General features: G+C 39.7%; 1 protein-coding gene across 1 annotated transcript; it reads right to left on the bottom strand.

Annotated features, from left to right (window-relative positions):
* Positions 1 to 21,529: 21,529 nt before the first annotated feature.
* Positions 21,530 to 48,205, bottom strand: PPP1R3A (protein phosphatase 1 regulatory subunit 3A). Its single transcript, XM_037390253.1, has 4 exons — positions 47,412 to 48,205; positions 26,766 to 26,824; positions 26,518 to 26,654; positions 21,530 to 24,279 (listed from the first exon to the last, which is right to left on the bottom strand). Exons 1-4 carry the CDS (start codon positions 48,203 to 48,205, stop codon positions 21,748 to 21,750), a joined length of 3,522 nt encoding a protein of 1,173 aa, XP_037246150.1. The 3' UTR covers positions 21,530 to 21,747.
* Positions 48,206 to 72,089: the final 23,884 nt, after the last annotated feature.

Genomic DNA, 72,089 nt, shown 5'->3' with positions numbered 1-72,089 from the left:
ATAAAATAACAAACCTGAGTACTTTTTCAGAGGAAATTAGAGTTCCTCAGAGACTAAATCACCCCCATCTGCTGTTTTGCAGCCCATGTTGTATGGCAGCCTCTCCTACTTAGACATGCTAAAACAGTGCATGAACAAAGAGCAACTCTGGCACATGCATACATTTCCCAAATTTACATAAAATTAGAATTTCTAGAATGCATAATGTGCCAGCCATCTCAAAGTATTGTTAGTCTGACTAGTCTTTGAACCGGGTTGGTACAGTATCGATTATATATGAAAAAGGCTGTTACTTTCCCTGTAGTACATGCAGTATTGCAGAAAATGTCACTACAATTTAAAAAATGTGCCAGACTGTTCATATAAAGTGGCATGCAGAAAGCAGGTACATTTTTTTTTGTTCAGTTAGGAATTAATTTCATCATCAAGTGTTTGGCTTTCCTTGCCTGGAAAATGTGAATGTAAGCAGCCAGTCACATCCCTGAAGCAGGTAGCTGAGTTACCTGTTTCACTGACCAGAAAGGTTTAGGTGTTGTCCATCAGGATGGGGATCAGCGGGCGAATCACATCACTTCTGCTAGTGGGACATTTCAGATACAAATACTATGATGCGACTGTGAGTGTTACTTAGTATCAGAATTTTAGATTAATTTTAAATATCTAGAAGTTTAATACACAGTATGAATTGCTCCAGGTCTCACCTAGTAAGTATTACTGGCATATCACATCTTAATTGCTGTTATTTTTGAGACAGATATGTGAGAAGAGGGACTACACAGAGAAAACATTTCCCTCCATTAGGAATAGAGCAAGGTAGCCCAAAATACATCCTGTCTGCTGAGGGTATAACGTGAGATTTATTACAAAAGTTTTGTCTGTATTTCAAGTTTAAACAACATTATCAAAATACCATAGATTTCGTTAGAACTCACACTGAGGGAAAGCAAAATATTAATGCAGTGAAAATTGTTTGAAAATAACAATTTTACCAATAGTATTAGTAAAAGGAGAACTGTATTTGAAGAAAAATTGCCCCAGCAGGTAATAAAAATGTACCCTGACATTTTTTAGAATTTCTTAGAACAATGAGACATAGAACATCAGCAATGTTCAAAACTGTGTTTCCAAAAAGAATCTCACTGTTTCTTGAATAGTCTATTGCTCTGAATTGTACCAAAAATGCTAACTCAGGTCTTGATATTCCATTTTTATTCTATTAAGAGTATGACTTTCCACATTTGACTAGTTTCATTTAGCACTTTTCATGGCACAGAAATGCCATGGAATGTCAATGTAAATAAATAAATAAAGAAAGAAACGAAACAAGATCCCATTTTTTTGTTTTTAAATATTCCCACTAAACCTAGCAGGGGGTAATCAACTTTAGATGCTGGGTATTAATCAGATGGGAGCAGGCTAATGGAGTATCTCACAGCATCTTGTTATTTGTGAACTCAGCGTTTGTGCTGCTTGGCAGCCCTTGCTCAGCAGAGTTTGAGGACAGCCTCCAGCTCTTACCAGGAATTTCTATACTTCTGCCTGCTTCTTCAGTTCCAAGGTAGTAATAGGTCTAATTATTTATTTAGTTTTACTGATTGGAAAATATTTCTTAATACATATAAAATAGAGGTGGGGCTTTTTCAGTTTTGCCCATGTAATGATACTGTAGATTCATACCCTGGTCTTACTGCCATAAATGTTTATCTTTGAAGTTGGAACCTTGATGCTGAAAAAGGTTTCAGAGACATTATGCAGACTTGTTGCTTTTGTTCTTACCAACTGACTTCTAATATCAGCATACTTTTTCTCTCTGTATCTGGGAAATGCGACGAGTTTGGATTTTAGGGATTTTTGTTATTGATTTATTTTCTTACGTTTGCATGGACAAACTTTCACTTTAGTGAAAAGAACTCATACAATCAAAGAAACTGAAGTTCTGGGAATCTTCTGTTTATCTGATTTGTTTTTTTCTTTTTTTACTAGTCCCAACTTAATTCGGGACAAAACTTTTTCTAAAGATGCGCTATGAATAAATAGGGTTTTTAATGAGCAACCATTACACATTATTTCCTCACTCACGTGGAAACCCCCATAACTCACTAATGAAATCACCACTTGCAAGTCTTTCCTTGGAAATGGGTTAATCATATTTTATGATGAATGTTATGACCCCTTTATTCATATATAACATTCTTTCATTTGTATATACTGTATATTTTATGGTTCAGTTTCTTATTTTGTTGCATTATGACTTTAAATATTCTGAAGGACTTTTGGATACTAAAAATATGTCATGATAAGGCTTCTACTAGCCTAACTACGACAAAGATCCTTAGACTACTGACAAATAAAATGAATATTTTTTTGGTTTTTTCACCTTTTCTTCCAAGTGCTTCAATCAGCTAATGTGAAGAAGCCTATCAAATAGAAAAAAAACCAACGAACCATACATCTACTTTTATTTTCCTTTTCTAAAATTCCCTAGAGACATAATGTAAACTTCAGCTTGGTTGATGTTTACCCAAATGTGTCACTCTGTGACATGGCAACTATGCAAACTCTGCTGGAATAACACACTTTATAGTAGTAAACTGGTTTCAGACAAGCGATTTTCTGTAGCACACAGTTCTATTTTATTTTTGGTATTCCATTCTTCCTTCGGTAGTAGTTACAGTGAGCAAGAAATTCAATAAGGGATATCTTCAGTATTATTCAGTCTAATGCAGCACAATTTTCATGCAAAACCACCATAAAACTGTAACATTGCACCATGACCTTTAGGCAGTGTTTCTGCACAGTAGACAACTATCACAAAGGAACTGTGACTTATCCACTTCAAGTGATTTTATCTGTCGTTTGACCCACTGTTATTTCACGGGCAGAAAATGAGGCTGAGTACAAATACTGCACGTGAAACAGTACTTGCCCTTATCTTGGGAACACTGACATACTTTTCCGCCATATCTGAATTTGTTTTACACAGTGCCATATTAGGTTTCCCTTACAGAGAGCAATACCGTGCTAAACTAAACATCTAACTTGATAAAAACTGGGATTACCTTCAAATCCACAGCCCATGAGTTGTATTTCCAATGTAAAGCAGGCATTTGAAGTACGTGCATGCCTGGGTGAGATGTTCCTGCCTACTCATGAAATACTCATGTTACAGAATCCAAGACTACTTAAACGCACCATGAGCACAGCATTACAAACATTCCTTTACAGGCTTGTAAATGCGAACATTGCTTTCTGAGTGGCCATGACAAGGAGCACTTACCACTGTTTCTAAAGGCAGCAGGTGGTAAATAAAGGTAAATCCCTAGCAGCCAAAGATGGGTGACAATGAGTGTTTTGAAAGGTCACCAAAATTCACCTGCCTCAAGAGGAAGCACAAAGAGTTACCAAGATGAAGGCCTAAAGAGACATTAAATTGCATTCTGCCTCACAGATACACTGCCTAAATCCAGCAAATGCATGACTGAGACAAACAGGCCATGCGGTCATACCTGAAGTCTTTTGGACCGATTAGGACATATAATAGTCAACTTCATAAATTATGGGTTTTTTTAACTGTTTTGAGAAATTTCTACCCAGGATTATATGGTTTTGGCTATGGACTGCCCATCGCCCCAGATGCAGGTGACCGTTTAGATCCAGCAGATGTGGGAGAGCATCCCTTCCCAGCCCTGGCTTGCAGGTTCAGAAAGGTTTCGACTGCTTTCCACATAGCTTGAAGGTGGAATGAACAAAGGCAAATGGCTCTGTGGAGAATGAGCTCATGCAAGCCTGCAAGGCACTTTCAGAGCTGGAAACACTTAGAAACATCACAGTAACACTCAGCTGATCCCCTTGGAATCATAATGGCTCCTGCCACGTTTATTTGCTCTGGCCACGAGTGGTTTTGAACCTGAACTATTCCATGTTGCTCCACTAATTTTTCTCACGTTCCACAGTCTTTCTGTTTACCCTGGAAGGACGCTGTTAATTTGGGCACAGTACTATGAGGATACAGTCATCATCTCAGGACCAGCAGTTTGCCCAGCCTGGTGAGTTTTGTTGAACGCATAGTGACAGCACAGAGCTCCTTCCTAGCTCTGTGGGAACCAGGGAAGCTCCAGAAACGTGAACAAAACCAGTAAGCCCAGCTGCACCCAACTACCTTCTTGGACAGACAGCAGAGCGCCTGTAGTCCTTTCAGCTATTTTATCTGAGTTTTAATATGATCTCAGGCAGTGGCTGCCCATTATTTCAGATATGGAAAGCCATTACTTCTCTGATATACTTTTGTATTGAATTAATGCTACTGTGCTTTTAAAAGTCTGGCAGGTGACTGAACTGCCCTGTAATGGCTTCAAGGAGAGAAGGATCCAAGTGCAGAAATAGATTCTGGTTTGCCAAGCTGACTGCAGTGAATTGGTGCCAGGAGTATTGGCCTGGAGGACGAGAATTTATGAGGTTCCACAAAATCAAAAGGCCAGTTGAAGCCTGAGGTGCAAAGAAACGAGGCACTGCAGTCATGACTGAACCTGCAGGTATGTATGGTTTCCAAAGAAAACGCTGGGCTCTGCGAGTGGAGGGAGAACTGCAGAGTCGGACATCAGGCACCTCCTCAGCCAGCAGCCACCATTTGCCTGGAGCAGCAGTGCTGCATCATTGCTACCCGGTGATGATTTGTGACTGCAAAATTAGCGAGTTTGCAAAGAGCTGAAAGTATGAATAGAATGCATGTCAAAGAAAATAAGTCCCAGAATGACTTTAAGGATGCCAAAACCCATCCAGGTACTGAGATCTGTTCCTCTCAATGACCATAAGTGACTCTTCCTTGCTATTTCAGTCCCCATAGGACTTCAGCTTTATAAGACAAGTGTTTTTTTGGCTAAACCCAAAACGTTGGACTGTATAGCATTTCCCAGCTTTCCAGTTTGAGTGCAAATCTCTTTTTTTGGTCTCAACTAGGAGAAGAGCTGGGTGCATGGCATCTGCCTTGATCTCCTGTGTGGGTAGGGAAGCTGGGCACCTCCTAGGACACAGGTAGGTCACGTACCAGATGGAGGCACTCAGTGTACGGAGGTCCCAGGCATGCCATTTATGGCTCATTTTTGAGACATGGATGAAGTTATTCTTTGAAAACACACTGGATTAAACCAGCTCATCGCTATTACCATGTGTAAACATTTTTTACTCTTGCTCTACAATAGATGTTGGAAGGGTGGTTGTAATATTGACTCGAAGTAAGGAATCATCATCCCGAAAAGACTGAGGAAGACTGGCCTAGAACACAAAGAGGTTATTAATGCTTTTGAAAAATATACCACCTGAGCTTGAGTCAATAATCGGTAAGGCAATTAATAAAGAGCAAGGCTAACAATATATTTGTATTCTCTTTGTGTACAAAATGTAACTGAACAGACATAAAATCCATCCTGCCATTGTCTTTCTCTTCCTGTGGTTGTGATGGAAAGGAGACGAATGGATTTAAGAGTGGTTTCCTATATAGTGGTAGTCTTGTACAGTATCCCATTAACATTACAGAATAGGATTGGTACTGCAATGAATTACCTAGACAAGAAGCTCTATATATACTTCTCTAATCACTCATGCAGGGTATGTGACTAGACTTTCACACAAATTCACCAACTTTCCACAGAAACAAAATATAAAATATGGCTACTCCTGTAAATTCTTTTCTCTAGGAAAGCTGGAATCCTGAAGAATTTTAAACATACTCCTTTCAAGGAAAGCAAAATAATTTTTCGTTAGGGCCTTTCATGCATTTGTTTTGAAATGTTTAATTTATAATATTACATTGCACTAAATCACTCTCTATTAGATTGTTGGGGTGCATGCTGACAGCTGATTTTTGAGTAAATTGCTGCTGGAAAGGCAGGTTAACTTCTCCCCACAGACCCAGTTGCATGCTTCCTTCCTCTCTTCATACTGGAGCATCATTGGTGCAGTCAGCTGGGTTCAGCTAGCAACTTGTTTATTTTTCTGGCATTCCAGGTGGATATCTGAGTGACAATTTATGTCACATCTGAGTAAATGGGTGAAAAGTAAATCAAGTTTGCTTTAGTCATATTCTAAGGTAGGTTATTAGCTTAAGCATATGTAGTTACCCTGTTTCCAAGCCAAAGTTGTATTCCAGCACAGATATATATATATATATATATATATATATATATATGTTTGTACATTCCTTGAATGGTTCACTTCCAAGCAAGTTTTAAAGTTTTTTAGAGTAAAACACATTAACTCTAGGGGTTTTGCCAAAATAAACACAAAATCAAACAGAAGCGGAGCTTCCTGATATCTGGACTGCACAGTACTGTTCAAACAACTGGAGCACCTGCTGCTGTGAGTCCCAGTGCCGAAAGTCCAGGCGGTAAAGTATAAATGGATTGCAATATGCATCACAAGGTAAAGCATTTCAGTTACAGGGGACTGAAGAGCTGCCACAGTCACGCTATGCCTCACTGTTTCAAGGACCTTGCAGGCTAATTCCCTCTTTAATGAAAAAGACAGCTAAAAGAAGATAAATATTATGGAGTGAAAAAATAGTGGCATGCATAAACAAAGCCATTCTGAATTGTTCTGAGCAGCTTTATTGAATTTGGTCTCATGCATTGAACATTTCTTTGTCTATATTCCAAGTTTATTATTTAAAAAATGTTGTTAAATGTTATTTACATTCAAGGATGCACTTTTTTGTCTGTGAGGCAACACAAATATTTGGGAAGAAAAAATGAGCGCAGAGAGAAATCAGGTCCTTGAGCACAAAACACTGCCAAGAAAAAAAGCACTACAAGTGGCCCAGGCACAGATTATAAGAGGACCTGCTCAACGAATGCTGAGTTTTCCCCGTACAAATACTTGCTTAATCTTCCATCAAGTACTTTTCTGTATTATTCCCACTTTCCATAAACTGTATTCTGCATGCCTTAAAGGTGATGACAAAGAAAAGACAATAATATTTCAGAATCTCTGGGAGGGAGGATTAATGAATGGCTTAACCTCAGTTCCTTTGAATAGGCATTTATTGATCCTCACAATAACATAAAGGAGTGAATGATGGAGAATTCACTTACTCACTTTGTCTAGCTCACTTCTTTGGCGTGGCAGACTAAAAAGGATTGAAGCTAATGGTAGTGAGACTGTGAAAGTAATATACGAGACTTAAGAAACCTGTTTTCAACAGAGCAGGCATTCTTATTTTCCTCTTACATTCTGTTAACAGTTTGAAACTTGAGGTGCACATACGCTATTTTAAAATGCAGAATTTGGATAAATTCACACAAGAAAATTAGGTCCTTACTTTACAAGGTCAAAAGCAACTTTTTTTTTTCCATTGACAACTCAGCTTGACCTTGTTGAACATTTAAAAATCAATTTATGTTTTTTTCTGACAAATCTAGTACATAAGCATCAGCAATAATGATTTGAAAGCCACATATCTGTATAATTTTAGCTGTTATTCCTAATGTGACCATAACTATAGCATCTAGGTGGAGTACTGATAGCCTTGTTAAAGATTCATGCAGTGCCTGGGACACAGTTCTGTTCTATAGCTACATCAGCGCTGCTGGGCTGACAAATATAGCGCTGTTTTTCTTCCTGTGGTGTGACTCACAAGCACATCTCACAGGAACAAGATAATACTTTTATAAAATAAAAATGTATTATTATGTAAAAATTTACATCCTGCAGGATGTAAATATAATTTGTGAAATAAAAATAACAATAAATGAAAAATTAACATTTAAACAAGCCATCTGTAAATCTCATTCTCATTTAGCTTGGCTTACTGTGGAATTAGTAGCAATTACAGTATCTAAGATCAAACTGCTTTGAAAACAGCGATGCAAACTTCAATTTATGCTGTTACACCTTACCGTAAACATAAATAATACAAGAATTGTACAGTCACTGTTCACTATTTTACACCAGTCAACATTCTAACTCTAGGAAAGTTTCTCAGTTTACACAGGTTTTAAGAACAGCAGTGGACCTTTCTGTGCAAACACCACAGGTGCCAATTCTGTGCTATGTCATGACCCACAGCACCCTGTTGACTGTGACATGAATACATCAAGTCTGAGACATCACAGCTAGTATTTCCAAAAGCAACTCCTGTGCCCATCAGAGATGCCTGGCCCATATTCTGTTTCAGCCAAGCACCCAAAATCACAAAGGCACCTTCACAAATGTGCCAAAAGTTATGCCTGTTTCCTGACATTTCATTTGCAAGCTCCCCTATCATTTTTCCCCACTGGCCAGCTTAAATTCACAACTTGACCTGACAGCTTGCTGGAAGAGCTTGCACTGCAATGCATCGAAGCTGCCATGGGATCCTAAGAAACAAAAGAAATACATCTAGCCGGGTAGATTTTTGCTTCCCATTCTGCTGTGTTTCTCTGCTACCTCTTGGGCAACTGCAAGGGAAAAGGTGAGCAGTACAAACTATATTTAATCCAAACTACATGTCTTATATGTTCAGAACTGGTTTTAATCCAGAGACGAAGATTCTGCTGCATTCACAGAGTTCTGCTATGTTCTAAGACGCTGCAAGCTCTCATTGTTAATAAAGTGTGTGCAGGGCAAAGGAAATACACACAGACCTTCCATGTGAAATACGCCAGGACATACACTCGAGGGCATAAGGCTGGGCTCTGGTGAGAGGAGCCATGATAACAAAGATATCAAACAGCATGCATGCTGAACTCCAGCATCTCCCCAGCTGCAGCCTGTGGAAGGCAGAGACTGATGCCATAGTGCTGCCCTGCCATGATGTGCCCCTGCCAGCGGATGTATTTCCCATGACGTGACCTCACATTATTCCAGCTGTGTGCAGGCTCCAGTCTGAACCACCACACATGGCTGATCTTTACACCTACTTCTGACCCTTAAGTATCAGCCTCTTCAGCTGTTGCTTCTCCTAGAGGTGGATGCAGCCGCACGCACGCGGTGCCACAGGTGCCTTGGCAGCAGCATCACTGCCAAGAGCTCACAGCGCACACTGTCAGATGGCCAGAAATGTTTTGTAAGATCATGGATGTGGGGGAAGGGTATCACGGGCCGCAGAGAGGTGGGTCAAGCAGGTACCATGACTCTGTACTCAGTGCAGCAACAGCACGTAGGTCTTAACTTGTTATAGCTTCATTTTCCCCCATTTTATTCCTTGAGAAGTGAGACTCTGAGACTAGCTTTGTTTAGGGGCTGGCTCAGAATGCGTTGTCTCACACTGAGTGCAGTCTCATTTTGATCGGTAAAACTGTGGCCTTATAACAATTAAGCTGGTAATAAACTACTAACTTAAAGTGGTTTTCCCAATTAAAATAAAATCTAAGTTTGTTTTATAGAAATAAAAATGTCTTGCAACTTTACTTCCTAATTATAGCTTTTAAGCGCCAAATTCTTTCAAAAAATCATCACAAGCCAGCTAAAGGGAGAGGTGAAAAATAGTTTTATCATAATTATATAATTGGGAAGTTTTATAATAAAGAAGTATTTCAGAATTTCCATTTGTCTAAAGTGTCTTGTAATTTCTCCACGGTATTTTAATTGCACAATCAAAACCCAACACCTGTTTGAAATTAGCATACATCCAAACAACAACAACAAAAAGACATGTATTTTTGACAGTGAGAATAATTAACTGCTGGGACAGAGTATCAAAGGATACAATACATTCTCATTCACCCTCTTCAAATCAAGAGTAGGTCTTTTTTAAAAGACACCATCCTTACCCTGAGATGGTTTATTTGAAGTTCCACTACCTGTGCTATGCAGGAGATCGTAATAATGACAGTCATTTTTTTGCCAGAGATGTCAAAAAAACGTTTTGGCTTCTGGGACACTCCCATACCACATCCCTTGAGCTCGGTCAGCTGCTATCAGCCTGCAATCCCTCTTTCCTGCAGATGAAACAGCCAGCAAGTTTGAAAGGTATTTGTCCCCATTTGGTCTGCATCTCTCACATTGCCCCTAGTATACCGCTCCACCTGGCCCTGAAATGTCTTTACTTATTAGAATAATATAGTAATTGCTCTGAAAATGTTTTACAAAAGAAAAAAGTTATCCCACATCTTTTACTAAGATGTAAGAGCCCTATTAAGAGGTGTTTTAGCCATCTTTCATTGATTTCACTACCCTAATAACTTGAAAAACACTGCCGTTACATCTTAGACTAAAATATTTGGACCTTGTTGTGTCAAGAGTTGTTCAAAGACAGAATTAAATGCTGTCCCAGGCATGAATGGCTTATAAACCTGCTGCAAAGCAGGAAGCCAAATTCCACTCCGATGCAGAATTTTCCCCATTTGTACCTTAAGTATTTCCCACCCCTGCTGCCCTGGCTAGGGTAGGGACTAGACCTGATCTTGAATAACCAGAGGATCCGGGAGCCCAGGGGATGTCCCTGCACTCACTACAGGACAGAACCAGGCACCTGAGGATTTGTCACCCAAATCCAGCTTACCTCAGTCCTACCCTCTAGGGACTGTAGGAGGATAGATCCTAAACAGGGAGCTATCGCCGGCCTAAGCTGTACTTATAAGTCAGGTATGGATTTCTGTTAGGAAATCCACCCACGCACAACAAAATTGCACAATGATGGTTTCTTTCTGCTTTTTCTCTGTCCTCTCTGCATTCCTCTCATTTCATAGCTCAATGGACATGTCTGCAGCATCCAGGCAGCAGGCAAGATCCTCAGAAAATGTCTTTGTTATATCTGTAATTTTATTCAGTGGTTTTAATTTCCACTCAGTTTCAAGGGATGAACGTGTAGCTGTGGTATTAAGTATCTTGTTATGGGAAAATGTTCAGCCCAAAATACAGTCTTCATAGTACAGAGCACAAGTAATAATAGCAAGGAGGTGCTGTTAATATGGTGTAAGAAAATAGATTATCCCTGTAGCATATAACAAAGACTGTAGCCAAAATTACCCCAGAAGTCATACACTGTGATTTGTTAGACCTTCCAGTCACCCTCAGGCAACACAGACCTGCTCCACAAGTTGTGTCCTAGGCATGTAGTTTTTAAGTAAACATTTTTTTGTTTGTTTATTAAGTGCTGTCCAATTCTCAGATATGTACTGGAAAGCTTTTTCACTAATTCTTTGAGAGAATTAATTCTAAGTATCAATGAAATGTTCATTAATTTCCTGAAATTGCAATTGTGTCATTGCAATTGTATGAATTATAATTCATACCTTTTTTTTTATTTATATGAAGTCAATAAGATTTTATGAGCAAATCCATGAGAAGAATTTGTCTAAAGTTCACATATTTCAAATTGAGATTTGTGGAATAATTTGCTTGGCATAACTTTAAGGCTTTTCAGCCACCTTCAGTTCCTCAGCACCTTCAGCATTACCCAGTCAATATATAAGCTATTTCTTCCTTTCCTCCAAGCATATGTGGGCTCATTGTGTCATACTTTGTGCCAAGCAAAGACCACTTTCTCACCTCAGTAGTTCAGAGTAGTTCGTCCCAGGGAAGGCTCAGAGGTCACACTTGGCAGTGTGCTTAACCATTTGGCACAGCAGGAATGCCACAAGCCCCATGCTGACCCAGGGCATGAGCTGACCAAGCCTCCACCTGCCTGCAACGCACCATTTAGACATATTTACAGTCACTCCACAGCTTCTGCAGGAGCCTTCAGGCCGAGAAGAGGGATTGTAGCATGATTAATAAACAGCTTCGCGTTTGATGCCAAATAGGAGGGAAAACATTGTGAACACAGCAAGGTAGGTAGGTATTTGAAGGGGGATTTCAATTTTTAATGTTGCGGTTAGAGAGGTTTTCCCTGAACCTGAATCTTCAGCTTCTGTAGCACTGGAAGAGTTGCTGTCCCTTTAGAAAAGAAGCCATTCAATAGACATTGCAGGGTCAGGAGTTTGACCCCTGTGTTTTTGCAGTCACTTCTATCTAGACTTTTCATAGCAGAGCTCTGTCTGTTTGACTGCCACCACCAGCGCATTCGGCATCTGTTTTGGGCTGTGATTTGCTTACCACTTATGTAATGGTCATAAATTAAATAATCCTACAGTTTTTTATTTGCATATGAGTAAACTACCTCATATCTTTGCATAAATAAGCCTTTGTGTTAAATGAAAGTAAGAAAAGCCAAACGCAGTCTTCATAACGTTGAATTAAATGGGAGTGCTTGTGGAATCAGAACACTTAAAAGGACATCAGTATTAAAGAACTGGGCACCTGAAAAAGGCAGTTCTCTTAATTATAGCTATGATGCCAAACAGGAGGCAAAATATTGTCAAGAAAGAAACAAGGTAGGTATTGAAGGGGAATGGCAAGTTTTTATTACTAATTTAATTGAGTGACATTCCATAATACTGTTTCTTCTCATGCATTGAGGCTGGATAACGTTAGCCTATACTCAATAAAGGTGTCAGGTGCTTAAAACAAGAATTGGCTGGAGCTCAGTTATGTAAAGCCAAAGTTGTAATCCTGCGACCCCTGATAACTTTTCATTGTAAGGCAGGGTCCACAGCGTGCCCCAAGTTACAGTCTCCTGGTCATCCCGTTAGGAAACCTGACATATACATGGTATCCTTTCCTCTCAGTGACCGCGGAGAAGGAAAGACAGATGTGTAGGGGAGTGATGGGGCAGCCCAGTCTTCCCCTACCTGGAGTTCAGAATGGAGTAAGACTCTCCAGAGTAATGGCACATCTTCCCCACGGTGCACACTCAGCCACAGCTTTTACCTAATTCTGGATTTATTTCGACTGACCAGGTGCCCTTCTGCTCAAAAAAATATATGAGTCCATAGTCAGTGGGTTTCTGAGATGTCATTCTGAAATAGCTGATTTCCCATTGCATTGGATAGAGCATGGAAGCCGTACTCAGGCCTCTGGGCTGCACTCCCAGGTGGTGAGCACCTAAGCTCTCCACTGGGCCAAGAAGAAAACTTGCCTACAACAGCCAACTGCCTTAAATATCCCATAGAACAAATAAGCATGAAAATTGTGATGCCTAGTGCGCAGCAAAAAAATGTACCTTTGTTTCCACACAATAAAACCTGGTTTAGCACCAGCTTATTAAAAACACAATTAATGAGATTACAGTTGTCATGAATCTAATTTATAATTGATTTTTACTGAATGTGTAAGTTCTTGATTTTTGTAGATTTAAAAGGAAAATACATGGCAAGTCATGCTATTGCCTTATGCAGTATCAGACAACACACTTCTGAAAAATCACAATGTTTGCTTCTCACTTAATATGTCTACGCTGGAAGATGATGTACAGCTACAGGTGTAAGTCTGTCCAGATCAGCGAGTCTAAAAGGTCGCAGCCACAGTTGCTAGTGTTGAGTTTCTTACACTGTGTCTTGAGGTGTTTAAAAATTTCAAGATAACAACAGCTTACTTAAACACTTCTTTATACCAAATTATATCTCATGTAATGAATAAAACAGTGCATTACTGTACATGCAGTTTACTGTGCACCTTAGCATAAGATTGAAGGCAAGTGTCTGTGCTCCAGGACCTAGGTGACTCAAGTGATTGATAATGGTCACATGAGTGGGTATACGTGAAATGTAGAGAGCAGAGTCCCAGCAAAGCGGGCTGTTAGCACGTCCCAGTCACACCATCCAAACACTGCATTTACAGCAGCCTGCCCACCTCGCCTGCAAGGGTAACAGAGGCACTGCCTTTGCCCAGAAACAAAGCCTTCATTAACTGGCTTTCTCTCACTGATTATTTTGTTATTACTAAAGTACAAGGGAGGGAAATGAAAAGGCTTGTCTGAGTTTGCGCCCTTTCCTGGTGTGCAGAGCACCTTAGAGAACAGTGATGTGTTGATCATAAGCTCAACCTGAATTTAGAAGGTAATGCTCCTATTCTGAATCTCATGGCTGCTATGGAACAATGCAGGCACACAATTGCTTATTCTCTCTCTTTGCCAGCTCTCTCTTTCTTTTTTCCCTCTGTTTTGTGAGTTTTACTAGCAGTTCTGCCATATTTCTACAAAAATGTTGTGTTATATAAAACTATTAGACACTAAAATTACATCACAAAATTGTGTGAAAGACTTCTAGTTAGTACTTACAAGTCCTTTTATTAGGTAAATACTTTGACGTGAATAAAGCAATAGTTTATTAACCAGTATTTCTTCCCTATGTAATCTCTTACAAAAAAGTCTGACTTCCATCCCCCGTAACATGAAATTAGGATGGATATAAGCCAAGCACCCCTATGACTATCAACTCGTTCCTCATAGGTTTGCCCAGTTCTGAGGACAGTCAAGGCATTGCTTAGTGTGTCTAACATGCCCCAAGCCATGCAATAACCTAGATTGTTCAAGGAGGTAAGAAATCTATATCAGAAGCCTCCTACCTTTGACACCTATCAGTCATGGATCTTGGCTCATCCATAACACAGAGGAACAGGCAAGCGTGATAGCTTATATGAAGAAGTAAGGAGCTCCCGGGGAACTTAATCAAGACTTTCCCCCAAACAGGTCACTGTTGTTGTATTTAAAGAGTTCAGGCTGCTCCTAATTGTGCCTGATTGCCCTGGGAGTAGGAAGTTTTCCTCCCTAATAAAGGAGCCTTAATTAGCATGCTGGCTTTTTCACTGTCTATCCCTTGGCAGTTCTCATTTCCCCTTCAGAGACACCAGGGAAGCATGGCACTATGGAGCTCTCCTCCATCATCTCCTGGAGAAGGCTGTGCCAGGAGCACAAGCAGTTGGCACACTCAGCCCCAGAAAAATCCCCTGGTGAAGAGAAAAAAAAAATTCCACAAAAACCCCACCACTATAGTGGCTCATATGAATCTGTGTGTCCTATGACCTCCCTACCATCACGTGTATGCAAGGCACGCCTGTGCCCTGTGGTCCCTGGGAGTCTGGATGTCCTCCTGCAGCCACGTATACTAAAAAGAAATCAAAAAACTCTTAGGTGTCTCTGGAGTATACTAGACAACACAACACAGGGATTGCAGGAGTTTAACTATTTACAAATAGTTTTATATTTCTGCTAATAACCACAGGCTGACGTGTACTCTTGTTTTCTCCTTATGCACATAGCTTCATGTCATTTTGGGTCTGACCTGCAGGTCAGGCAGGTTTGTGGCTCCAGCTGGAGGCTGTCTTTACCTGGAGATCTATAACATCCTGGGAAGGAGCCTGTTTCTGCTCCTCAAAGCTGTGCTCTAATCTTGAATCCTTGACTATTAAGGTCAAGGGCAAGATGTTCTCCACTATAGTTCCATTAGGTGGTAATGGATAAGTTACAAAAAGAAGTTAGCATATACTTTAATTTTTACTACTACCATATTTGTGTTATCTGTCCAACCTACTCAGAACTTATTACATTTTCATGTCTCTAAAGAAGGCTGTTCGGAAACTTTCCAATTAGCCATTCTGTTTATTATTTCTTCTCCATTCACCTATGAAATCTAGTTCTCACCTTTTCACCCACTTGTCCTAGTGCCACCCACACAGATATGCACACACACATCTCATACATACCACCAAGCTATACATATCTCACCTGTTAAATGACTCAATTAGTAATACTCACCTAGTTCATGTCTTCTCAGAATGCAGAAAGAATCAGTTCCCTTCAACCTACCCACTCACAAATACTGTCCTCACTCAGGCATAGGTAGTTTTGGTCAAAAAATCTCCCCTGATTCCCAAAGAAGACCAGAGCTCTGGATTAACACCTCAACTCTGAATCCTCAGCAGCATCAAGACTTCCTAGATCAGCAAAGCATCCTGAGTCCCATCATTATCCATGTACCTCTACGGTCTCCTTTGCAGACAGTGCTCTGAGAAGAGCTGCAAGTCTTAGAATGCTCAGCTGAGAGTCACAAAAGGGCATAGCTGTCTGAGGTGGGACTGTGCTGGGATTTAAGTACCTTTGTAGGTCTAAGAGAAATCCCCAAATTCAACCTTTAAACACCTTTAAGCATTTACACATTTTACCATTCCAGGTCCTTGGTCTGGCCTATGTAACTGAGCAGAGCAATCCTGACTGTTCTTGACCAGGAGAGGCCTGACCTTAAAGTACAGTTTCAAGATCAAGCACTTCAAAAAGCACAGTGGGCTCAGCCACTGGAGATGTTACCCCTTCTCCTATGATACCTTCAAGGCTAGAAAAACTCTCCAGCCCAAGTTCATGAGGTACTGGTATAGGCTGGAAGAGTGACTGTAGACTACGGAAGAAGTTGGCCTCACTAAGGAGATATGAAGGGCTTAGTGTCAGTCTTGCACTTTATCTAACTAGAATTTCACATAAAATGCAAGTTGTTTGGGGAACAGGAATTATATTCAAATATCCCCTCTTAGATGAATGTCCTAATCTATGCTTTAAGAGGTTAAACTTTTCCTTTCTGCAGTCCCAAAACTCTGGGACTGTTTTCTGCTAAGTGCTCAGTTTCTGAAAGCAGCAGCTGAGGTACTTCAGTGCACAAGGTGGTTGCAGTACATGAAACCTGAACTGTTAAAACACATCCATGTCACCCAGCATATAGTATCTAACCCCTCTGACAGGCAAGGGTATAGACCTAACTCTGCTGTCAGGGTTTCCTACTGGATAACTTTGGCAGCTCCCTATTTAACACCTTGTCTATCTTGATTCTCATTCATAGGTTCAATGCCTAGAGAGCACAGGTGTGTTATAGGCACCTAAAATTTAGTAGAGTGACTCCGAACATGACCATATTAACCTTCCTTTAGGGATCTAGTTCATAGTCTGTTGTCTTTGTTTTTCACTTCCAATATTAAACAGGCCTTTAAAGGCTGTAGCTTGTTTCTGTAGCCTACCTACTGTTGAGCCAAAAGTCACTGATGGATAAGAAGCAGTAAGCAATTAGCAACAACAAATATTTGGAGCATCAATGATGCAGCTTGTTCTCACTATCTCCTAGCAAGGTATCTGGATAAAGAAATTCCTCCCACTCCTCTCCCTGCTGCCCTGAATATAGATTTAAGTAAATTCATCAGATTATAGCTGCTGCAATATGAAAATTAATTTATTCATTACATGTACAGTTCAGATAATAGCCATGGGACATACCTCCCATGGTATGGGATGTATATACCTCATGTCTGTAGTAATGCAAGCAAGTTTTTTTCCATTATATTCTTTTTAATCTCTGTATTATATCAGAGTTGAGTCTTTCATGACCATAGGCCTGGCCTGCCCCATAGGACCATACCTTCTTTCTGTTGCACAGCCTGAACAAATAACTAGAAGCTACTAGAAAGGAATCTATTAACTAGAAATGTTACTGAGGCCTAGTAGGCAAGCTAAGTACGAATAATTGCAAAAGTGCAACACATCACTTATTCCATGAAATAAGTAAAAGCCGAATATTTTGCCAATGTTATGAAGGTGTTGCTTCTATACTACAAACAAAAGTAAGAGGATTTTTAAAAGATAGCTTATCAAATGATAAATAAAAAAGATAAAATTACTTGCTTTGTTGTTTTAAGTACATAAGTACTTAAAAGTTTGGGCACCTGTGTTCACAGATCAGTCTAGAGTCCTGTTTTGCAATCATAAGGTACAATATGCTGACTAAATATCTTAAATATAGAACATAAAATCTCATTCCAAATCTGAGAAATGCTAACAGTATTCCACTTGTATGTAGATGAAATATGCTTATTCTAACATTCAAATATTTACCCTAAATTCCAACTCTGAATGACTGTACATGTTAAGTGGCAGACCCAGACATTCAACCTGTTGGACACAGTAATACAGCCATTTGAAGCTAGCTTTCTGTAGAGATTTAAGTAACTTAACTAAATTTTAGCTGATACTTAGTAACTGGCTTAAATATATTGTGACACACATGAAAAACCCACTGATTTTTAATGAATGTCTGTATTAATAGATCCTATTTATCCCCCTTATTCTCTTTGCAGGTCATATTGACTCTCCTGGGCTCCCTGTAACATTTTTCTGCTCTCCAGAGACTGATTCAATCCAAAAGCTTCCATCCATAGTCCGGGGCCCATCAATTCGTCCTGACCCCTTTTCTTGCTGTCCAGTCAGCTGAGCTGAATCTTTGACAACCAACCCAGTATTTTGGGTTGAAATAAATGAACAAAACCACTTCCAGCTTGCTCATTACATACAGAGGACCACCAGGCAAAGGTTCCCGTGGCTCCAGGATGTCGTGGCTCCCAGGTAAAAGAGAAAAAGATTCCTCAAAGTGCACACTCCTTGGACTCTCCAGGATTCAACAACAACAACAACAACAACAACAACAACAACAACAAAAAAGCAGCCATGCTTTCCCACTTTCATGGTGGCTGAACTGCTCAGCTCTGCTTGCAGTAAGGCTCGTGTACAAGATGTTTAAAGTTATTCAGCTGTCTCATATGCTTAAGCATTTGGACTATGTCTGATTTAGATTTCCCCAAGAAACAGATATTACATGTCTCTTTCAGGACCAAAGCTCTGGGAGAAGAAAACTCCCCCAGGATGTGAGCTGCAAATGAAAGTCTCTACCCTCAAATGGAAAGCAAAGTAGCTATTATTTTGAAAGTACAAACACACCTATACACAGAGGTACTTCCAAAGCCTGGGGACCAGAATCCTCCATCCTGCTGGGTGGAATGTCCAGTTTTGGTAAAGCTGAAGATATTCAGATATAGGTTTGAATACTGTGGCGTAGTGAATAGAGCATTTACCTAACAGGACAGGAACCTGGGTTTTTGTCATTGCTATGAATTTTATGAATTATCCTTTGAACAGTTATAGGATAAAGTAGATCAAAGAAGGCTTTGAACTGGGAACTGAATCTAAAGATTCTTATTTCTGGCATGGTGGTTTTAACTATTAGACTAAAATGTGTCTTATGTCCTTGTTCTCTCTTGCCCCAAGATTCTGTTACTTCACTGCACAGTGACAGTTTCATTAGGACAGGTGCAGGGCGCTTTCTTTACCTTTGTTAGCCCAACTGAAGACCTTGATCCTGTCAGAATATGTTAGACACTACTTGAGAGCTTCCTTGTACTGGGAATCATAATCATAGGCCATAGAATCAACCATAGAATCAAGCGGGGTTGGAAGTGACCTTAAAGATCATCTACTTCCAACCCCTTCTGCCATGGCAGGGACACCTTCCACTAGACCAGGCTGCTCAAAGCCCCATCCAACATGGCCTTGAACGCTTCCAGGAATGGGGCATCCACAGCTTCTCTGAGTAACCGGTTCCAGTGCCTCATCACTCTCAAAGTAAAGAATTTCTTCCTTATATCTAATATAAATCCACTCTTTCAGTTTAAAGCCATTCCCCCTTGTCCTATCACTATAGGCCCAGCTAAAAGGTCTGTCCTCATCTCTTTTATAAGCCCCCTTTAGGTGCTCAAAGGCTGCTTATAAGGTCTCCCCAGGGCCTTCTCTTCTCCAGGCTGAACAACTCCAGCTCTCTCAGCCTGTCTTCATAAGAGAGGTACTCCAGACCTCTTTGTGGCCCTCCTCTAGACTCAATCTTTCATTATTTTGAGGGTTCCAGACCTGAATGTAGTACTGCAGGTGGGGTCCCACTAGAGTGAAATAGATGGGGAGAATCACCTCCCTCAACCTGTTGGTCATGTTTCTTCTGATGCCCCCCAGAATATGGTTGGCTTTCTGGGCTGCAAGTGGGCATTGCTGGGTCACGTTGAGTTTCTCATCGACTAACACTCCCAAGACTTCCCCCTCAGGGCTGCTTTCAATCCATTCTCCACCCACCCTGCATTTATGCCTGGGACTGAAGCAATACCTGACATCTCTATTCCAGAGAGGCTGAAATTCTGATCCACTTAGACCAGGGACTTGTCACACTGCAGAGAGCAAACCAGCAAAAGTAAGAGAATGTCATGGTTTTTTACAAAAGTGCCTATAAACACCATGAAAAGCCAAGTTCTTTCAGCATTTGTGGTCTGCAGGTAAAGAAGAGTTTGCGATCATTATTTTGGACTTACACAGATCCAATATCAGTCCTGCTTTAAGTGTAAGCCTAAGCTTTTTATTGGATCTAGCTCCTAATGCTTGTTGAATTAACTTCTTTATCTCAAACATTTTGCTGCTGTATACCTTTGAACATCTGGACACAGACTTCTGTGTCACTCCTTAATGCTTCTAGCCCATCACTATAACTCGTTCATGGATTGCTGTCAAAAGTTGTCAGGGTATCCAGCCATTAGCATGTACATCAGCAGTGGATCACCCACATGCTTGCTCATGCCACTGAACACACCGCTCCCACAATGCTCCAAGGTTCCCCCCCCCCCCCCCCCGGAGAACAGGAATGACAAGGTGGCTCCTGTAGCAGAGTCTTAACATCCTGAAACATGAATGTTTTAAATGGCCCTTCAAAGAGTTATTTCAGATCTAAGCTAACTACTAAATAACTTCTCTGTTATGTAGCTTTAGCCATATATTGAAGCCAAGCCTTTCACAGATGATGTGGTGTTTCACAGTGGCAGTAAGGAGAGAGAAACAAATGCAGCTTAAAACCAGCTCTTTTTCCTTCTTAAATTCTAGGGCTCCAATAATATTATGTAGCCTAGGTGCTTCTTTAACATACTACTTATGAAAGCATTTGTGACCATCTGGAAAATGGCTGAAGAGCAACATAATTTTTCCATCCTTTTCTCTCCAAACTTTGGGCATGACCCTGTGTGGGAGACCCATGATGTTGGAGCAGAGGAGCCACCAGCATGCCTGCCCCATGGGATCAGTCTGGGATCTCCTTAGGGCAGACAGCAGGCTTTTCTGGCTCACCCAAACCACACAAAGCAGCCTCACAACACCAGGGCTAGGTCCTGTGTTTTCTCTTGGTGTTTGATTAGCTCTAGGTAACAAGCCACAGAAAAGAGCAGTAAACTGAATTCAGACATGCTCAACACAGTCATAACACTCCTTTGTAAAATTTATTTATTGCTTTGTAGATATGTTCAAGCAACACTGATGAAAAAGTCATTCAAAGGCTTTGTCTGGAATAACAGTTTGGTGAATTTCTCAGTTATGTCACACAGTCCTTATTGACAAAAACCAAAAACATTTGTGCATGTGAGTGAATGGTAAAGAGACCTGTGGCTGTGGCCTTCAATCACTTCAGGGTAGAAACAGCACATCTATTCTGCTATGCAGTTACATCCTGAAAGTTACATTACGTTACTGAAGTCAAAGCCTTAAATTTTTCAAACAGGGGTACCGCTGGAGCTCTAAGTCAAAACAATGAAATAAAAATTTGGAAAAAAATATTAACCTATCAGTGGATGTCATATTTCTTAGAGCATTGGCTAATTATGCTAGTAGAGTATGCAATGTCAGTACCAAAATACTGAGTTGGTTTTCATATCGTTCCTTGTGTTGTTATATACTACACAAAATTTTAGAAAAAAAACTCCCAGAAAAATATAAAGCTTTATTGCAAAAGAAATTAATGCAAGAAAATGGTGGTTTTACATACTAAAGGGATATGAAGCATTGCTTCTTCGTATCCTGCTAAGGAGCAACAGCTGTACTTCATTTTAACTTGACGTGCTTCAGAACTCATATTCATATAGGTATTTAATGATCCAAACATAATGGTCCTATATAGTATAATTACTTATATGAAGGCTCAACTTCATATGTAACCTTTTAAAAAAGATGCTTCAGTGGAAAATTTACTTTGGTTCTATCAGTGAATAAGCTCTTTAACAGTGAAAATGCTTTGGAGGGGTTGGAGGCTATTGACCATGGATCCTGAGCACATTTGACAATCAATGTTATTCCTTCTTGATAGACTCCTTGTTTCTTCCTCCTTCGCAGTATAGCCAATACAAGGAGAACAGGTAGAGTGCAAGACAAACCATCAAGTCGTAGTGGTAGAGTGTTGCAGCAAACAGAAGAAAGAAGAAGAAATAAAAGATTTTGCAAGCAATATGTTTTAAACCTGGAGACTCACTGGGTAACTTAAGTGCTTCACTCTTCTGGTTAGACATATCTGCAGAATCAGAAATGTGCTGGCTTTCTTTCTGTGAGTCGTCAAGCCAGTTTAGTGTTTTCCTCTCAGTTATTACATGGTCAGATTGAGAGCCTGTCCCTCCAACTTCTTTGGTAGGCTTATTAATTAAAACCTCTGGACTCGATGACTTCTCTTGTTTGAACTCTGCTTGATGGGAACATTGACCTATATTCCTTCCTCTTCCTTCTCTAGAAATTGCTGTGTCTGAAGTGGAAGGTACTTCTTTTTCTTCAGCTTCAGGAGAGAGGATTTTATTAGTACATGTCATTTCATTTGGTAGATTTAAAGCATACCCTGACTCAGCATACACCTTGTCAATGACTTTGAATTCAAAGTGTCTATACAGGTGCTCCATATCTCCTGCCACTATGGACCCTTCAGAAGATGCCAGTGAAGAGCTTTTATAATGGTAACTGGGCACAGTATTTGTACCAGAAGGTGGCATTTTTGTTTCAGCTTTAGCATGTATATAGGAAAGCGTACCAACGTGGCTTTCTTCCCTATACAGCTCTGCTGCTTCCTTGCTGTATAGATGCTTCTGGGTGCTCAGGGGACATTTAGATACTTCTGAATATAAACCTTGCTGCAAACCTTCTTTCTCTCCCGTAGCAGAAGCCTTTACTGCTTCTCCTACAGGTAGAATATTGCCAGCATCTGCTTGTTCTTTGGCACATTCTTCCCTGCTATTGCACAGAGACATCGTTTCTCCTATCAGAGTTTCATGTACGCATGCATTATAAATACCTAAACCTGATTCCTTTTCAAATTCAGTGTCATATAATACACCCACTGTGTTGAGTTGACAAAGAGCATAATGTGAACCATCATTTCTCCCTTCATGTGTATCAAACGCTGTTTCCTTTTCCTCTGTGGGCCTGTCACTTAGTGCAGTCTCTTGAGGTAGCTTAGCAATTACTGCTTTTTCACTGGCAGACATTTTTTCTGGAGCACTTTCTGATGTTGTTTTAATTATATAAGCTGTACCTGCCTTTGCTTCCTCCGTAATACCCTGCTTGGAGACAGAAGGCTTTTTACAACTCTCTGCCTGCTGGCAGGTAAACAGCTCCTCTGTGGAAGCTGCACTCCGAGGCCCCATGTCCCCCCTTGCTCCCCACCAAGCCTCATCACCTCTCTCTTGCCACCTCTGCTCCACAGGGTTGGCTTGGCTCTCCTTTTCCATCAGTGTTCCTCTGGTGGTGGTGTCTGACTTTCCTCTGTCTTTTAACCTCAGGAATCCTCTGTGTTCCCGCGTGTCTTCAGCTCCCCTTTCATCCCCCGGGGAGGGTGCCAGTGCGGCCTTGGGTGCCTGTTTGTTGTCTTCGGATGATGGGGGCGCCGCAGTCAGCGCATTTGCAGCACGCTTTCTGTGTGACTTGAAAGGCTTGGGTGCTTCCTCCTCACCGATTAGTGCTAAGTCTGCTACTTCGATGACTTTCTTCTCGTTCCCTGCATCAGCGTTGTAGTTCTTTCCCGGCATTTCACCAACTCCTTTTTCTTGTGTATATTGGCTTGTTGTGGAATCTATTGAGACATCAGCATGTGCAAAAGTGTCAGCATATACATCTCCTCTTAAATGTACCCTAACTTTGCTTTCAATCATCTTGATTTTTCCTTCATTTTTGTCAGCGTCTGACAACAATGAATCCAAAGTTTGGTGAGACGTTTGCGGTGCCTGGTGCTCCGGAGCTGGATTAGCATTGCCATCCAGTGTCCCTGCTATGCATGCATTTAATTGCATGGATTCATCATGCTCTGGAGAAATGCTTTCTGGTCTCGTTTCACAGGCCCCTTTTGAGGTATCCGAAGCATCCTCACTGATGAATAACCTCTCCATCATCTCACTTCCTGAGGCATTATCTGTTTCACCTTTTGAAATATCTGTGTGGCTCTCTCCTTCTCGGCTTGAGACAGTAGCCGTAATATCGATAGCCTCATTCTGCTTTGTCCCAGGAAAATATTTTGCCGATAAAAGGCTTTCACTAATACCAGTATGTTTCAAAGATCGCTCACCACTGTTTACCAAGCTAGTAGCGACTTCCTTCCCTGATGGCTGACTATTATAATCCCTCAGGGAATATTTAACTTTATCTTTTAATTCTCCTCCTATCTCTTGTGAAGTGTTTTCAGATGAGGAACTGATAGACACAGAGTGCAAGTCACTGCTTCTTTCCGTACAGGTTAGCTTTTTCTCCAATCTTTCAGTTTCACTTGCAAAATTAACTGGTTCTGTTGTGTATAAATTCCTTTCATCTCTGGAAGAGGTACCTCTAGCTCCTGTGAAATGCTGATTTAGCTGAAACAATAGAACAGAAAAGAATGATCAAAAAGTGCTTTGCAAAAATATGCCAAATGAAGGAGGCAGGATTTCCTTATGGAAAGTTTTGTTTTCAGTAGCAAAGCTTTTATGGAGATGTTTACCAAACCATTTGCAAAATTTGCACTGTATGTATTTTTCAACATAGGTAATGAGCTTTATGGTGGTGCTGAAAGGAGCAGGAAATAAAATAGCATTCAGAACCTTCTCTTTTTATTCATGAGTTCAGTAAGCTGCTAGTGTATTTTATACAAATTAAATCTGAAGAGAATATTCCCTTAAAGGGAGGCTAATTCATTCTCTATACATTCCATTCTAGGTTCGGAGAAAGGGAGGTATGGGGCAAGGGGGGAGGATTGGGACTTAAATGAGGGCACTGACACAGTACATCAAAGCCAGGTGATGTACAATATTGTCCGGTAAAACAAAGACACATTTCACACTGACAAATACTGTAAGGATTATCTGTGCCTCATTTCTCTCAGGGACCCTTTCACAGGCTTCAAACCAGACTGTTTTTAGACAATCTGGTAAGACATGAGTTGGAAATGAGATCAGCAAAGTAAAAAGGCCAGGAACTGATCACTCTCCCTCCAAGCTCCCAAATATCATATTGTATTATTCAGCTATGCCTGCTTGTCATTGCACTCTCTTCTCACTTTAGCACAGTCACACTGATAGCACTAGCTGATCAATTAGAGGCTAGCTTCTTGGGCACCCCTTTATGCATTTGCACTTGCTGTAGATACCCCCATTACAGTTTCTCTTATTAATATGTTTTCTGCAAAGCCTCTGCAAACTATTAATAGTAAAACGTCACTCAAAGAAAAGTGAGGGAGCTAATGTCTCTGCAAATTCTGTTTTAATGACCCTCTGCCAACCAGTGCTCAAGTGTATTTGAGTTCTTCGGTGATGCCAACTGTCAGGATTTAACAGTGAGATGCCTGTGTTTTTTTCCCCTCTTCATAACTGACATTTGCATGATCTCAATAATTATATGCAAATCTTAACGATTTCCCCTTCTTCTCACATAAGGCTCATGTTACTTGTCAACTGCACAGCTGTCTTGTGAGCCAATGCCTGTGCGTTTCAAAGATTTGGTTTTATTTCCATCTATTATAAACCTTCATTGTTTAATTCATTAAAGAGTGCATAGTGCAAATTAACATGTAAATTATAGCTCCCCCTTCATTTATTGTATGGACAATCCTGGCAATTGATAAACAAACGGTTATATTTGATCCTGCTTTTTGTTACAGGGTGGACCGAGAACAACAAGGGATTTTAAAGGTCCTCCTTTTTATGTTTCACCACACCAAAATAAGATAATAAAAAAAGGAGACATTAACTTCCAGGCAATGAAAGGTCCCACAATAGGCAACAATTTTCAACTTTTTTTTGGTAAGAGACCAGAAAAAAATATATTCAAATAACAGGAATTTATTCTCTCTATCAGTAAGAAAGAAAGAAGAAAAAAAGAATGGTTCTCATCTTCCTCTCCTGTCTGATTCAGCATTCACATTTTCACAGGTGATAGCTATTATAATCTATGATTATGAATCTATGCACCCAAATGATATGAGCTGAGAACAGACACTGAGAATAATAGATTGCTGTACGTGTCTCATTTATTGCCATTTTTTCTTTCATACTGAAAAATGCAAGCCAAACCACACATACACAAATCCAAATAGATTGAATGTTCACTGAGTGTGAAATTTATTACAAAAAATTTAATGTCAAATACTGATATAGAAAAATCTGCTATTATAAATATATCTATATTTATTTTGCTCATGTCTCATGTTACATAGTTATCCTTTGAAAAAAAAACAACAGCAAACACTACCATAAATATAAGAATTTTACTAAATATAAAGCATTTATTTAAGACTATTCCCATCCTAGAAACTAGGAGGGGAGATTTTTGAAATGCTACTCCTCCGATTCCTTCGAACTGTCATTTAGAACCTCTGGTAAAGAAGTAAAAGGGAGAAGTCATTAATTTAAGACCAGAAAAAGTTGATGCACTATACTGAAATCAAAGCACCTTCTATTGTTGAATCAGTTAGAGATTCAATGAAAGTACAGACCAAGGCTTTACATTTGTAAATTAGTACATCAGTCAGCTCTGTTAAAAGGGGGCATTTCACCAGCTTTGAAGCGTAAATGGATTCAAATCATTTAATACTGTAGATATAATTGTATAACACTTACCAGCAACTCTAATTCTTTTTCATCATCTTCGTGATCACTCTGGTTGTATTCTGCATTTCTATCTTTTATATTTTCATTAGCTGGTTTGGTGTCTTTGTCTTCTGCTTGTGAATAAACAATCTCTGGGATGTTTATGTCTGAAGAGTTAACAAAAACACACTTGAATAATTACCATGAGGTTGTTTGTTACACTATTTTTTTAATTAACAAGTGCAGTAAGGAAGAACTAATTAAACTGGGTATTGTACCTGAAGTCCTTGAATAATTCCATGTATCATCATCAGACGTTGCCAATATTTCTTCTTTGCTGTTAAACAAAAGGAACTTCCTGTGTTATTCTGCAAAAATTATTGTTGTAATTCCTCTTAGACTGAGATATAAAGGCCGCTAGTTAATTACACAAAATGCTGAATGCTGTCTGAAATTCTGAAAATAACAGCTTTATAAAGTGTAGGGGGGTTTGAGTGACCTGATATTAAGTCTTGGTCAAAGAAAGAATTGGCCAAGAAAATGAAAATGTGTTGACCTTCAGATTACATTGCAAAGCTGATGGGTTTTCCCAGGCCTTTTCTGAGAAAGCAGCACAAAGGTGATTAGATGGGTCAGTGACAGGAGAGCATAACTTTGGGGTCAGGCAAGGGTCTGGAAGGATATATGTGTTCAGGAGACTGGGCCTCTCTCTTGCTTGTATTTTTCAAATATTTGTAAGTATACAGAGATCGCTGGAAAAAAAGACATCTTTGTTACCTGAAATAAATCAAAAGATTCTCCCTGCATGTATACAGTATAAATCCTGTTGCTAAGCTATGCCTGGTCGGCAGGAATGAATTCTGCTTCCCTGCAGCCAGTGCAAATTTTGCTGTGGCTTTGCTGGCTGTGAAAACAAAGGCCAGGTCCAACAAGACAAACACCTACAGAGAGATGCTGAGTGCCCGCAGTCCTCATCAATATCAATGCAAAGTGATAGCAGTTTCAACTGCGTGCTTATAGGCATGTAACCTTTAGTGGAAAAGGGGGAAAAAATGTAAAAAGAATGTCACTTATGTAAAATGAAAATTATTATATTACTCCTAATGACTTCTCTATGAGGAGCAATTTTATTTCTGTAGGTCTTAATTTATGCGTTTTTCAACCAGCCGTCCACCTCTGTTACTGAAAATTACTTTCTAATTTTCAAATATTAATCTTTTCCCCTTCTATTTTCTCCTAGTGTCTTTCATTTGAATTGATATAACATTAACTCTACCACCTAAATGCTTAATTCAGAAGGAGGATGCTAAATTTATACTCTGTTAAAAGAACCTAGACATCAACTGTCACCAACTTTTGTAAAACTGAGCCTTTATAGGGATTGCCAGACTAAAGCAGACAGAAGATCCTGCCCATCTAGCTTCTGATATCTGACACTGGCCACCATCAAATACTTCAGGGGAAGATGTAAAGTTCTTGTAGGAAAATACTTAGTGTAATTTGCACTGCCCTATTAAATTTCCTCTTGGCCTTCTGTTGTTAGAAGCTGTCCTTGAAGCACAAGATTTAATGCTCTCTCAACAGTTCTTTTTCACCATTAATTGCAGTAACGCTGAATATTCTTGCTATCCATATGAATGACATGTCGCTCTTCAATTCTGGTACATGCATAGCCTCCACACGTTTCTCACTCTCCTACTCACACCGAGTTGTACTTTCCCCTGCCAGCAGTTGCTACAATCTGCATTTCATCCTCAAACGGTTGGCAGAGCCAGGCCCTTGTTTTTGGTAGATCTGTCGGGGATTTTAAGGTAAATCATTACTGCTTATTATTTATACATCATTATTATTATTTTTTCTTTACTGTTCAAATGCATGTTACATCTAGTTCCCAGTTTTCTCCTGCTTTCTCACATCTTTTTCACCCACCTGTTTCCATAAGCCTAGACACTGTGTGGGTTGGGGCGTAACCATGAGACAGATGCATTAAAGGTGTTAATAGGGTGTCTGCAAAAGTCCCAGATTAGGAGCCAAGACATGTATAATGCATGAGCTGAGTCACTCACCCCAAAATAACAACCCCAAAGCCACACGGGCACAGGAGGAAACCTTCAACTGCTATCCAGTGGGGAAAAAAAAGAATGTCTCAAAGCTTTTCTTTGAATGTAGCTGGCTACCTGTATCATTTAGCCATATAGATGCAACTCTCAGGAAGGAACGGAGCCTGACATGTTTTTCTCTTTCAAGAAGCATTCCCACGAAGAAGGGGAGATGTTGATGCCCATAATAGTCTACTGGCAGTCAGAGCTCGCATCCAAGATGCAGTGGCACGTTCAGCTTCTATCATGCCCTGACGTGATTAAAAACCTCACTGCACACACATCTGAAAAATACCCTGATTACCAGGATGCAGACCATTTAAGGGAGAAACTGGAGGGCAGATTTGCCTGCTGTTCTTGAAGTTGGATGTTCAAGCAAGATCCTTATTCTTTACTCTTCATTCCTTGGAGAAAATAGAAACTGGATTCCATCCCCTGTACCCTGCATTCCCTATCCAGTGAAAATGTTTGGTTTTGATTACAGCTTTTCAGTGTAAAATACAGATACAGTCTTTGATTAAGGATGCTAAGGAGAAGTATGTGTTTTCTGAACCTTTAAACAGGTATAAAAATATATATAAATATATATATATATATAATATAAAAATAAACAGGTATAAAAGCTGTTTTAAGCTGGATGCTTATGGGTATGTGCCAAGATGGAGTTTACCTTATCTAGCCTTAGTTTTCTAAGCATCTGTGCTCACATGTACATCACCCCTATCATCAGCAATAAGAGATTAACACTTCCAAAGGGAGAGTTGTTCCCACTGTCACAGACATCACAAGTGAGGTGGTGTGATGCATCCTTCTCTGCCTCTGGAAGAGACTGACCATAAAGGGAACCTACAGTGACTGCCTTAGGCTGGAACCATAAGTTTTAGACAACTGGAAACAGCCGAGTGAATCTCACTTTGCAACTCTAAATTCCAGCTGGAACACAGCTATTGAGTTTTAGTGGCTGGGGCTGTAACACGCGGTGTGCGACCTGAGCCCCTCAGTTTTACAGGTTTTGTGATTAGAATTGAATTTGTCCTTAACTCTTGTTCTAGTAGTATCTGGAGTCCTGGTTCATAAGTTTCTTTTCACAACTGCAACATAGGTAATGAATAGCGATGATAATACAGCCTCACAGCCTGGATCCACACTGCAGGGCTTGTCACATAACTTCTTGCATGTTGCACTGAATTTTGTAAAGGTTGCTGGTTTATAGTCCATTATTTGTGCACACTGTCCTGCAAATACCTGAGTACAGGGAAAGTCAGTGTAACAGCTATTTTCCTTATTTTACTTCTACATCAGAAATATCTGTCATCATATAATTATTCTGGTGGGAAATCTAGAATTAACCTAAATTGAGCATGTTGATACTGCAGTCTTTGAGGGTCACAAGGAACATAACAGCCATTTAACAGCACTACTTCAATCTAAGAAGTGATATGAAGATGCTGAGACTACCTACACAGGTGCATCAAACTACAGAGCAATCTCAAACATATAAGTAGACTCCAAAGAGTGAAATGCTTCCCAAAAGCCAATAAAATTTAGCTCTTTCATTGAGCAGTGGCACTTACAAGGTGTTGGTCTAGTTAGTACGTTTTTTGATTGATCGGTTTTCTCTGAAAAGTCCTTAGCTCACTCTCAGAATTCCATGAGCAGAGTTTTGAATTATAATATCAATTAAGTTTTTGTTTTATAAACTAATTATCTCACTGCATTATGGAGGGTGGTCTAAATGTGCCTACATTTTTTAGTGATAGACATAAAATTTGTGTTCTGTTTAAAAACATTTATTTTTAAGTGATCCAGGTGTTCTGACCACAATGTGAGCTGGGAAAATCCATATCAGCTAATGCAGTTCCCCTCCAGCATAAGTACCTGTATAGCTGCAGAAGCTCAGCTGCATTTTCTCCTTCAGGTGAATGAGACACATCTTTGTAAAGTACATCAGGAACTTAAGAATTCCTACCAGCTTAAAAAAAAATCCATACAAACCAATAAAACCCATATGCTCACATGATTCAATCTTGATGGCATTATCGTTCCCTTGGACTGAGTGATAAAAAGAAATTGGGAGTGAAAACAGGTTATCACTATAATTTGGCATTTAGCGAGAACAAATGGGAAGTTTAAGGACTGGTTAGTAGGACTGAGAGGACTGAAAATTTGATGGGCATTATGGGAAGGAGTTCAGAAGACCCAAAGTTATGTGGAATTGGCATCCCAGAGAAAAAATGTTAAACTTTGAATCCAAAAGATGTGAGAAGTAGATAAACAGTGTACAAGTGATGAGAGAAAAAAATTAATTAGCCAATAAACAATATTACTTTGACTTCAGAAAGGGTTCAGATAAAGGAAGACATGTCAAGGCTTTGGAATTAGTCTTTTTAAGGTAAACAGGATTTTTTTTTTAGAAGTGAGGTTTGATCAAGATTTCAGATAATCTATAAACCCACAATCAAAAGACTTCTAAACTTTTCTACCACAGTGCCAGTAGTGGTGCAGAACCTTATAGGATCAGAGATCTTACAGGGTGTAACTTAGAGGAACAGAGATTTAGATAATTATATTATTTCATGCAGCCTGGGAGCAGAACTTGGTGTTTAAATATGCTCCAGTTAAGAGGAGCAGATAATCTCCAACATAAAGTACTGAGAGACCCAACAGAGGAAATCACACATTAGTTTAAAATCTTTGCTATTCAAATCTATCAGACTGGTCTTGATACTACTGTAACACTATCAGAAGAGTAGGAAAAGTAGTGGCTATATTGAGGAAAAAGAGGAGAAATAGTGTCAGGGCAACTACAGGCCCAGGTGTCTTCAAAAAGTTTTCATGATAAGTTTAGAATAAAACTTAAATGAGAGAATAAATACAGATAAAAGGAAAATGGTATATAAATGCCAGGCTCACCTGGTAATATCTGTCTTTGATAAGATTACTATATTTCCCATGTCTAAAAATCGGTTATCTAATCTATCTGGACTTCATTAAAGAATTTTTTGTGGGGCCACATGGGAAATTTATTAATTAAACTGGAGAAGAGGGAGATGAGTACAAGAGCTGGGCGGTGGAAGAGGGGCTTTGTGCCAAGCAGGGTCCCACGAGCTGGGCTGTGCAGGGCTGGCAGACGTCACCAGAGGATTGGAGAGGACCGGTCGTGTAATCAGACTTACTCAGTCATGTTATTACAGACCAACGCACAAAAAGTCAAAGTTAAATTAAATCCATGGCAGATAGGAAGTTGGGAGACATCACTAATGCAGAGGAGGATTGAAAGAAATGGGTGGCCTGGAGGATCAGAATAATAGGTAAGGGATGAAATTCAAATTTATAAAGTGCCAGCTTATACATTTAGGGATTAGAAAGATTTTCTGTCACAAAATGAGGGCTCAGAAATTGGAAGAAATAGGTGAACAATAAAAAATTGATTTGTTTTTGGAATGAAACATTTCCAAGCCAACAGGGTGAGATGGCTGTGGCAACAAGGCAAACAGTCTGCAGTAATGTGTCAGAGAAGGTATTCCCAGTAACAAAAGATTTCCACGAAACATTCATCTCACAGCACCAGGTACTAGTAAGAACTCCTCTGGAACATTTGTATATGATGTTCAAGAAAGATTAATTCAAACTGGAACAGGTGCAAAAGAAGACTACAAGGAGATTGGCAGGATGAAAAATCTATATTAACCAAGCAGATAAATTTAGTATTTCTATTTTCAGACTAGCAAAAAACAGTCTGAGAGGAGAAATAAATGCCCTCTATTAATATAGCAAAGGGGTAAATACTGAAAAGGCAGAAAAGACATCAAGCAGTAGGTTTCTGATAGTGTATTAATAGAAAGATTTCACAGAACCATTTGTTGTGGAAACTTAAAAGATCTGTAAGCATTACAGAAGTATATTCTGTAATTTTTCAGTGCAAGTAGCAGGCCCAAGAAACTGAGAAAGTCATGGTATGAAAACATGGAAAGATTTTTGTGAACGGGATTATGCAACACATTTCCCAAAGGGATAAGGCTTCATGGTCCCGTAGTTGCAGTCCAGCCCCATTTCAAATGCTCCCACGCAGCTCTATGCCCTGAGAGTTATGCTTCCAGGAGCACCCATTTCACCATGGAACAGCAGGTGCCTTTGGTCTGCTCTGAAATAGGTTTGGGACTACAGCCAAGGGTACTCGTCTCTTCGAGACGAGTGAGGTTGTTATAGCTTGTCCCGGTTTTAATTCACACACCAATATTTGCCAAAAGTTGTGCCTGTATATTTGTACGACACGCCACACTTGGTCACATTGCTCTGTGTCATATCTACTTATGCTAGATCTTAATACCTAAATCACAAGATATTTATTTTACAGAATGTGGGAAAAGGATACAATTGTTGGAGTATGGAAAGATGAAAATGTACCTGTAAAACTCTGGAAATTAATGCAGTCTGAACATTTTTATGCAATCTAATTTTTAAAAGAAAATGCGGGAATATATTATTTAGTGTTAAATTTAGGGAGGTATGGGGACCTTAAGGTATTTAAAAAATGTAAGTCTAAAATATTTAGTTAAAAACATGTAATGGGGGAAAAAATCAGTAAAATTTTATTTAGAAGTCCCAATAGGCTTAGGGTGTCACAGAATCTTTCATGTTTCTGTTTTTTACTTTAAGATGGATTCAAAATCAAGAAAATCCTCTTCTACACTGAAGTTGAGATGAAGCTAAAATGTCCTTATGAAAGGAGCTGGCAAGACTGAAGTTGCTAACCAAACACTATTTCTATTTTGATTTCAGGTCAGATTTTTAAACCTAAGAGGAGCCTAATACAGCAGCAACCTTTGATGCAACTAGAGCTTTTAGATCCAGTGTTGAAAATACCCAGCCTTGCAGAACAATGGTGCCAGTGGGATGTAAACATACAAGATCCTTGAAAAGAATAGTTAAATGTGTCAGCAATGTTTTACTGAGAAGCAGAAGAGCAAAAAGTAAATTAGTGCCGATAAGTGCTCAGGTTTGAGAAGTCACTGGAGCATCCAGCACAGAACTGTAATTCCACAGAGCTGTGAAGAGGGAAGGGCTGGCAGTTTGGTTTGTACTTTTGTATCATTAGCAGCACACTTCATGTCAAAAGGAAGTAGAGAAGGAAACAGCTGCGTTTATTAAAAAAAAAAAAACAACCCACCCAAGCAACAACAATAATTATTTTAAAAATTTCATGTGCACATCGGAAGTAGAAAGCCTGTAAAAGGTTTGGAGGAGCTGGGTTAAAAGCACATTGATGAGAAGCTAAATAAAGGATTTTCCACATGTAATTCTGAACTTTAGTAGCATTATATGCAATGTCATTCAAAACCCACAAACATGCAACAAAAATAAATTTATAATGGAGAAGGCATTTTGGAAAGCAGTAGGAAAGACTGTGTATGTGTGAAGTTCTAAACAGAGCTTTAAAGTTCTATCATATTGTTTGTAAGACTCAGTAGAGTAAGAATTCAATCATTATTTTTTTTAATAACATAATCCCCCATAACATTTAGGTTACTGGAAAATTACATTTAAAATATTGCTTCATTTATATTGGCCTTAAAAAAAACAAAAAACAAAAAACAAACAAACAAAAAAAACACCAGAAGAAAATATTAGCAAAAACCAATTCATGGAAAGAAAAAAAATGGAAGAAATGGAAGAAGGGGAAAAGCCCTAGTACTATATATAAAAAAAGTTAAAAACGTAATCTTGATTCTGGTCTCATTATTACGGTGATGCTACCACTAAAGGCACATCTCACCACCATCTGGCATCTAGATCCAAATCATGTCCTGACATGTCTCTTTGTATGACAACTCACGAAGGGGGTTCAGGAGCTGCCAAGGATCCTGGTGTGGATGTCCAAAGTGTAGACCTTGACTTCCTTGTGATGGTGTCTCCATATTTAATTCTATTCTATCTTCCTCACTGAATATATGAACTAAATACTTAATGAGTAAAGATAAACGCATTCCTTGCCTCATAAGTCTCAGGTGAAAACTCACTATAGGAACAAACCTCCTACTGATTTAAACTGATGCCCGTGTTACAAACTGTTGAAGTTACAGTCTTATAATACAACCATTTCACAATTTCTTATCACACATGGTTCTTGGACTCAAACCCTGGTGCAGCCAGAGAATTCACAGCCCAGCTCAAGCCAGAGAGGTACAACCTTGGCTTCAAGCCACCTTTGTGCTTCCTGGGGCCTCGCTACACTGTGCCTCTGCACAAGCCAGGGTCCGTGAGGTGCCGTGGAGATGGCGGGGAGGCTGAGGGTTACCTGCCCATGCACTAGCATACCTTATTTCTCTTCTGGAGTATTTCTAACATGGCAGACTGTGCCTGCTGGAGGCGTGTCAAACAGCCTCTCCACCAAGCAATGCTTGACCGTTTTATTTTTAGGCGCGTGAAAATCGAGAGGCCACAAAACATCTGCAGCAGAGCTGCATGTGGTGGGACATCTTTAAGCACAACCACCTAAGTGTGGTGGAGAGAAGCCATTAAGTGCATGCTCAGCTTCCCAGGAGCAGACCGGTACCGTGCACAGAAGCTCCAGTGCCCAGCAGTGGCTGGAGCCAGCCAGGATCTGGCCTTGCCCAGAGGTCCACCTGCAAGGTGTGCCCACCAGGCTTGGAGCTTCCTCTGCCTAAAGGAGAGAAAGAGCCCTGGTAATGCTAAGGAGCAAAATCATTCTTCTGGCAGGAACCGGTGCTTATTTCTGATTTGTTTACCTGCATATTTTGTCTAAACGAAGGCAGAATATTATTTTTATGAACGGTATGCTCTCATTTGGAATTGACACTAATGAATGCAAGGCCCTTTCCCCCTCTTGTTTGTACCATCAAATTAATTAGCTCTACTGTGACATCAGTATTTTTCTCAAGCAGTTCAAGGCTTGAGCATTTTCCTTTCTTTTTCTAAAGGGCATCTTCAGTGCCCTTTATCTACCATAAGAATCATGCATCAGTCCTATTTTTCACAACTAATGCTGTTTATTATAAAAACTGATTGTGATGTGAAGATTTTTATACTCTGTGGCAAATTGCCCAAACAATTACTGTAAATGCATGAGCCATAAACTGTACTGCCAAGGACACTGGTAGGTTAGCTCCTATAAAAGAAACAATTAGAGTCTGAGGTGAAAATAATAGAGATGAGATGACAGTTATTGAAAAGGCAGAACATCCAGTTTAATGTTGTAAATATAGGTTTGTGGATTACACTGATGGTTTTAAAGTGTTCATGGCTTATTGAATGGAATAGAATATTACATACTTTAGAACGGGGCCATAATTATTATTCCTTTTTAATTGTGATGTCTGATGCATTTGTGAACAGTTGTTGAGAACACCCTCACATTATACTGATTCTAGTTCTAAATTATCATCCTGCTCCAAGGGTTGGGTTGGGTTTTTTTATTATTTTACTTTTTTAGCATTTTGTTGTTCAGGGTCTGTTCTGAACAAAGTATTTTCTCTTGAGGAACTTAGAGTGCTTAGAGGGTTACAGCAATAATTATTTCAGTTTCAGCCTACACACTTCACTGCTTTAAATCATCATTAGAAGTTTCATCCCTCAGCAACTCCTGCTGAGACAGTCTTAGGCTCCTAGAAACAATTAGATAAGAATAGCTTATCTTTATAGCAATTTGTATACAAAGGTATTGATAAGAATTTGCTAGAAATTAAGGGCATACATTTTTCTCTTAGGAACCATCTAAATACAGAATAAGATTTTTTTATGATTGGTAAACAATTTCAATCTTTCAAACCAGATTTGCAGCATGTGAATATTAGGTTGCATAAAAATGATGTTTGTCCTATAAGAAGATGTGTTGCAACAGACTATGGCAGATACGAAGAAAATACAAGAAAAGGGACATTACTGCATGACAAAATTAAATGACCCTCTGCTCTTTTAAGAGAGGACATAGGGATAAAACCCAATTAAATAAAATTCAAATATTAGACCCTAGGGAGAGCACTAAACAACTGGGTACAGAATTATGACTGGCAAAGGAGGCAGAGGAGCTGGGCACGTAAAATCAGAACTGCAGAAAGTCTGCCCAGGGTTTGGAGGAGAGGACAAACTGAGCAGCAGAGCAAAGGTTGCTTGCAACCAATGAAAGGCGGTCAGTGTCAACGCTGCAGCATGTGTGAGCTCTGAAGTACCAAATCCATTAGGGATGGGGGGTGGGAGGGTGGGAAGCAGTAAAGTGGCTCTGAAAGAAAGTTGTGAGGAAACTAAGTACTCAGCTGTATCACCTTTCAGGGAAATGCTCTAAGTCATTTTCAAGCTTTTATATACTGTTAAGAAAAGCTGATCTTAATGCTAGCAGGGGCATCACAGCTGCGCTGGAAACTGATGCTGCCAGGCTGAAGTTCAGGGAGGTGGGGGGGGGTGGGGGTGGGGGGCAGAGCTGGGGCAGGGGCTGGGCTGGGGCCTGGGCAGCTGGCTGTGTCCTCCGGCTGAAATAGCTGCCTCCTACGAAAACTCGAGCTAGAGTCCTGGGGACTAGAGCTTCAATCCATCAGAAACCAAACCCGTTACAGGCAGACCAAGACTGCAAAGGGTGGCAGGAGCTCTTTGCGCTGCTGTCTGTGCTGACAACAAAGCAGAAGGTGAGTGGAGCTCAGCAAGCACCACCCTTCCTCACTCCTGGGCTCCTAACGCACACACCTGAATTTCTGCTTGCCAGGTGGCTTTCTGAAAACACGGCCGGTTCCTGCTGAAGAGCTCTTCAGCTCCAAATGATCTCTCCCTGTGGAGATGTGATGTTATGTGTGCCTGAACTACAAGGTTGCTATTGCCATCATGTGTGGCAGTATCGTTCTGTTTATATGTTGAATTTTTTCAGGAGGTGTTTGAAAAATAGAAGCACAATAGAAAAATAATGTGTTTTAAACAATGCAGAAAACAACAACTGAAATCACATCGTTAGAATCCAACTGATTGAGACCACACAGGAAAAGACTCAGAAATTAAAGCAAAAACTGCAAATAAAACCAACAGCCATAAACGAATAGCTGTGTGAACATTAAGTAGAAATTACTGAATAATATTTAAAAATATTACGCCATTACAAGTTATGCTATTAGAATGAAGCTGTACGTAAAATCAGAGCCCTTATTGCAAATCTAGGCAAGATTGATTTTCTTATATGACCTTCACCTACCAGTGGTATTAGAAAAAGGCTCAATCTAGTTCTTAGTAAATAGGTGTCACCAAACAAACAGGACTGACACTAATTAGCTCCCTTGTTGCTAGTCAAGACACAGAGGATAGAGGCAGGGAGACAGAGTGACCCTGTTCATCATTAGAGTGGTAGGTGAGGATATTTGCACACTGGTGTAGCAATGGGGGCTTGCACTGCAGCTACCATTTCAAAACTACGCTGTGAACAGAGGACTGAATGATCAGGAGAGCCAGTCTTTTTGCATGAAAATAGAGCCACAAAGAACCTCTACTGAAATGTTTGCAATCTGAGGAAGACAGTAACATTAATCTGTGGTATTTCCCCATCTTGGGGAAATACCCCTTTGTTTTGGTCATCTCATCTAAGAAAAGGGGCCGACACCAGGAGAAGAGAAAAGGCAGGCACGCAAAAGGACAACTAAGGATTGTCAGTAGCTCCTAAACAAGGAGAAACTGGAAAGGAAGTTTGGAAAGCAAAGTGAAAAAAGATGCTCCAAATAAGCAGTATATAGTATGATGATTAATCATATCAGGGGGGACAATTGATCAAGAGAGAAGCTGTAAGGGAATTTGAGTGGTTTTTCTGAAATGATAATTCCCAATAGGGTTCAGGCAATGTTTGTAATAAACCAATTTTTATTAAGATTATTGGATTGGTGCTATCCAGGGGATTATATTTTCCAATTACTAATATTTTCATTTTTCAGTCTTAGTTTATGATTGAAGCAGGGACATAGGTGGCACAGAACAAAATGCATTGGCTTGGTTTGGGATGAGAATAATCATAGCCTCAAAGCAAACAGAGTCCCAAGAAATTAGTCTTTATTTTCTAGCTCATTAAAAAAGACCTTGAGTTTTAATGGTAAAACATTCGTACACGTTTTTAAAAAAATAGAGCGGTATATCTGTCCATTTGAAGATTTTACTGCCATACAGTCTGAACCAGGAGCCCAAAACCAATTTGGTGCCAGGCTCAAACCTTTAATATAGCCCTATCTATCCCCAAGTCTCATGACTATAGGTACGAAGACTGCAGAAAAACCTGTGCATAATGCATCAGTTGTACCTCATATGAAGCTACAGCGATTATGAAGAGGAAGACTGCAACTTTTTTCAGGTCCTTTTATAGCTCTGTCATGAGTGTTGTACCTTATTATGATATCCACATAACAATGTTGAAAAGAAGACAGTTCAGAAGTCTTGTTACACAGCTGTTTTTATATGCAGATTGGTCAGAAAACTGTGTTGAGTCCTTCAGCAGAACGGGCTACCTACTTCAGAAACAGAGGATTTATTTAGGAAAGATTCCCCTGGATGGGGTTTGATCTATTGACAGCTCCACTGTGAGTCAGTAATGCAGGACCTTACTGTTGGGGTGCTTTTCTCCAGGGCCAAGGTGTTGAAAAACAGGAAAAGGTGAGTCAGGAGTTGTTTCCTGAGGCTTGGCCTGAGGTCAGAGGATACGTTTGTCAGCTTGCTATGTTGTCTGGAAGGGACATGATCAAATATCAAAATGGTGTTGTAGAAAAGAGTTGGGGGTAGGGCCCCTCTGTTCTCTTGCTTCTTTCTCCCACTGTTTTGAAAGATGGAAGAGGAGAAAAGCAAGTACCACCCACAGGTCTTGCATCTCTCTCAGGTTGTGTCTATTTTGGCTACATCTGATAGGAAAAAGACCTTAGCCTATGTGCCATCTGGTCTTTCCCTGGAACTCACATGGAAAAAACAGAGATGAAGCAGTGCCCTACTGGCATGTCAGAAGCAAGTAATTTCCTAGAGGCTGACTGCAGTATGCTGAGGCACGTATGCAAGAAGGTGACAGATGCCTTACAGAGACCGTAGATAGATAGATGGCAGTCAGGTGAGACTAAGACACAGATACTACCCCTGGAGAGGAGAAGGGAATGGGTGACCACAAAAAGCCTTAGCCAGTCGTTCTTGATAGAGGACAACTATGATCCAAATCTTGGAAAAAATTGTGAATTCAGTAAGTATCTCAAGATGATAAAATTCCTAGGTGCTATCACGAAAAGGACTTTTATAATCTTTTGTTTTCTGCATGTCTTACTACCACACAGCAAGAAGGCAGCTGTGTGATAGGTAGCAATATTTCTATCAAGAAGACCCAGAATATAACCTAGAAGGTGCTTCTACGGATTTAATAGGCTAGCTGGGGAGAAAGACTGAAAAACTCCCCAACCCTCCTCCACAACATGAAGTGATTGAACACCTTATGCTTATCATCCAGCAGCCATTAACACCATTACAGGGACAATAATTATGCAGCAAAGCAACATGTAAATGAAAATCCACTTGGTGCACCTCAGTTCAAGGTAAGAAAAACCTGCCAGCTTTACCTAGTTCACATTCAACTATGTAGCTCAGTGCTCTTCAGTGCTATTAGTAACCAGGAGTAATAAATCTTTGGGTTTAGTGTCAGAGTATCAGCTGGTTCCACAGATCAGGAGGAGAGTGGAGAGACACTAAGAAAACCAAGCCCCCCATTATGCTTTGGCATATCAACTAATATTTTCTTGTCACTGAAGGGCTAGGGATCAAATAGCCACTTCTAACATGCTCCCATGGTGTTTAAAAGGTCTTATCTCTTCCTTTGCCCTATGACAGGGACTGGATTTAACTTACAAAGTATTTGTTTGGACCGGTTTTTTCTTCCTTTCCCAACTGAGAAGATAATCCACATTTTGTCTTAAAAATATGATGTACGATTGGTTCTCTGGACTTCCATTGAAGCTGAATCAATTGCTTCAATTTCATAGCTGCAGTGCTGCGGCTGGATCATGGCTTAAAGTTCATAATCAGAATAAACAGCTCAAATGACACTGGTAGTGAATGCATTGAATAAATATGGCTCTCAGTTAATGTTTCACTGACTTCAAACATCTTTTCAAGACTAACATTTAGCCAAGTCAAGGTGAATGCAATGGAACAATTTTTCTCCAACTGAACATTTATGAACGGCAGTACCTGAACAGTGGACAGGAGACAGAGTATTGAAACAGTCATTACCAGACTAGTTCAATTTGCAAGACAAAAGAGTCATTGAACAATGGAATACAGGAGTTCATTTAGCAATATATTTCTATTTGTCCAAAGGTTCTTAATCAGTGATCTGAAAGAGCATAGAAATAAGCTCCGGTCCTGTAAATATTAACATTCAAGGATAATTTTACACACACAGAGTTCTACAAAGTTCAGTGAGACTCCTGATGTTCATTAAATTATTTATTGTGCCTGTTTCAGGATGAAGCCAGTTGCTGCATTAAAGAGCTCTAAGAATCAGTTGTAATAGTGTTACAGTATTGGCATATTTAAATAAGCTGATGAAATTGTAGCAACTGCAAAAAAAATCTGACAAGTGTAAAGCCAAGCAATGCATGTATAATTACAAGTACTTATTGTATGGTTGAGAAATGATACTCACATTAGAAAGCATCACTTTTATACAGTTTTATGCAAACAAGTGAAAAAGCTTTATAGCAATCAATATTTCCCATACATTAAAGTATAAATTTCTGTTCTGTGACATTGGTGAGAGCAGTTTCTAAGGTAGATCATGGACGAGAATGAGAAACCACTGATACTAATAAGATCCAGAGTAAACACTACGCTAGGATTGCCAGTAAAGCAACATGCTCTTTTCATATGTTGTTACTTAAAAGTTCAGAAGCTTCTTTTAATATTTCCAGTGCAATAAGTGGATGGTACATGGGTAGCACAGGTCACAATCACCAAAAGCAAAAATGAGTCAGTTTTTTAGTCTTCAGGTGCTCTCCAATTAGGAGACCACGAGCATGGTTAGCTCATGTCTAGGTGCCCTGTGCATGCCATTCTCATCCATAACTTCCCCTGTTTCTTTGCCATTTCTGTGACAGAACTCAAAGCCTTATGCCATTAACTTAGATATCTGTCTTTAGGGTCTTTAATATATTTCCTAGTTCAAATAGTAAGTATGCCTGGATTTTGAAATATTATGATTAGACGGATAGAAAAAAGACCATTGAGCGTAGTTCCTAGCCACGTAGGATTGTTCCCTGTAGAATATTTTTCAAGTAGTTTATCTTAGCTTATTTTAAATGTCTTTGGAGGGTAAGGCTGCATCAATTTCCTTAAAAGATAACTCTAGAGTCACTACTGAGAAGCATTTCTAATACTCAGTCTCGGTTCCACAGCTTGCTTTTACCTGACTTGTCTGAATAATATGTTTTAGATCACCTGAAATAATTATCCTGTGTCCCTGATAATCACAGTCTTTAAGTACGTGGAGAAGTCTTGTTTTGGTGCCAGTGCTACCAGCTTCTACAACCAGCGAAGACTGGCCTGGCAATGGCCAGGAAGCAAGAGAAGGGCTGGGAATACTAGGTCAGATTGAACAGCAGAGCAATGCTGCTTTTAGCTGGCTCTCTGTGAATGGATAGCTTCTCTAGCAGCTGCTCTCCTGGTAAAAACAGTGACTGCAGTCACTCCCTAATAATAGTAATAAACTTTAGTCAAATCCCATATCTGTATGCTGATCAAGGTGTAACTTGTGACTTCAGATGCCAGAAACAACCTTGAGATTAAACAGCAGTACACAAAGGCGACGTGTGTTTTAACGCCTTTTCTGCTCTCCTTTTCCCTTTCTGATTATGATGCGCAATAAGCAAAAGAACAAGGATTAAAAAGGCACGTCATTTAAACGCCGTATTTTAAATGGACCAGCTGGGAATAATACAGTTGTTCCTCATAACAAAGTACATGCAAAGCTATTTCCAAGCATCTTCCTCAAAAGTCTTTGCCTTTTTTAATCCTATCATGCAGTTTGTGGGAAAGGCCAAGAGATGCTGATGCAGGACTGCGTTTCTGGGGCAGCCTAGGCACTGGTTTGCCATCTGTCTGGGGAAGATGGACTAAGCACCGTGCAGTCCCACCAGGATGGATCTTCAGCAGCATACTTCCTTTGCCTTCCATCAGAAAGGGGATGAGACAGCAGCTGAAGACAGGAGAGTACTCATGCACAGAGGACGTTTTCTCACTGGCAATTTCTTTAAGACCATTCAGGATTTATGATGCTGAAGTTGGCACTGGTGGCCCACAGACCCAGAGTTTTTAATATCTTCCTTCTCATCGCACGTTGTACATAGAGCTTCTCACGTGAGACATTGCCCTATTTTGTGTTCTGTTCTAAAGTGGCATCACAGGGGGAAGTAAACTGATGCACTGTCATTCAAAGAAAGGTACAGTCTGGCAATTATGAAGAAAAGCACAGGACCAACATCAGTTCAGAGCCATACACTTGTGGGCTCAGAGAGCTAAGAGGGGGATAACTCTAAGAGTTAGGATAAAACCACTAGCCTCATCCTTCTTTGTCAGAGGACAGGAGTCCAAATACACATTTTCCTCTTTTGTAAAACAATTTTCATGCTTATCAGCCATTTTTCTTGTGCTTTTGCTCCCGCTGCTCTCTTGGTAGATGGCAAACCAGGACCAAGCACAGAAATGGGGCGCAGCCTCACCAGTGATGGGGAAAATGGTTTGCAGGTCGTTATCACTGTGCCGTGCAGCACGATCTACAGGAGTTTGCCTCATGCAACACACAATCAGTCCCTGTCTGATCAGATGGATGCAGGAGCCTGGGGTCCACAACAAAATCATGTGGTCCAAACCTGAGGACCAGGAGAAATTTGTGTTCAGAATCATTAACCATGTCCCAACAAGCACGAGAATCAAACAAAAAGAGAAAAGAGTGGAGCTGATACTTCACATTTTTCTGAATGTTTAGATATATGTATATGTATATATGATAGAAATCGGCTGGTTACTGACAGAAGCTCTCTCTTTTCCAGTGACAGCCTTAGAATTTTAGAAGCAATTTTTTTTCCCCAAAGTATATTTATGAGTATGTGTTAGTTAAATGCATGCTTTCAGACTGACTAAAACATAAATTAATTCATTCAAATGTTATTTTTTCAAACTATATTTTGTGCCTATGACTCCTTTCAAGATTTTTGAAAAGCACAAAAATTGTTAAAAATTTATGTTAGAAAGAATCTTAGCTTGGAAAAATACAGTTAGAAGCAAATACCTTATGAAACTTTAAGAGAAGACTATTTGTTCATGCCTAGACATAGAAGCAAAAGCAAACGAAACATGCAATGAATAGGCAGGAATTTAAGTCATGTGACTCTGAATATCCAAATTAGACAGTTTTCAGCGTTAATTATTCCATGCAGTTTTGCTTTTCACTATCATTTTTTGGGGTTCAACTCCTGAGGGTTAAGTCCATTTTCATTTTATCTTTTAATAGTGGTATCAGAACCCACCCCATTGCTCTCATTCACACAACTTTGTCCTGGCTCATATTCTTAAGGGTAACATGATACAGTCATACTGTGTTTCCTCAGTAGCTTCCTCTGAAAGTGCATATTACTCCTTTCACTTAACTAACGCGACTAATCCTCGCTAATGACATTTAATGAGCCACACAAGTATGCCCTTGCTTAAATGCTCTCTGCTTAAAACCCAGAATTCCACAACAGTCATATTTTTTGACTGAATAGGTAAAATGCACATTTTAAGAAAAAGTATAAATATCCCAGAGTGAAGATTTAAAAAAGAAAGTTATTCCAGGTTACTAAATTTGAAATAGAGGCCTAAAAGAGTGTCCTGTTAAAATATCCTTCTATTCAGATTGCTATAAAGAAATCTTCAATTTAAGATGTGCAGCTCATGGGCATGGACAGCAGTATTCCTTACCTGCACATTTATTTTTTGAACCATAAGTAAAACTGTTATTACTTCTGTGTACATGTGTTTGCATTGCCACAGCTCCTAAACAAGCTAGTTATGGTCCAGGACCCCCACTTTGCTAAGTGTTCAATAAACATGCAGAAAAGCATATATAAATGCTGCAGAGTTTATCATTTGAACATAAAACAAGAGGTGAGAGAGAGATGGGCTGGTGGAGGAGAGCTGGGAAACAGGCAGCACTGTTCGACATGAAGTGAAGGAGTCACAGCACATCAGCAGCCTCACTTTGCCAATTTTGGGGGGTTTGTTTTTCTTGCGCTTTTTTCTAGACATCAAAGCAAAGGAGTCTTAATGAGGGTCTGAAGGAGAATAATGAGGTACTTTTGCAGATGTCTGCAGGGTGTTCCTCCTCACTCAAAGGGGCAACATGTACAAAGACTCTTTGAAAAACAAGTGAGCAATGGAGGTTGGCATCTTAGTTCTTTTGAAAGGAAAGGCCCTGATGCTGACCTCATTTACAGTGGTGAAATCTGTAACTCCTCTGAAGTCAACGAAGTCCCTGTAGCATAAAATTGGTCCTGGATTACAATCTGCCAGAACTGTCTTTCAGAAACCTTGGTGACCACTGAAACCATACTCCAAAAATTCTTTCAGCTCATTTTTACGTTTACTGTAAAGTCTCTTTACATCCTTCTGCCACTAAAGAGGGTCTTGAAAGTGTACATTAGGCAACTGTTTGCCAAAAGTGTGTAGAAGATCTTAATGTCAACAAGAATCTGACCACTTTCATTTTAATATCGCAAATATACATGTGTATTTGTATGCATGAAAAAATATGCACATGTATGTATATATACATATGTATATATACATATATATGTATACATACATACACACAGTCCTCTACAGCCTAGTATGGAGGGTTACAACTTTACACTCTGATTAGAGACAAGGTGATTTCATATTAAGGAGTAGACATGTTATCTCCTTTCCCATTTTTTAAAATATCTCTCTGTCTGACTTACATATGATACATTTAGCATATACACGTACAAGAGGATCCCCCAAAAGAAATGCTTCTACAACTTATTTTAGGACTAGGCATGTCACAGAAGACTTCAGGGAATTAAACTGTTAGGAGTCATTTGACCTTAGATGCCTAACTGTATCCAAATTTGCAGGTCAGTCCTAAAAGCATCTGGAAGCCCAGGGCTCACTAAATTAAGACTTAGCTCTCCGTGTCCATCATCTGCTCCGTATGGGCTACCTGAACTCACACTGAAGTCAAACTGCCTGCATATGCTTGTGGTATTTGATATCACAGCCGATGTGCAGACGATCTCAAGCTATCTTATTTACCAAGACTGGGTCATGTGATGCTTCTTGAAGGACAGAAACAACGTAGAGAACCAGGCACAAATGTCAAGATCTGACCACACAGCAGGTAAAGGCATCACCCCCTCTGCTCTGACGTACTTCAACGTTCCCCCCATGGAAGCATGAGTGTGGTGACCCCAGAACTGGACCAAGGGACACTTATCAGGAGAGCTTTGCGGACTGGCTATGAACCTGGGTTGGCCTCAGAGTAGCCCCAGTGACGGTCCCACACCATGGTGTGGACGGAGGCACTAAGCTGTATGGCTCACCGCTCCTCACAGGGCTGACGTGCAGCTGGGGCTGGCTGAGGCTCTCTGCACAGTGAGTCTGGCTTTTGGGAAGGGAGGTTCTGCACAGGGGAAGCCTTGGCTGTCTCCCTTCTCTTTAAGCTCCCACCACTGCTGCGGTTTTGCTCCTCTTTTCCCACCAGTGGAAGAGCAGCAGGGAAATCAAACCACCCTGCTTTACTTGGAAGGAGTATAGGAACCGAAAACTCCACATGAATTCAGTTCTGGGACCTAAGCATTGCAAAGGATGCTGCAGGTAAAGTATAGGTTCGGTTCTGCAGAACTCCAACTAATCTATAGCAAATTTGGTAAGCAAAAAATTGAGAAATAGATGTTGACAGGCAACGTTGTTTTGCTTACAGAAAGAAGTTAAAAACAGAGTAGGGAGCCAAAAGTTACTAGTCCTGAGTGTCTCTTCATGTGGCATTAAGTTATAACTTAACTACTGACACTTTGCTCTGTAATTAACATAGTACTTGCCTACATTTACTTAGAATAATATATATGAGATAAATTCTACATTTTTTTTCTTTAATATATTACCAATTCTGCCTTATAGATCATTATTTATTTCACTATTTGTGAAACAGAAACATCAGCCAGTGGCAGGAAAAAGGCATTATTAACCTAACATACAACTTGCAGAACAGCCCAACCACTTGCAGAAAAGTTTTTCCCAGCTATTCTAATTGCAGTAGGATCCTTCCCTGAGTTACCAGCTTGCTGAACCACCAGTGCCATTTCTGTTTTAATAATTGCATGTAGAGAATGAAGCATGAAATAAATCACATGAAAACCCAGGATTTGTTTTGCTTTTAAATTTTTGTTGACTTACCAAGGAAGTGGATGTAAAGTGTTTTAACTGTACAGCTACCTCAATCTGGAGCAAAGCTCTCACTGGTATCAGCTCAATTTATATCCTACAGGGATCAAAATCAGTACACAGACCATAATCTATAGACCCTCACACTACTCAAATGAGTGGCATGCATGCTATATATTAAAACTATGATCCCAACCAATCTGTCTGCAGAAAACTACTGACTGGTATATACGAAGGCTGTACTGAAAACAAGTCTTGGTCTAACTTATCAGTTAAAAAACACAGTAAGAGAAAACAGCGTGGGCAGTCTTAGCTCCAGCTAGCACACTTAGAATCAGCTAGCTATATTGCAAATTACCAGAAGTTAAGATGTAGCCTCACCTGCTTTGTGTTGTCTTTAAGCAGCCTTTAAGATGTCTATCCGTAACCTCTTTGTGTGGTTTATTATCCACCTTGGACACAGTTTCTTTCTTGTGACAAATCAGTGTGTAATTCTTGTCGTCATTGTTTGCCCAGAAGGTACCAACCGATGTCTCGTAGCGTATACAGAATTCCACCTTAGCTCCATCTTTCTGGTACGGAGGCACCAAAGAAATCTTAAAGCAGAACTGATCTGTCTCACTACCACAAGAATTAGGCATGAAGTCTGCAAGGATATCGTAATAACTGAGCCAGTTATTCAGTGTCATTCGAACATACACCAGTTTTTCAAAGGATACATTGAGGACTCGTATGATGCCGTTCATACAGGTAATCCCAGGCAGGAAGACGATCGACTCTAACAATACTTTCTGCTCTCGCACTTTTCGCAAAAGCTCTTCTTGCGAAGCAGGCAACGTAAAGAGTTGAGAGAAAAAAAATTCCTCCTGAGGGAAAACTTCATCTTCTATGTCATCATTTTGTCCTGTATTTGGAACATCCCAGGTATCAAACTCTTTAACAGACACAAGATCAAACCCAAATGCATCAGCAAATGAAACTTTTCTTGCAATGGTGGTGGGGGTATCTGCCTCCTCTTCCTCTGAAGAAGCAGAATTCCGCCTTCGGGGTAACGGGGAGAAACGCTGTTTAACGTCAGGTTTAACATCCTCATCCTCTGAAGAGAAATCGTTTACTGTGGGGACTTCTAATAAGTTAGCCCTGCTAACCTGACCAGGTCCTTCGAAAGACTCCATTGGGCTCTCTGATACAAAATGAAAGAGAACTGTACAACTAGTAACAGCTGATATTTGAGACACTGTGGTTTAAAACAAGGATTAATGTTACAGTTGACATTGCAGAAGGGAGTCAGGCCTATTAATAGATGCTATGGCGTGTGAGGTATGTTGGCCTGTTCTCCATCTGACAGTATTGGGTGTTACAATTTCAATGTTACATTTCAAATATTGCATTCCCTATTTTTACATGACTCTAGGCACTAAGAAGAAAATATTTAAAAACCAACTTCTTTGCATTGTTAAACTGCACAAATGGAGCTATTTCGGATGATCAGCTTCCGTTGCACAACAAATTCAGTATGTTGCACAAACAAAGAGCTCTTCTCTGATCAGGATGTATACTTCACCAGGTAAAATGTTTCTATATTGTAAACTGCTCCTGCATATAATTTCAAGGCCATTTTTTCACAATGTTTTCAGATACAAAAGCACAATATCATATTCTGCCCTGGCTTTATACCGTGCCAACTTGGTGGGCCAGATCCTAGGACTACGCCAGGTTTTTTTCTAGCTAAGGATTAGCCATCACAACTTAAATGAACCAAGAATGCTATAAAACACTGAAGTGAGTACACTGGAGATGAACTTGTGATGCACCATTGTAAATATGACTGAATTCACCGCTAATTAGATTATGAAATCATCTAGTGCTAGACTGCATTTAGCATCATCCAGCCAAACGGAGAGAAAAGCAACGCAGAGAATTAACTTGTGCAGCCAACCCTGAAACACAAACCCTGTGCCACACAGCTATAAACAGGAGGAAGAAACACACTGCACTGCTTGAAGTGTTTTCAACCTTTGTGCAGGACATCTTCCTACGATATGAAATGAAACTGTGGCTTATCAATCAACTTAACCAGTTGGCATTTGATTTTTATGGCATTCCACACATGGAAAGATGCAGTCTTTATGGAACAAAGATCATGAACTCAAAATGTCACCTTTTTCCTTCGTATTATTTAACCTCTCCTTTTTCCCCTGTGTCTATCTCAAAGGGTAAGCCTACACTATAATCTAATGGTGCAGTACGAGCTAAGAAATGTAACAAGACTTTCCTAGAATTAGCCATGTCAGAGACTAACAGCATTAGTGTTATCATCACAGATTTCAGTGCATGCTAGAAACCTAATTCTTCATTCGCATTCTCGAGTGGCTCAGGTCTTGCAGGCCACTTGAATCCTTCTCCCTGCTGTTACAGTATCACTGGTAAATTTAAAGCTGACCTGGTATGCCTATTACCAGACAACAGGGTAAACCACATCTTACCATGAATCCTCATTTCTGATGAGGCAACCTCCCACACCATGAGAGCATCTCCAGGTCTGACCAATGCTTCTCCAGCTTAACCTCTCAATAGCTGTCCCACCTGCTATTGTAGGAACGTTCCTACTTCCCTAGTACCATCACGCTTTGACACAACAGCATATAAGGAGAGATTTATAGAATAGTTTTCTACCATAAACTACACACCCCCTACCAAAGCCCATAAACTTCAGTGATACCACTGATTCTGAACAAGTACTGTACAATGCTGTATTTTTCAATAAGGGCCAACAGTAAAAGCATTCAAGATTTGCTGTTTAAAGATAGATGGTAGTGCTATCCAGCCATGTATTCGTGAGTGTCTGAGAAAGAGGTGAGGTCGCAAGAGCTCCCCCACAGAAGAGTCCAGAGTTTTTCTCAGTGGGATCCCACAAGCACCACCTCTGCCTGGTCGCGCTTAATGCTCTGCACAGAGCTGCAGAGCTGATTTGCCACGTGCGTGTTTTGGCTTTGTACTGTGTGAATTACGGACAGCTTGGGAAATGTGGCTTCTTGCTCTACCGGTAGCTCAATTTCTTCTGTCAACGTAACCTAAGAAATTACTACTGTAATAATTACGCAAACAAGGAGAACTTATTTATAAGACACTGTTACCTTAACGGTTCCGCCTGTTTCTATGAAAAGCCATTTCCCCTTTTTCATTCTGTGTGTTTCTTTACAAAAAGCTGCATAGGCACATGCAAATGGGAAGGTAACTTCCCTGGTAGACTCCAGTGGGTCGCAGAACCAAGAAGTGCAGGCAGGAGGAGGACTGCCCACCAGCTGCGCTCAGGGGAAGGAAGGGTGTATCTCAGAACAAAGCGAGCTTTGAGAATGGGTTCATTTCTAGTTGAAAATGGAAGGAGAAAAGCAGAAAAGAAAAACCATGGAAACTAGTATTGCTGCTAGACTGTATGAAAATAGGTTACAGGCTGCCCAGAGAGCTTGTGGAGTCTCCTTCTCTGGAGACATTCAAAACCTGCCTGGATGCAACTCTGTGCAACCTGCTCTAGGTGACCCTGCTTTAGCAGGGAGTCGAACTAGATGATCTCAGAGATCCCTTCCAACCTTGGCCATTCTGTGAAAGTCTGGTTAAAGACGGTTTTGATCTGTGGATTATTTTTTATAGTAATTTGTGTTTTCTTAATGCTTGCTGAAACCAATCAGCAATTTGTCGTGGCCCAGTCCAGCAGCAGTTCAGTCAAGGACATTCTTCCCATTGGCTTCAGCAGTGCTAGTTTAGACATTCTGCCCAAGCCATCCAACAAATCAGTGCATGCCACAACAAGGGCTGCTTATGAAGGAAGGATGGGCTGCAGGATGTTCTGAAAACAAAGATGCGTTCAAACATGGTTTTATTTAAATCAAGCAATATCAGCAACATTAATTAATTCAGATTATTCTGCGTACCTGTAACTGTCTTGCCATTCATTGATTTCAAATCCTTTACTTCTCTCCTGGGCATAAAGAAAAGAAATGTGGGAGCTGGGAAACCAAGTGTTGTTTAGTAGTTCAGCCTAAGTGCCACCACTGAGTGACAAAGTCTTCAGTCTCGTGCCATTATCTAGCGAGAGAAGCAGTATGTACTTAATAAGGTCAATTAAAACAGGAAACAGAAAACTGTTGTATAAGAAATAAACATATAAAAATATATATATATATATACAAACTTAGCTAGAAAAAAAAAGAAATAAACATATATTTATATATAAAATAAAAATATAAAAGAAGGAAAATATTCTGCCTTTGTACAAGAGATAACAGCGGTTAAAAGGGTGAAGACCAACAAGCACAGCTGAGAACAGAGAATAGCCACACCACTGTGGAAAACAATTTCCTATCCACAAGCTTCATCTTCTTCGGTGCAAAGGGGTAGAGGTTTATGTCTGTTCTCCACTCGATTTAGGTCTTGCCTGGACAGTTTGTACTGGGTTAAACTTTTAATGACTATGCAAATATTTTATCAGAAGTGCATATAGAGTTACACAAAGCAAGCATAGTTATACATATAAGAATTGCGTTAACACTGTGAAAATACTGTAATGAAAAAGAATACTTTTTGTTCTCTGCATCTTGCAAAATGGTGCCCAAAAAAACCTAAATCAGTGCCTTGGTTTAACCCCAGCTGGCAGCTAAGCCCACTCCCCCACAGCGGGACAGGAGAGAGAATCAGAAGGGGAAAAGTAAGAAAACTCGTGGCCTGAAGTAAAGACAGTTTAATAGGTAAAGCAAAAGCCACATGTGCAAGGAAAGCCAAGCAAGGAATTCATCCCCACTTCCCACAGGCAGGCAGGTGTTCGGCCATCCCCAGGACAGCAGGGCTCCATCATACATAACAGCTACTCAGGAAGACAAACACCATCACTCCAAATGTTCCCCCCTTCCTTCTTTTTCCCCAGCTTTACATAGTCAGCGTGACATTCTGTGGTATGGAATATCCCTTTGGCCAGTTCAGGTCAGCTGTCCTGGCTGTGCCCCCTCCCACTTTCCCTGTGCCCCTCCAACCCTCTCACTGGCAAGGCCTGAGGAACTGAAAAGTCCTTAACTTAGTATAAACATTACTTAACAACAACTAAAACCATCAGTATGTTAACTTTATTCTCACACCAAATCCAAAACACGGCACTGCACCAGCTACTAAGAAGAAAATTCACTCTATCTCAGCCGAAATCAAGACAATCAGGCAACGGAGTAACTATTCCCTTTCAGACTGTAACAGCAACAGGCGATTTTTAGAACATTTTAATGAGAGAACTTCTCTAATCACTTCTTTTCTAAAGCATCATCTTCCCTACTGCTTTTGGACAGATCAAATTAGAATGTTGGATCAAGATGAATGGTTTCCAGGTGTCCTTAAACACTGTTTAAGTAACAGTGGAAACAACAGGTAGAATTGAGGAGGAATGTGTAGAAAATAAAGACAGCTCTATGTGGTGTAGCTTCTCTATTGAACAGCACAGTAAACATTACAGGGAAGAATGTCACAGAGTTAGCAGGCTTGGGACTTAAACACACAGCAGAGCAACAAAAGCAGTAGCCAAATAGAGCTTTAATTAAAAAACGCTTGCACCTGCCTATGTTTTTGGTATCTCTATTATTGGCAATGGGCAGCTGATCTTTCTTGGCCTGAACAGGAAGAAGAGAGAACATACCTTTTCTGTCAACTGAAAAACAATGATGTCTTAAGCATGAACTAAGGATAAGTAGTATAAAATCTGGTTCCACTTGGCTTCCTAGTGCCCTAGGAAACTGCACTTCTTCAGCTGAGAGCTTGAGATGTATTACTTACTACGCTGCTATTAAATAAATCTATTAGGATAAGGCATAAAAACATTTTCTCCTTGCAGAAAACACTACTCTAGCTGACTGTTGAATGGTAAAAAGTGCTGAACAAGAGGTAGAAGAAAGATTTTAAAGGTTATATCCTTTAGAAAAAAACATCACTGACATATTGCAAGAGGTATTTTGAAACAGCAATTCATTCTTGAAGTATGTAAAGCTAAGGAAGAGAGCACACAATTTCACTTAAGCAAGATTTTTTCTCTAAATTCCACATGATTTAAGTTAAATATCAGTAATAAAGGCTGAGTGAGGAAATAGGCTGCCCTCAGTTGTTTTGTGCTCTTAGTTACAGAGTGTATGCACTCAGAATTTTTTAACAAAACTTTATCTTATGACTGCAACTGGTCTACTCTGTGACCCAGAGTAGAAACCAGCTCACTCTTTAAAATTTGTGTTGTTTTCACCATGACAAGTAAACCAATTGCAGTCTTTGTAAATATATAAGAAAAGAAACATCAGCATTTTTGTAAGGGGATAGCCCGTATTCACACAATCACAGCTAAGCCACTGACAAAACTATCTTTAACCTAAATTGATGACAGAGCACCAAACACTAACAGAGGAAAACACAATCTTTGCACAGTGAAAATTCAGAACAGATTCCATTACTGCAACCGGATTTCCAAATACTCTGGTTTCCCCATTCACCTTTTCAAGAACACTTCATTTATTATCAGATCAAAATGATAAACAATTTAGCTAGTCTGGCTGATCAAGCTAGCCCCGTCTTTGTTTCGGTGTTTTGTGGGATATCTCAGATTGCTAACCACCCAATGTTTTGGTAACACTGTAGAGAATGCAGTAACAAAAATGCTGCTTTAGTAAGTTGTGTGTGGATATTTGAAGAAGAATCTTATTCCCTGTGTTGGAAAAAGTTTGTATAGTAAGAGTAGACAGTATGCTTTCCCTGCCTCTGATTCTTCTTTTTAGATAAAACTGAACATTGAGCCCGTGAAGGCGATTCTTCCTCTAATGTGAAAGATTTGCAGACATTTCAGGCAGTGACAAGAAGACTCCCACAAAGAATAAAGATAAAACAGGGAAATTGCCTTATATTTTTTAGAAGGAACCTTGATTTGGGGAAAGAGGGAGATTTTCACCCTTTCACCTTTAAAGACAGGACTTAGAGGAAAACAAAAGACACCTAGAAGTATGAAATTAATATTTTCCTTGATAACATATCTGAAAAAAACCAACCAAACAAAACTTGATCTTGGAGATCGAGGCTTTCATCCCTTCCAGATGTAGCTCTTTTTGCTCATCCTTTTTTCTTTCATACCCTGTAGAAACTTCCTTTACTTACAGAAAAGATTTTTCATCTCTTCAAGTATGGACCCTTTCCTACATATTTTTCCTTCTTGCTTATGTTTTGAGTTCAAGTTTCATGTTTTGACTTTGGGGCATTTAATACATTCAAATTTCCAAACTTTTCAGTCTGGCTCCCTTTAAAAACCTCAGTTTCCTCTGTTTCTGAAAATCTGCCCTTAAAATTGAAAACTGTAATAAGATGGTTTTGCTTATTCTTGATTTAATTTGGGTATTTGTAGGCAGTCAAAGTCTAGCCTCGGTGCCTAGTCCTTCTTTAAAATCCCCCCCATTTACAAAGTCACTACTAAAATAGCAGAACATGTGGTTGATTCTGTTTCTTTGTTAGAGATATGGGGGAAGGAACATACAGTCCTTTTCACAGCGAGTGGCATTTGTTCTCCAGTCTGCAACTGCAGTGTTCCATAAAAACACAAATCTCAGTAGAAATAACCTAATACTGTATAGTGAATCCAGTATTTTGAATTGAAATCAAACTTTTGATGTTATTATTGTAGGAACCCCTTTAGCCATGACCTGCTTACAGTTGCAGCAACAAAAATGGGAAGATCTCAAATAAATAGTCTAAAGTGCTAGGTCACACATTTCAGAGCTAATCTCAATAATTTCTGCTATGATCTGGCAACTGTTCAGATGCAAATAAGAGAGGAAGAGAACAAACCGGATAAATTAGCTATCAGAAGGTTATGAAAAAACACCAGTAACAGAAAGATGATGGCAGCTTTGGGATGTGCCTGGCAGGGAATTGCTGGTATGGATAAAGCAGGTCAAATTCTTTAAGAGAATTCATTGCTGAGACTTCAGACCCAGGAAAAACAATTAGTAGCTCATTATGTCATCACTAGGGTTTTTGAACAACCAAGGCTGTTAAAGGACCAGCTATGTCCCACACACAACGGTGAGTGGAAAATTCCTCTATTATATCTTGTGAGCAAGTAGGTGACAATTCTGTACTGACACAGAAATGCTGGATAACCCATGTAAACTATAGAGTTGCATTACGAGTCCTGTTTCCTGATTTAATTTTAAAATTTTAGTTTTTAAGTTTAGTTTAAAAATTTAAAAACATTGTGGCTACCAACTGAAACATTGGCTGGTGGATTTGAAAACCTGAGAAAAGGCTTGCAAGTTTCCAGTCAAGATGATCAACCAGGATGTGAACTTCAAGCTCAGAGGGAAAAGGATCAGTTTAATGGGTGCCCTAGTCCATCCCCCCATCCCCCCATCCCCCTGTCCCCATCCCCTTTGCCAGAATTAGCATTTGAAGGAAGCAACCAAGGGTTATTTTCAGAAGCCTGAGCAACAATGTCAGCTTCAGCTTGGTAAGGTTAAATCTTTGAGGCTGTTGCTGATGCCTCAAAACACAGCTCTCACGTGGGAATGCATATTCTACACGTCAAAGGTGACTCAAAAGAAGACAATACATCTTCTTTCAAAGCTTCTACCATTGTTTTTTGCTTGTTTTGCATTAGCACATACTTCAACATATTTAATTACCTTCCTTGACTAATCAGATGAGTATCTTGTCTTTAACTGTGTCAGTCCTCAGGAGGCTGAGGACAATGTCAAAGTTCAAGCAAATGCTCATGCTCTGAGGGTCCCAGAGCACAGCACTCGCTTGCTCTGCGTGGTACTTGCTCCTTCAAGTAGTTTCCTGGGTCAGGAGGGCCGGTCACATGCATACTCAGCATGAAAACTAGTTGCACAATTGGGATCAGAGAGTTAATATGAAAAAAGGGGAGCAATTTGTGTGTAGGGGTTGTGCTTTAATTTAATTTCACTAAGAATAGGTACCCCGCAGCTACAAATTTTGATAGCAGGCTTCATTTCACACAGTACTTTCTTTTAGCACGTAAAACAAATGTTTATTGTACTAAATAAAACATGTTTGACTAAGTGTAGAACACAGGAACCAACATGTTGGTTTCAATTTGTTCTGTGTATCACTGGAGGGTCTAATCCTTTCACAACTCTATCTGGCCACCATCAATTTCTCATTAATCATTATGTTTCAATGGGGAACACTGAAGGGTGTTTTCTCAGATTACAATGAAGTGAGAGGCTAACGTCATGGTCTGTTTATCTTCATACTTAACATAGTATAATTATTTTGTATTTTTTTTTCATTCAGTTAAGACTTGCACCTTGACTTCTGTAAACATAGGCAGTTCAGTTTTCATTGTTAAGGATGTTGACTTAACCGAGTATAAAATGGGAATCTGGGTATGTAGGAGAAGCACATTTGAAATCCAACTTTCATTTCTCCTGCTGTTTATATTCAGCAGACCAATTATTCAACCGACTACTTGCAGTAAAATATCAGGACGCTTAAAACAGATGCTAGACTTTGTGCTGCTATGATGAATGAAGACTTTTCTGAAAACAGTGAAAGAAGTCTAGACATCTGTACAGTAGGAGGAGAAGAAGAAGGACAACTGGTTCACAGGATTCCACCCAAAATTCCCAGCTCTCACAGACATGCCAAAACGGGTCTTTCTGTGACTGTGGATGATGCAAGATTTCTGGAAAAACCACCTCTGTCTTACATAGCCCTAATTGCAAAGGCAATTCTTTCTTCCCCTACAAATAAACTGAATTTAGCTGCTATCTACAAGTATATTGAAGATAATTTTCCTTTCTACAAGAACAAAGGTCGAGGCTGGAGGAACAGTGTAAGGCACAACCTTTCACTAAATGATTGTTTCATCAAGGTGGGAAGATGTGAGGATGGCAAAGGAAACTATTGGGGTATTCACCCGTCAAACTTAAGCGACTTCATTCACGGAGACTTCAGGCAACACAGAAGGTCACGAAAGCGAGGGCGTCAAAAGGAGCTGGAGCATTGCCTTGCTGTGAATTACTTCATGCCATGGGGATACTATCCTTCCCACCCAGCACCAAACTGGCTTTACCAAACGCATTATTTTCTGGATCCTCTGTGGAAAATGCTGTACGCTGACAGACTGCAGTTTGTGCATGAATACCCAAAATGGAATGTAAACAGTGATTTAATCATGGGGAAGTTTTCCCCTCCACTGCAGACCAATAAACCACACAGCATTTCTGCGGACTGGTTTTGTGGATCTCCTGCTGCTTCAGTTACGCAGCAGAATATTTTCCTAAATATTCAACAGGGTTTCCCTAATTCCCTTTTCTCCGCTTCTCAAAAACAGCAGCAAAGTGAAACATTCAGGCACATCTGTAAGTACTAGAAAGTATTTGAAGTGCAGTAACTTCACAGGCAGCTTGGGACTCTTGTCAAGATGCAATGTATTAATATGTATTGCACAGTTTTGAACATTTGTATATGTTTAAAAATGGCAAAAGAGCTTACTTATGTAAGCCAGTGATTACCAGTGATTATTACCTAAGTGTATTAGCTTTGAAATGATAACAATGAATGCTGTTATATAATTCTACTAATCAATGGCCATGCATAGATTACTCGGTATGAGTAAATCCATTAGCACTAACTGCCCACTAGTTTTAATTGTCCTGCATTAATCATATTACTGTGTACCACTTCTTTATTAGAATCAAGTTAATACACATGTATGTGTATTTATAACTATATATTCAAACATGTACATCCATATATTTTCTTTTATACTATAGTGAGTAGGAAACATTAATATATTTTCCTTTGTCAGTTGCGAATGTCTTTGAAATGTTACTTGTCACCTCCCATACTGTTGGAAATATTGAGTGAGTTATTTTTCTACTCATTTAATTTTATACGTTGGTTAGGACTCACTTGGCACTATTAATTCCAATGCATTGTATTGATCCAAAAATCATTGTATATTTATGCATCTTTAGCAGTTATGTAGATACTTGCTTCTGTTTGAATAAATGTTCAGATGAATAAATGTTCCAAGTGAAATAGGATTGCAACATTATCTTTAATATGGTTTTGAGTTCAAATCTGGTTCTTAAATGCACTGCCACGTATTAGTTAACCTACTTAAATGACTAGTTAATGACAGCATCACTAATCACAAGTTTACCCACTAGCTGGCTATAATTCATTTAAGTTCACTTTTAAGATAATGTCACCTATGCAAAATTGCTTAAGCTTATATCTGTACTTTCAGTTTACATAGTCATATTTATGTACATGGTTGCTTACATAGCTATGCAGTCTGTGATGATACAAAGTACTCAAGTAAATATACTTTTAAAACGCATGTATCTGGCACCCTCGCTGTAACACTAACCTGTAATCATGAAAGTGCAGCAAGTATTAGGGTGAAAACACCCAGCTTTTGCCAAGTTACGAACTTTCAAAAAAACTTGCTTTGATGTTTACTCACTGAAAATGTAGGTTTAAGTCGTGAAGACTCTGCTCTGCCTCAGTCAGGAAGAGCGCGAGCACGTGGGCAAAACTTGAGGTTTGGGCAAAGATGGGGGGAGGTGGGGTTCAGGGTCTGGACGGATGGATGGATGGATGGATGGGGAGACCAGGTGGAGGAAACAATGGAGATAGCTGGGCTTGGGTCAAGGAGCCCAGATGTGCTAAGCAAGCAGCTATGAGGAGCCTGAGGAATCCAAACTGAGAATGCCAGGCGATTGCAATCAGATAAGGATGAAAGATAGGAATACGAAGACTCAGGGCAGGTTGGGAAAAGTCTCTGCCTGCTATAGTCTATGTAATGGAATGCCTGGGGTGGAATTTAATACTCACAGTTCTTTAGCTGTCAGCAAATTACTTGAAAATTACACAAGACAGCAAGTTATTCCTGTTTGTTCTCACTGACTCCATTAGTTTACTTGGCAAAAGCTTGTGAGGTGCACCAGAGGATATTCCTAGAAGGACACAACACCATTGGACTTCACCTTCCCTTCTAAATTAGAGTCGGAAGAGAGAAGTAAGTTCATAACATGGGACTTTGATTGAGCTAATGTGACCTATTGCTTAGCAGGACATCCTTTAAGCCTGGAGCAACCATCTTAGTTTGCTCTTGAAAAAGAATTGCATTTTACCAATTAGTGACGGTGGTGGAAACGTGGCAGGTACCAAACCACACACAGACTTCCAGATCTTCACCCCAGTTTCTTGCAGGAATGCAATAAGGGGAACTCACATGCAAGAGGAGACATTCTTCTACTCAGATGCTCATATTTTATTTCAAGACCACCTTGAAATAGTTTTCATATCACTAGCAGTACACATACCATAGCCTGAGAACTCCCATCTTAGATATTTCCAGTCTGCTTATGTAGCTGTCAGTATGGTTTCTTATGGTTTTTTTCCAATGTGTTTTAACTTCTTGTTTGTTTGTATAGCACCTGCTTGCCACTGTGGAGGAGGATTCTTCTCATGTAATGAGCAACTATTTATTTTGTCCTCATCGTTCAGTGGGTATCTGTAGCTTTCTCACTGTGCATAGTGCAAACACTGCTCTGAAGACAAAATTACCTAGTCACTATTATATTACTATTATTCGTCAAAGCCGTAATATAATTTACTTTCAAAATAACCTGAGAGATGAGGAACATCTTGAAACAGGCATAAAAGACTGAGGGCAAATGTACATATTCACTTTGGACATCATATCTGTGAAATCACTGTGTAGCATTTCATGTGCTCAAAGCCCAGCTCCCATTGCCCTGGCTTTCAGCTCTGAGTGTTCAGAACATTTCCAATGATCCCAAGCAACAAGGAAACTAGTGACCATCTGCAAAAAGTTTGATTTTGATAACTTGTCCAGAAATGCTGCAGCAGATGAAAGAGTGGAACCATGTCTTAAAGGCAAACTGGAACTGTCATAATACTGACAACCCTTTTTTTCCTGTAATCCGCAATTGAGTTTGCTGAATACCTTCTAACTTCTGCAACAAAAGCCAGCATTTCTTATTACATGATTCTAATCAATCTGCAAAACAGGTCTACTTTGGGTATTAAATATGGTAAGAGAAAAATAGACTTTTTGATATAATTAAAGCCAATATTGTAATGCCTTCAGCTGGGGTAAGGGCCAAGTTAGGAATGCACTGTTTAGACAAGATGCTATTTCCGCCCCCCCGGCTTCTGAAAGCCTGACATTGTAATCTTAATAATGTTTTTCATCACAGCTGAAGGGGTAGGTTAATGTGTCATTTTGTGATGAAAATGTCAAAGTACTAATTTGCAAACAACTTGAAGTAAAAATTTAAAAGCAATAAGAAACAAATCAGGTTGTGTGTTTTACCTGAATTCCAAACCCCTAAATCCACTTAGCATACAACAATAAATAATTTTCTGATCTTGAAATATCTTCCTACAATTAGAGAGGACATTACATTTCTGATACAGGAAATTACCATTTAATGAGAAGACTGAAAGGTTCTTGAAAATTAAATGGATGAATTACATGCTTGTACAGGAATGTCTGAGGCAATACACATGGTGTAAGAGACTCCCTTAGAAGTAAAAATAACAGTTACGAATGCTGAATTACAGAAAATCTGACAGGAACACAATATCCGAAAACTACATGTTGACAAGTTCAGCATTTTCCAGCTGAAATACATTACCAGCGTTGATAAAAATGTCAAGAAGTCAGAATCACAACATTTTGACTATTGTCACCCCTGTTCTGCCCATAAATAAGACAGAGGTCATCTTTTTACAGCAGATCTACTTTGGGAGTACACAGTTGAAATACCAGTGTATGACATAAATAGCTGGAATGGAGGTCATGTACGCTTTCATAAATAAATACTGCCAATTGCTGTCCTCTTATTTTTGCACTAAAGAAAATGACTTCTGCATAATGAAATTATGTTTGAACCATACATTTGCTAACACTTTCAATAAACTGTATCTTAATGATGAGCAGTAAGAGAACTAGGCCTGAACATGAGGACCTTTTATTAATAACACTTTACAGGTAATAATTTTAAGCCAGATAATAACTTTGGCTTTGCAGTTGACCTTCACCAGTTTATACAAATATTTATTCTAAATGTTCAATAAAATGTCTCAGCCTATAAAGACCAGAAAGTTAGTATACAGTTTAATTTCTGATACATTTGCAGCCTGGCACAACTGCTGACTCTGAGACTTGTCTTCTTTCATATTGAAAATAACCACTGTCCAGGGGCACAAATAAAAGCTTTCTAGAAAAAGAAGCCTCCAGGCTGTATAGCCACTCCAACTTATGCACACTAATTTGTGCTTACCCAACAGTTACCCATTTCTTGTACTCCCTGAAACAGGTTAAAGAAGACAGTTCTCTCCTTTGGAGCACAAATTCCTCTTCCAGTGTAGTGAGGGCTGTGTATATGGATGCATGAGGATATGTCAGGTTTGGCCTGTAGTGACACCATAAGGTAGAAAAAGAAAAAAAAAAAACAAAAACCAAAAAACAACAGAAACCTTCAAAGCCTTTTTGAGAGTTGGTGCAATCAGAGATAAGATTATGAAAATGAAAATGCCCCAATCACATGGGAACAATATAGCATCCCTGCAGGACACATTATGGCTGACTGATTTAAATGTGCCCTCCTGTAGATAATGCTTTTAATTTCTTTGAAGTTTAATTGTAATGAGGACATTCCCAGGTTTGCATTATCTGGTCTGTGTATGTTAAAACCATACAACAATTGTAACATCCCTAATATATATATTATGCCAAATACTGATAACTACTTGCAAATTTAATTCCATCTGTGTTAGTAAGGTGTAGTGTTGTGTCAAATGGATCACGCACACATGGTCAAACTACACAATTTTTGTACCATAAACCAAGTTTTGAACCTTTTTGCCAATAAAGACTCCTGACCAGGCGCATCCAAGCACCTGAAAAATACCCTGGAATGGCCAACTCAAAAGCCACTGTAGCACCCATGTACCATCTTGCCCCAGTGGTACTGTGGCATAGAGGATGCAGCTGAAAGAAGATGGAGGTCAGAATCTCCTGTGATCTTTAAGGCTGTTTTGGTCTGTGTTTACACTATGTTTAGGTAGGAAATTGGATATAACATCCACAAATGGCTCCTCTGCTTCTTACCTATTCCCAGTACAATGGAGGACCTGGTCAGCTGCGTTAATTAGTTCAACCTTTCTTCCTCCTCCTCCTCCTCCAGCCTTTAGGCTGTCCTGTGTCTGCATTCACTTTGCTATCTTCCAGTTCCAACCTGAATTTCCCACTTCACATTTTCCTGTGGCCCTACTCTGTTACCTTCTTATGTGTGGTAAAAGCAGAACCCTGGATTCCAGTATTCCCAGTTCATCAGAGATAGAACAAAGCTTATGTCAATGTACTGGATGGAATAAGACTTTAAAAACTCCTGTAAGAACAATGTAGAAAGATGATATAGGGCCTGATTCTGAGCTTATCAACAACCATGGAAACAAGAACTATTTTCACTGGAAGCAACAGACCATACAGTTACTAAAACTCGGGCTTGCGGACTTTATTTCTATCATAAGACCATACTTTACTAATTCTCCTGTATGCTTAATAGATTTCCTGGCACAATCTGTAGTAGACTTGACTCAACCTGATAGCTCGGCAAGCAAAGTCTCAGTTAACGGATTTGCTCCTGGGAAGTTCTTGTCTCCAGGCAGAGCTGTCAGCTATTCAAAAACCCTTTGGAGCTATCAACACTTAGTATTTTTATTTAATTCTTTTAACATTCATTTTAGCACATATGTGTTTTCAGCACATAGAGCTTAGCTACGTGTGTCATTTGAAGACAGCGCGTGGTTTATGCCACACTTGTCAAGTGTTGGTGCATCTAAGGTGTGGTGTGTCTAGAGCTGAGAATAAACATATGATCAGGTAGAAACAAGACAAAGTGCCAGAACCACTGGATTTTTAAATGGCTGATGCTCTCCAAGTGAAAAAGCAGAAGAATAATGGGGGAGTCCTCAGAACCAGGAAAAAACACCAGACAAATTTGAACTTGTGAAAAACAGCCTGAGAATAGGCTTCTTCTAGAGAGCATTGGTTTTGTTTTGGAGAAGGAGACATTTTCCTTTTTAAGCTGTGATTTGCAACAGAACAGCTTTTCCACTCTCATTAGTAAGAAAAAAGACATGAATCTGCCTGCTGGAAGGCTGTTCTCATGCTTCCATGCAGTCCAAATGGGTGTAAGAGAAAGCTTTAATAAAGATATGACACAACAAAGCTGGGGACACAGGGACACACCATGTATCAGTTAGTATATACTTAATTTTGTAGCTAGAGAGGGAAGGGAATAGAGGGCCACCTAACTTGCAACAGAAGCTTCAGCTCTTGGACATCGTGTAGGACTGAGACACTGAAGACCCCTGACTCTCAGCACTCTTCCCCCGTGCTGCCCCTCCCTAGGAAAGCCCAGCTTTCCATGCTCAGGAGAGCATCGTTCCACTTCCAAATAGCTACTCTACAGACACATCAGAATTCTGGACTATGAGAAACAGAAATTTCACCCTAAATAAACATATTTAACATGTAATTCCAGTGGTTTGCTGTGGTAGAAGCCAATTCCATAGCAAGTCTTAAATGGAGATAGTGTTACCGCATTGTCCTCCAAGCAGTTCAAATACTCCAACCTTCTAGTGTTGATGTTGACAGTTACATATGTATTTCTGTGCTGTAAATAGATTAGACTTAGCTATACGTGCTTAGGCCAGAATAATTAATAACAAAATATGAAATTCAATCTTTAAGATAAGCATTTAAAAATCAAAATAAATTATTAGAAGACTGTACTCTTTCAAAGCTCAAAAAATTATAAAAAGATTAGATAACAATTAAAAAAAAGCAATATCTCTATACCCTGGGATATATAGTTTCACTACAGGAGAAAAATTTATTACCCTTCTTTGCTCCTCTTCCATAAAAATTCTGAAGCTGTGGATCACAATCCAGTCTGTCCAAGGCTTATGGAATTATTTAGGAATTCTAATACACAAGCAACATGCTGGGGTTCCTCATATGACAGTAATATATGTAAATACTAAGGACAATAAAAATATCTAAATAATCAAGTAAAGCAGCTATTAAATGCCATTGAAACAGCATGTGTTCCACTATTCCCAACCTAGGTATGGATTCCACAAATTGATTTTCTAACTTTCAACTTTCTAAGAATATTTTCATGCTATCCTTTTATGTAAAACAAGTAAGTAAAATTACTGAAACAAGAAGTTGTAAAGGAAAAACATTGTAATCAGAGATTGTTCTAAGTCTGGAGACTGTAGAAGGAATTTGAGAAAAGCCTGCAGACACTTTGAAATGGATTGTGTCTGCCAATAGCTTCTAAAAAAGATTGTGAAAGTATTTTTACAGAAAACATACATAAACTGAATTTTATAATCCAGAAGAGTTTACAGTGTTAAGAAATCAATGTTGCATATAAAATAAACTATTGGTATAATTTCAGTACAAGACATTTTGAGCAGCTCAGGAGTAAGTTGCTGGGATTGTTTACCTAATACAGAAATGTTCACAATTATTTGCAGTGTGTGCGTGTATGTCTGGGTGTGCACATAAGCATCTCTGCATATTCATGAATGCTCAAAATCTCATGCCTAAGTGGCTTATAACTTTGGAATAAGTTGAACACCTTTATATAAGAAGTACAGCTGGTGTAAAAAGCAAATCAGTGATGCTTCAGTATTAATAGCTGGTATGTTTGCTGCCTTCACTGCTCCTCATATTCATGACGGAGATGCTGGCCATGGAGATAATTATCCCATTATGTTAGTAGTACTGTCTCAAAGATGAGATTAAAAACTGTAATTCTGTTTAATCCCTGTAGCCTGTGACACAATCAAAGAAAAAAGGAAATGAGAATACAAGTCACCAAGCAGAAATAAAGATAATGTCCTAAAGGATGCTCCATCAGTTAAAACCTCTAGATGTACATCTGATTGCGGCAGACGAAGAAATCATTGTATAAAACATCAAGCACTGGGTTCACAGAACAATTCTGAAATGTGAACCAACAAATTAAACAGCACATAGTAAGAGTCAGAATCAATCAGAACAAAATTTATGTCATGCTTGAAAGCCTTACTAGAATTCATACGGCAATGCTTCAGTTAGTAGATCTTTTGTTAATTGAGATACAACAATACATACCAAAATTTAGTAAGAAATGGCAGATGTGCTACTAGCTGATAATTACTTTGCAAATCTGAATCAAATAATAGCTTTCTAACAATTAGAGTAATCATAGTAATTTTAAGGGTGGAGAGAACAAGGATGATATCAAGTTTGCCATATAAAAAACTGGAATTAATACTTGAATAATCTCCATCATTAATCAAGAAATAAATCCATCTTGCAAGTGGATTTCTTGAGAGCAGTTAATAACTGCCATCACACTTCCCTGAGCCTGCAATCCAAATATAGATAGTAGAATGACTGATATTAGTTGTCTGAAAGTGACAATTCCCTTCTGAATATCACCGGGACATGTGACTTGTATAATATGAAGTTTTGAAGTTAAATGATCTATCTTATAAGGAAATAATTCAGCAGCCAGCTTGATGACTACTGTGCATCACAAACACAGAGACTTAGGTAAACCTGCTATATACCTTAGAGCTTGAAAATATACTGGGTTGTTATTTATTTTTATGTGTATATATATATATATATATAATGACACACATTGTTGGTGTGTATTTTTTAAAATTAAAAATCAAAATTTGGTTTCTACCAATTTGAAAGCATTTAACTGCATTCATAGTGATCTCCAGAAGACTTGAACCTCAGTTTAGATGCATCACCCAACAAACCACGGGGTATTTCCCAGGCACACTGATCTTCCTGCTGAAGCAGTTCCCCTCTGCCCTGCAAAGCCACGCAACACGCGGTCAGCAAAAGCTGAACTAGATGTTGTATGTTCCTACAGCCCAGTGGCAAGGGGAAGATTCCTGCAAGAAGGCAAGTCTGAAATGCCGTCCCTGCTGTCGCACATCATTATTTGCTCCAAATACACAATAGGTCAGGGGCCACAGAAGAGATCGTCCTCTGCCTCTCCAAGGAGTTTCATAAACATACTCACAAAGCCAGATTCTCACCCATTCTTGTCCTTTCTGTCTTTGTTTCAGACTACAGTCTGTACCCAAGACAATCTGCTCTTCTGAGGACTCGACTCATGAATGTTTGAGATGGCTGGTAGCACTGTGACTTGTTCAGAAAAGAATCTAAGCAACAAAAAATTTAAAAAACAAAACAAAAAAAAAAACCCAACCTCGTTTTGATCATGGTAACTCTGAGAATACAAACTAGAATCGCATTTGTCAAATACACGTTTTGCCACATTTTAATCTATTTTTTTTCCTTAATAGCCTGATCCTTAACTCTCGCAAGTCAGCACTGACTTTTGTGCCGATGTGAATGTGCAGGGCAGTGTAGAAGAGACCTGCTATACCACAGTGAATGCATCATTTTACAGATTCAAAACATGCCCAAAGGCATTTTTTAAATCCATCACCGATCTGCAATATGACAAACTCCACAGAGGCCAAAGACTGTTGACACATCTGGGGTTTCAAACATTTCAAACAATTAGCCAGGGGAAAACGTATGAATGGGAAAGCAAAGTTCTCAGTGACCAGAAGACATCTATTCATATAGAACAAGAACAAGTGAATGAAACAGCTGGGAAAAAATGAGGTGCTTGCTAAACCTTTGGAATTAACAAAGTAATCTGTTAGCAAACAAAAGCAATGACAAGTTTCCAGGATCCAACATGCCAGGCCAATGAATAGTTTCCTAGAATGGCAGTTTGATGTATGCATGTGAGAAGCAACTGGAAAGGCTCATTTTTCTAAACTGTACTTCAATAGAATACTCACACTTGAAAGACCAAAGAGGAAATACGACCTAACACGGCCAGCGGATGTCGCTGTGAATTTATGCTGTGATTTAAATAGTTCCTTACAGGGACAATACTAAAAGAAGAGAAAAAAAAAAAAATTATACTAGAAAACAGAACTTTGTTTTTAAAAGCATTTTTTTTCCCTGAAAACTATTACAGCTGGTACTCTGAAAAACAAAATCACCCGTTTGTCTGCAGGATGGCAAACTTCTCTACAGTATCTGAAAAAAGTACCTTAGACTTGCCTATATTATGCATTGACTCTTCCAGGCAAAGTACATATGCAAACCTATTGCAAAACAATGGTGTCCAGGATTTTACTGAAAGGTGTACGCCAGTGATGACACAAAGTCTGGTCCTCCATGGCTGTGTGAGTGAAGACAATAGTTTTAAATATAGTTTTATGAATTTTTCTGTCCTGTGACTTACAAGAGAAGGCAGACTAAATTAAGGGTTTGCTGTACCTGCTATGGAGAACTGTGTACTTTCTGAATTGTGTGGCAGAGATGTATTCAACATATTCAATATAGCTGGCTTTTTGGCAAATATATGATAAGACACTTGAAATATACCATCTCCATTTTCCTAAAAGTGCCGACATTATCATTTTGAATAAAAGAAGGATTCAAAATGCTTTAGGCCTGGTTCAGTGCAATCATCTCACAGATGTTTATTGTCCCAGCTCCGTGGAGGTATTTCAGATCTGGCCAGAATCTTGAAATGGCACCAAATGACACTGAGTGACTGAGGGAGTCAAAAGGAGGCATGTAATGAGGGAAAGAGAAGTAAGCACAGCATGTCCTCTGAAGGCTGATAACAGAAGAAATGGTCCCAGATTTGTAGCCTGGGAGCCAGTGAGGGTTGAGGTTGATGTGACTTTCCAGGGATGCTGAACTGAAGAGATAGCGAGGACAACAGCAGCACGCAGGTGCATGTTCCTCAGTAAAGTTCCCCTGGATTTTATCTCACCAGCGGCCTTAGCATCTTTCTGACCATTTGTGGCATTTTCTTGTGCCCTCCAGTCCTGGCTGTACTGCATCCCTTCCCTGGCAGCTGCCTGCCCACAAAGCAGCCCTGGGAAGGGGAAAAGCCCTTCCTCATTCCTCTTTTTTCTACGCCCTTTGAATTGTTTTCTGTCAGTCACTTTGAACTTGGATTCAGAAGGCTCCATGAGCTTCTACTGTTTTTTCTTTTCTAATATTTTGCAGTTTTCAGATGGGTGTACAGCATGGTCAGCGTAAGGGGAATTGAGGGAACCCAGAACAGGAACCTCTGACAAGCTTTTATACATATGGAGCCACCACAGGGAGCTTGTGGCGGGGAAGGGGACACTTGGTGGGGAGAAAGCAGAAAATGGGGTGACAAGGGATAGGCGGTGGCAGAAAGTCTGTCCATTCATCAACCAGGGAGCTTGCTCATTCGCTTATCACAGACTCCAGCTGCCTCTCAAAACTTTGTTCACTCAGGAGGACAGGAGAAAAGAGAAGAGTGGCAGTGACCTGACACAAGCAAGAGCCGCGCTACTGCATTCTCACAAAGTTTCAGCACTGCTTTGGGTCCATCATGTCAATGGTATGAGTCAGGGAACCAGGAACACTGCTCAGAAAGTGGTGGTTTGCAGCTCTAAAGGAAAAGCTATATATTAGATAATGTCACAGCCTGTCAGACCTCTGACCTTTAATTAAAGCATGTGCAATCATGCTCTGCAGACCTCTCAGCAGTGATACTCAGCTCAGAATGTTTGCAGAGGCGGAAGGCTGATTGGCAATGGGTCCTTAAGGGAGGGTGCTAGGTCAATATTTCTGAGGTCCCGGTTGAGCCTGGGTGAATCAAAGCAGGATAGCACCCTGGCATCCACAGTTGTGACTGGTATCAGTCTTCTTCATGGAAGCAAGCGTTGCAAGACTGACATAAGAGACAGACAGGAGACACAACCTTGTTGTGCATTGACAGGGTCTGAAACAAGGTGCTGGCTGATGCTGGCATTCTGCATCATCAACAGTCTAACTAATTGCTCAAACTTGACAAGTCCTTAGCTTTCTCTGAGAACATCTTCACACCCTTTGTTTCACTAGAGCTTCATAGGACACTGCAGTGAAGACTTTGCACTGCCATTTTCTTAGCAACTTTGTCCAAAACGTTTGTGTGACTACCTTTGAACTCCATTAATTCCTTCTGCATTTTTACAAAGAAATTGAAGAGCTTCAAGATGCTGACAGAGCTCTGACCAGAAACACAGATACAGATATAATATACAGATCTGAGCCAGCACGTAATGTAATGTAACAATGTAACAATGATGGGGCAGGAAAGATCATCCAGGTAAACAGACCAGCTGGTCAAGACAGGAGAAGAGTTCACAGTGACTACCAGCCTCAGAAATCATCAGTGCTGCTTAACTTACTGTAAGATGAAACTTCTGATGATGCCAATGGAGTCAAATCCTCAGAGTAATCTGCTAGCTACATCACTGCAGTTACACTGCATGGATGCATGTCTGTTTAAACATATGCAATTCCTACTGCATGGGTGAACTACACATGCAGATAACCTCCTGCTTTTCCCCAGACTTTCATAGGGTCAGCGTTCCCATTCCTTCAGGCTCTGGTCACCTGATAAGATCTGTCAGCAAGGGTTATAATCATTGCAAATTGCAGTGGTGGATTTCTTTGGTGACACGACTAGTGAGCTTTGGAAATAACTGACAGTCCCACATCACTGGATGTTCACTAACAGGGTACCAAGGTGTGATTCTAACCTATCGATGAGATGCACTGTGTCCTATTATCATCATGAAACCATGCAGCCTCTGGATTTGGCTTTTTTCGTATATTTACTTAAAGAATTAACTTGCCAAAAAAACCCCAAAACCCAAAAAAAATAGCGCTTACAAGATTTACATTAAAGGCTAATGCTGTTGTGAGGGAATTTGAGAAGAGCATTACCAGCATCTTTGCCAAAAGCTATACACCTTCCTGCAAAATGTAGTATGTCCTAAAATGCTTTCCTGATGCTTCTGTTTGTCAATGAGTTAAGTACATGCTGATGTAGGGATAAATTTTCTAGATACTTACCTCCCATTTTTGTCATCTGCATGTCTAATCTATGTGCAACGCACTGTTAATTTACCCCATAGTGTTGCCATGGAATATAATTTGTATGCACATAAAATATCAATGTAATATCTACAGATGAAACCCAATGGAAACAGTTTACTGTGAAATTCAGTCTTTGTTCCTTCATTTTTCCACTTCACTGACTATTGCTTTTTCAAACTACTCCTAGAGCTCTCTGGCACAACCCTTCATTAAGCTGCATTATTTCTTTATTTGGGAAATGAAACTAAAAAGTATTTTTATACAACCTAATTTCCCATAATTGTTGGGATAATGTTAAGACAGTTTTTCAGGACAGAAAATGCTAATCAAATTTATTTCAAAACCACATTGAAATTCCACATATATTGGTGCCAGAGTGCAAATTCTACTCAACTGGGAATGGAGAGGGAGGGAAGAGAAATATATGACAACTCTCACTTCAACACAAAGGTTGTGAGATAAGTTTTATTTGAATCAAATGCCATTTAGCAACTTAAGCATCTGGAGCACATCTGATAACTCGGGTGAAATGTATCGATTTCTCTATTGATTTTTCTAATATAACTTCTCTATGAGGAGCTATAACTGAAAGTAGCAAGTGACTCCACTAATTCCAACTCTAAGTAGCATGGAGATGTTCACACATGCAATTCCAGAACACAACGGGTCCTTGCCTTACGCTTGGAGGCAACACATGGCATTGGTATCTTTCTCTCTTGGCTTGCAGTGTTTGAATTTTTTTCACTATTAACCATTTTATGCATTTTTCCATTGCTAGGAATGAGTGGCTTTGTTCATAAACTATATGTACACATGGACTGAGATAGTATGAAGCCTCAACACTACCATACATTAACTTCAACCTTAGGATCAGGCACATAGAGCCTTTTTCTTCAGTCCTGAAACTGATTCCTATGTTGAAATAATACACAGGAACATACATAACACCTGTGGATTTCTGGGCAGTTTACTGTGAAACTCTGCAATGTTTGTCACTTTCTCTGGAAAGTTTTGTATAAACAAAGGCTAGCAGGACATTCTTGCATCTCAAAAAGATTAGTCTGTCATTGCTTTCAATGGGACCAGAATTTCCTGGGCACAAACAAAATTTGCCACTGAACTCACAGCAAATTTTACGTCATACTGTTGGATTTAGCCTTTGGTCTGTTTTCTGAAATTTAGATCATAGTCACAAAATATGGCTCAGAAGCAAAGGACACACACACACACACACACACACACAAAAAGGGGGGGGGGGGGGGGGGCTAAAAAATCCAAGAAGGGAGGGCTAAAAAAATCCAGGAAAGGCAGCCTTGAGTTACACTTAACATTCTAAATATTTACACACAGCAAGTAACACTTGAAATACACTTTCTGCAGCAGGAACCCAAACGTGAAGTTTCAATTCTAAATGTCCAAGAATGGAGTCTGTAATAAAAAATACTCAGGGTCCCCACGGTCCCTTAGTTGTGCGCAGGGTTTTCTGTGTGCCCTGACTGACACTGCTGCTCAGACACTGATTGCCACGATGGAAGGGGAAGAGGTAAATGAGTAAATGAGGCCAGACAGGTAAATGGCTGCATTACAGGAAGCTTTTGCTACTCTTTGCACAGGTGCATCACAAAGTTGGTGGTCACTTTTCTTTCCCCAGCAAGAATTGTGCTTACTCCTAGTGTCTCGGTCAGACTTTATTCACGTGTTGTTTAGCAAAATAAATGGAGTGGAGAGAAACAGCCTCTCTGTCAAGCAAAGGGTCAGGGCTTCAAGGTGAAACCTGATGTGGCAGCATACATCTGGTTCACCTCAAGACTCCTCCAATTCCAGAAGTCAAAATTTACCCCCGGATTTCTTCTGGGTTCGCTAGTTTTATAACGTTTTAGAAGCAATTCCTGACCTCTGCCACAATGTTATGAGAAACGTTGCACCCGATGATTCTGAAAGATGCACCCTGAGAACACACAATC

Source organism: Falco rusticolus, chromosome 5, assembly GCF_015220075.1.
Source record: "Falco rusticolus isolate bFalRus1 chromosome 5, bFalRus1.pri, whole genome shotgun sequence".
NCBI lineage: Eukaryota > Metazoa > Chordata > Aves > Falconiformes > Falconidae > Falco > Falco rusticolus.
The sequence above is the reverse complement of the archived record's forward strand: the minus strand, read 5'-3'. Positions and strand labels throughout refer to the sequence as shown.

What these genes read in the sequence shown, in the direction of transcription:
- PPP1R3A (XM_037390253.1), bottom strand. Translation starts at nt 48,205, where the DNA reads ATGGAGTCTTTCGAAGGACCTGGTCAGGTTAGCAGGGCTAACTTATTA. An exon ending in GAATTATTCAAGGACTTCAG is followed by an intron (nt 26,655 to 26,765) that starts GTACAATACCCA and finishes TTAACTCTTCAG; the next exon opens with ACATAAACATCCCAGAGATT. An exon ending in AAAAAGAATTAGAGTTGCTG is followed by an intron (nt 24,280 to 26,517) that starts GTAAGTGTTATA and finishes CTATTGTTTCAG; the next exon opens with CTAAATCAGCATTTCACAGG.